Source organism: Spermophilus citellus (assembly GCF_964194105.1).
Source record: "Spermophilus citellus genome assembly, chromosome: 1".
NCBI classification, from domain to species: domain Eukaryota; kingdom Metazoa; phylum Chordata; class Mammalia; order Rodentia; family Sciuridae; genus Spermophilus; species Spermophilus citellus.
In genome coordinates this window covers 25,384,389-25,456,477 of record NC_138182.1, presented here as the reverse complement: position 1 = coordinate 25,456,477, position 72,089 = coordinate 25,384,389, and the positions used below count along the sequence as shown (strand labels likewise).

Here is a 72,089-nt window from a genome sequence, read left to right as displayed (position 1 = left end):
CCTCCTATTTAGTAACACAACTTCTGAGAGGGAGGTGAGGGACTTTTCCAAGGCGGTAATTGACTTGGCCATGGCTGTTAAATCCTCATTCATAGCCATTTGTAAATTTAGTAATTGACCTCCCTGGACATAGGCGGCTGTCCCGGTTCCTATTCCAGTTGCTATTCCGCCTATGCCCAATAGGAGGGCAATAGTCATAGTTATTGGTTCTCTGGGGAGCCGAGTATGTCCCTCAAGGTGTCCCAGGACATAGTCTGATCCATGATAAGATATCCTCGGCCATAATTGTATCAGCACACAGAAATCAGTAGTTGTATTTAGGACTGCCATGGAAACACAGGGAGTTAACCCAGTAATGCAAGCAAATTAGGACCCTTTGGGACCCCACAAATAATCAGATTGGGATTGATTTATTAGTCGGGTGATGTTGCAGAGATGGCACCTTTCCCAAGCAAACCTCTTGTCCCATGACCTCCGTGATAGTTAACTTATAGCTGGGCAGAGAATAACATTTGGGATCTGCAGTGGTATTAGAGGATAATTTAGACAGTATTGCTACCCCTTCATAATAGGGCGGCCTGGAGGTCAAGCATAGCCAGCAATCTTGGGTCCTGTTAGGATTAGTGGCATTGAGAGCGAAAAAAGCTCCTCGGACCAAATTAAGAAGACGATCTCCAGTTCCAGGGTGTATGGGCTCAGGGGTATAATCAAAGGTTTGATAGCCCATAGTTATTGTTTGACCGCTGGGGGAAGGTTTTACTGTTGGGGCTATGGGCTGCTTGGGTCCAGATGGGGCCTTTTGGTCTCCGAGCACCTGATTAGGTCCTATTAGACTTCCAGTAGGCTGTTCTATGGTCAATTTGAGCCAAAAAAGCAGGCCAGGATTGTACTGTCCGGGGGTGTAAATACGCAGCCCCCAGAGATATCCTTGAGTCCAATCTGGTTGTTGTTTTCCATTGGAAGTAAACTGAATAGTAATATTTGATTCTCCCTCTATTGTTTGCCAGAAGTGGGCATAGTCATTCCTGGGTGAATTCTTAAGACAATACCCATTACTAAAGGTTTCACATCCCCACGAGGCACAATAATAGGCCTTAGGTCCCTGGCAGCATCTATATATTTCCCCCTCCTTTATTTTTTGTAGATAAATTTTTAAATGTTGATGGGCTCGTTCCACAATAGCTTGTCCCTGGGGGTTATAAGGAATACCTGTTTTGTGTTCAATCTCCCATTGGGTGCAGAACCGTTGAACTGTTTGGCTTATATATGCGGGTCCATTGTCTGTTTTGAGACAACGTGGACTGCCCATGCAAGAGAAAGCTTTTAAGAGATGTCCAATAACATCTTTGGCCTTTTCCCCAGTGTGTAATGTAACAAAGATATAGCCAAAGTATGTATCAATAGAAACATGTACAAAAGACAGCTTACCAAAACTAGGGAAGTGGGTAACATCAGTTTGCCAGATATCATTGGGGTGTAAGCCTCTAGGGTTAACACCCAAACTGGGAAAATGAAGAAATGGAGCACATACTGGGCATAGGGAAACAATTTGTAAAGCTTGATCACGCGAGCATCCTGTGCGGAAGCGTAAAGATTGTGCATTTAGATGGAATTTAGCATGGAGTTGTGAGGCCTCATCATACTTGGTTATGGTGTATACTAGGCCCATATTATGAGTGGCGGCATCTGCTTTAGCATTACCCTCCGCCAGAGGCCCAGGGAGCTCTGAGTGTCCTCGGATATGTCCAATGAATAAAGGATCTCGTCTAGCCCAAACAAGGAGCTGAACCGTTTGTAATTGTTCCATGATAGTAGATTGCCTGCCAATATAAGGGGCTGTTTCAATAACTGAGGCTAAATTAGCAACATAGAGACTATCAGTATACACATTAAGTGGGATGGAATTGTATAGGTGGAACCTCCAAATGCCGCGTCCGGAAAATGGACCGAGTCGGCGGGAGACGTCAGGGTTAACAAATTCACAGGACACCAAGGTTCTTCATCCAGGGAGAGTCTCTCTCTTTATTATCTCAGCTCATACTTATATATTTCTTTCAGACAGAATGGAAAGTTACTGGTAGGCAGAAGCAAGGACGGAGGGGGGCAGGTGGTCCTTGTCGACTCATACTAAGCCTTCAACCAGGAACCTTATCAGACCCAAGCAGGTCAGGACGTTCCCACATGACTGTTATAGGCTGAATATGAAAACAGACACCACAAATCTTTCAAGGCCTTGGGAGCTGGCCTCTTTGGCGTGCACACAAGAAACCAGGGCTGGCACCAAGCCCCGGGGGCCAGGGGGAATCTGAGCCAGCAGTCATGGATCTCAGATACAGAAAAAAGAAAGCAACAATATTTTGGATTTTATAGTTTCTTAGATGCATAACCTTCATGTTCACTAAAGTCATCTTTAGTCTTTATTTTGGTCTATGCCACAAGATTGTCTCATGTAAGTTTGGGCATGCTGTGCACGTCAGCTACCTTGAAGACTAGACAAAGTTAGTCTGCTAACTTTCTAGGTGTCCCCTTTAATTCTCTGTGCACATGGAATCATGAATCCCATCAATCTAGTACTGGGGGGGATGCTGGAGTCCTGCCAGACCCCCCTTCAGGGCTGAAGCCCCATTCCCCAGCTGCTGGGAGTGTAGGCCCCTGGAGATAATCTCCCAGATGACACCCTCTTCCAGGGGACACTTTCCTCTCTTCCTCCTGCTCACACCGGCCCCCTTGCCTCTCTGCCACCTTGCTGGGTGCACATCCCCACAGGGTCTTACCTTAGCCGGTCCCTGTGTCCAGGGTGATCTTCTCCCAGATCTGCAGGAAGCCGGTCAGGCTTGCGGCAGGACTTTGTCTAATCTCTCTTCCCGTGAGGCCTGCCCCGCTCAGCCTGCATAATCCCACCACCTGCTCCACTCCTACCCGTCCATCTTTTCTGTCCTACTTGCCCTTCTTTGTCTTCCCCCAAAGCACTTCCCTGGTTCTAATCTACTATATACCTGATGCACTTGTGGTCTTGCTCCCCCAAGACCACTCATGAGGCAGGGCTCCGTTCGTAGACACACTCTAAACACAAAGCAGATATTCAAGAAACCTGCTGAGGGCTGCAGCTGTGGCTCTGTGGTAGAGCACTTGCCTGGCATGTGTGAGGCACTGGGTTTAATTCTCAGCACCGCATAAAAATAAATAAAATAAAGTTATCTACAAGTAAAAATATTTTTAAAAATACAAGAAAGAAAGAAACATGTTGAGTTGATAGATTTTCATCAGTTTATAGAGTCTTACTTACATATTGAGAATCCTATTTTGCCTCATAGAATTCTGAGACTCAGGTTCAAATGCTGTAAAAGCCAACGCATAAAACATAGCATATTTGACAACTGTAACAAATGATTTTCTTCACCCTGCCTTAGCTGTAAACAATTAAATTATGTTCAGGAATCACTAAAAATAATTTTATTTTTAAACTTAATTTTGTATTTGTTGGCTTGATTCCTTCTTTAGTTTTTGTTTGTTTGTATTTTGAGACAAGATCTCACTACGTTGCCCAGGCTGGTCTTGAACTCCTGGGTTCAAGAAACCCTCCTGCCTCAGCCTCCTGAATGGCTGGGTCTCCAGTTGTGTGTCACCGCACTTGGCTATCATCCACTTTACAAACAACTAATAAGAGGAATAAATTTCCACTTGAAGATAGAATTCAAATTCTGTAAATATATAATTTATAAACTAACATTTTTACTTGCCAAAAACTATTAAATCTCGCCCACATTCGGGAAAGGGGAACTGGGCTTTACCCCCCACAAGGGAGGAGTACTGAGGAATTTGCAAAGGTATTTTTAAATCTCACCTTAAGAAAAACTATTATTTAGAACCCACTAACAGATTTGGGTTCTAAATAATATTCACTGACCCAAGTTAATAACAAAAAGAAAACCATCTTTGAGTCATTTTTATTATGTTTTTTATGCTTTTCAAAGACAACAGTACCTTGTCCGTGCACCTCGGAAAGAACAGGCTTTACTTCCCTATTACTTGTTAAACCACTAACAGAAAACAGATGTAGCAGACGTAAGTGAGATTGTTGAATTGTGTTCCCCTAAAAGGCGTGCTGAAGTTCTAACTACCAGTACCTCAGATCCTGATCTTAATGCAAATAGGATAAATGTAAATGTCGTTAGTTAAGATGGGGTCCCATTGGTGCCAGATGGACCTCCATTCAATACGTCTGTGGCAGACACAGAGACACAGACAGACATAGGGGGAGGGCCCCCTCGTGATCCTGGGGGCAGAGATTGGAATGGTGCCTTTGCAAGTCCCAGGATGTCAAGGATTGCCAGTTGCCACCAGCAGCTAAGAAAGTCACAGAACAGACTCTCCCTCAGAGTTGTGAGCAAGGAATCAACCATGCCCATCACTTGATTTGAGACTTCTCGTCTAAGGAACTGAGAGGGAAGAAATTTCTACTGTGTCGGTAACCAGTTTGTGGCACACTGTTATGGCAAAGGCATAACACTGGCCCTAGGAAACAGACTCACAAGTCTTCCAGAAAACCCTACATGGTCAGGCTTCTCATTTTGAATACTTAATATGGGAATACCCATCTCAATGGGGAAGCTGAAAAGAGAAGTTATTCTCTTTTCCCTCCCCCACAACCACATCACAGACAGCACTCAAACTTGGTGATGCAGCGTCTCCCTGAGGCTCGGAGTCCTGACGGAGTGATTGAGTCACCACTTGCGGTTATCATGGTGGCCATCCAGAAGACAATGGTGAATGTGCCAGGACACCACACCATGCTTATGTCTTCCTATGACTCTCCAGCCTTCCTGTTTTAGTGCACTACCCAATGCCCTTCTAGAAAATTCTTTCTAGCCGGGTGTGGTGGCTCACACCTGTAATCCAGCCTCGGGAGGCAGGAAGATCGTGAGTTCAAAGCCAGTCTCAGCAACTTACAAGGCCCTGTCTCTAAATTAAAAAATAAAAAGAGCTTGGGGATGTGGCTCCGAGTGGTCAAGCACCCCTGGGTTCAATTCCTGGTATCAGGAAAAAAAAATTCTTTCTCTACTTAAGTGAACCAGCATCAGCTTCTGTTCTTTGTAACCTCGGATGCTGGCTTTCCCTGGAAACTGGGAAGCCTTCAGTATCCATTCAATTCATTCACACATCCACCAAACATTTACCAGTTGACTTTCTGTGCGAGACAAAGTACTAGGTTCTTTAAAAACCTAGTCTATGAGAACATGAAGTCAGGACTCCTGCCTCAAAAGAACTCACAGCTGAGCCCAAGGCAGATAGTCAAGGAAACAGATGAGCAGTGTGGTCTGTGCCGGCCCCAAGGGGCACCGAGCTGATAGGACAGGAGTGGGGGGAAGATGGGGAAGCCTTTCTGTGGCCAGTGATCCTTGAATTGTGTCTTCAAGGATAAACTGGATGGCAAGAGGAGGGACATTCCATTAAGAGGAGGGAACTCAGCAAATCAAAATGTGCAGTCGCTGAATCAGAATCCTGTGTGTCTGTAAATAAAATTCTAGGTGGGGAGTGGCAAAAGTTGGAGCTCTGGAACTAGGTAGAGGTCAGAGTTGCACATTCTGCCTAGGAAACAGGACTTTATCCCAAGAGCAACAAAGTTATCAGTAAAGCTAGAGAAAGCAGCCTGTTTTATAGTTGAGGCTGATTTTTCTGGCAGTAGTACAAAGAATTAATTGGAAAATAGGGCAAGACTGAAAGGCAAGAAGACAAGCTGTGAAAGTATTAGAGTAATCCAGGTGAGAACTCAAAACTAAAGGGCAGGACTGGAATAGTGGTAGATAGTAAAGAGGAAAGGAAGGACGGAGACAGTTTTCAGAGATGAATGGACAGTGGCTTAGTCTGTCTTCTGTTTCTATAACTGAATACCTGAGACTGGGTAATGTATAAAGAAAACAAGTTTATTTCTTACAGTTCTAGATGCTGGGAAGTCCAACAGCCTCTGGTGAGGATCTTTTGGCTACGTTATAACATAATAGAGACATCACATGGAAAGACACAGCTAGCACACTAGCTCATGTCTCCCTTTCTCTTCTTATAAAGACATTAATGCCACCATAAGGCCTCACTCTCATGACCTCATCTAATCCAAACTACCTCCCAAAGGCCCTGCCTCTGAGTACCACTAACGTATAAAGTGGGGATAAAGTTTCCAACATAGGCACTTTGGAGGGGACACAGAGAAACCACAACAGATTTGTTCTGAATTCTCTGATTGGCTGTAAGAAAAGCAGCAATGAGAGGACAGGGACACCTGTCCATGTCTAGTTCACTGTGCCAACCACCGTGAGGCATGCGGAGTTATCTAGTTCATTTTGATCTCTCTTCAAGCCACTGACTCTTTCACTGGCCATGTCCAGTGAACTGTGGAACCTATTAAGGACATCTTCTTCATTTCTGTTGCAGTGATTTTGATTTCTACTCTTTCTTTTGGTTTCCACCTCCAGGCTGACATCACCCATTCGTTCTTTCCAATTGTCTACTTTTTCCAGAGGAACCCTGAATGTATGAATTATTTAAAAATTCCTGTCCAATAGTTTCCAAAAATTCTGCCATATTGGAATCTGGTCTCATTGCTTCAGATTGTTTCTGTTTGCCATTAGCCTGCTTTGCAAATTTTTTGTTGCAAGGTGGTCTTGACCTATCAGATAAATAGGAACTGCATCAAAGGCCTTAGGTGTGAGTTTTCACGTTAACCTGGTTAGACAGCAGACTGGGCTCCATCTTTGTTTCAGCCTGAGGAACCAGAGGCTTCCAAGCAGAATCTGATTTACAGCTCTTACATCTGTAATTTCATCTGTAATCTGCTGTTTTATTGGAGCTTGCTCATAGTGGTAAGGTGTGTGGGAGGCTTGGTTTTCTAATATAATCTTACAATTAATAATGATCACTTAGTGGATCTGTGGTCCTGGGCGGTGACTTTCACGAGTTTTTGTTGGCTTTATTTTTTTCTTTTAGGTGAGACAGGCAGGCTAGAAGCAGGCAGGAATTGGGATAATGTACTTCCCCAGGTGGGATAAGGCCCCAGTGTAGTCTCTGACATGGAGAGAAGGGCCTTCTTGGGAGAATATTCCGGGTAATATTTCAAAATGGTAAATAACTCCCTCTCCTGCCAGAGTCACAAGGGGGTCCTTCTTGTCCATTCATGCTGAGAACCGAGTGGGCTTTTAGGAGGTAAAGGTCACGAAAGTGTGGGTCTCCCCTGCAGACTCCCCTGGGGATTCTACTCTCAGGACAGTCCACACCTCAGAATTATGAAACTGACTAAGTAAGCACTTCTGTTCCCTAGAGGCCAGGGTCTTCTGTTCCAGATAACGCATCTCTATGGGGCCTCCCCAGGCCGCTGTCTGACTGTCCAGAGAGCGCTGTGTAGGTGTGCCTTGTGACCACAGTTCTCTGATAGTCCTCGAAAGGACACTGATTTTCAGTTTGCTCAGCTTTTTCTTGCTCTGAAGATGGGAGCAACAACTCTCAAGCTCTTTGTAAGTAGAATTTGACGAAGACTTTCCTTTGACCAAATCTTTAATCAGGCTCCTCTTGAGTCCTCTGATTAGAACTGATCTTGTCTAGGTCTAGACCTGACATGACCTTCCCTTTCTGTCCTTGTCTAAGGTCCAGTTTGACCAAGAATCCTGATAAGTCAGTTTGCCAAAGATCCTCCACCCCGGTGGTATCTGGCCGTTCTTGATCTCCTTGATGGTCACTCTCAGTCGTTTTTAGCCCCTTCCTTTGGTTATAAGTCCCCATTTGTCCTTGTTGAAGTTGGAATTCAGCCCTGTTTCCCTCTCCCACTGCAGGACTGTATTACCTATTGTCATGGCTCCCTTTAAATAAAATCTGAATCACCATCGTTAACAAGTATCTTGAATAATTTCTTCTTTAATGAGCTGACACTACAAGTTCCTTCGTACATAAATGAATTAAAAAAAAAAAAAAAAACTAAACAAGTCCAAATGAACAATTTTGTGAAAACAGGAGTCAAGGGTAGAGTCAGGGTCTAGTTGTGGTGAGAAGTGGACCAGTAGATAGAGTAGCAGAGAACACCAGGAAGGGAAATATTGTTTTAAAAGAACAGCAAAGAAAAAGGCCATTAGTAGGGCTTCTACTTAGTTATGCTCTGAACCCAGTCCCTTGGAATCCATGAGGGCTCCAGGATCCCCCAAGGATACCAGAATCTGAGTATGCTGAAGTCCCTTCTGTAAAATAGTGTAGTATTTGCATATAATCTAGCACATTCTCCCATTTACTTTAAATCACCTATAGGTTCTTAAAATACCTAATACCATGCAAATGCTTTTTAAATAATCATTATACTGTTTGGGTTTTTTTTAATGGAATAATGACAAGAAAAAAGTGTGTACATGTTCAGTGCAGATGAATTACTTCCCCCAAATATTGTCAATCTATGATGGGTTGAATCTATGGATGCAGAAACCACAGATGCACAGAGTCAACTCTACTTGCAGATCCTGTTCTGATTACCTGAAGGTTTTCTGCACATTATGAAGCTATTGTCAGGCTTACAGGGAGATAGGATCAGAATAAACCATAACGGGTCAAGATTGGTACAAATGCTGACAAAACAAATTCTGTCTCAAGGGCAGGCTCACCCAGATGACAGAGGCAGGTGGTGTGACTGCCCTGTTTCCATGACCCTGGGCTGTGCAATGACCGCAAAGACACAGCAGTAAAAACTGCTGGAGTAATAATGGGTGAAGCAGCCGCAGGAGGAAAAAGATAAGAGTACATTTTTCCTTCCGGCCTGGATCCACCCTTCTCCTTAAAACTCCTTAAACATCTTAAAAATTTCCTTTTCTGTTAGGAAAATAAAGGAGGAGAGGTGGATGGTGGGAGAGGCTGGCTGTGGAAGAGGATCCGGTCCACACCTCTCTTCAGGCGGGAGGAGAGGGGCAGCTCTGCAGGAAGATGACTCAGTTCAACTTTGGTTTCAGTTTTCCTTTGGGTGCAGTTCGGGGCGGGAGGGGGTGAGCTGGAGGATTTCATGCCCCGTGAGTCTCCCTGTTTGGAGGAGTGCGAATCAGACTGATCCAGGCAGCTCCTCCTTCTGTTTCAGAACGGTTATTTTTCCATTCTCAGCAAAATGTTTCCAGATAAAGGGCTCCCGATTCCTCCTGGATGATTAGCATCCATCCTGACTTATCTTGGCCCACCTGTGACAGTCGAAGAATGTCATTTTACTATGTGGTGGCGGAGTCAACTTTAAACCTTGAGAACCCCTTGGAAGATGTCAACTTTTTTTTTTTTTTAAAGAGAGAGTGGGGGGGGGAGAGAGAGTGAGAGAGAGAGATAATTTTTAATATTTATTTTTCAGTTCTCGGCGGACACAACATCTTTGTTTGTATGTGGTGCCGAGGATCGAACCCGGGCTGCACGCATGCCAGGCGAGCGCGCTACCGCTTGAGCTACATCCCCAGCCCAAGATGTCAACTTTTGAGAAGGTCTGCAACCTTTCTTTTTTTTAATGATTTATGAATGATATGGCATGTAACTTATGTTATTTACCCCTATTTCTTTTCTTTAAAATATTTTTTATAGTTGTAGATGCACACAATTCCTCCATTTTATTTATTTATCTTTATGTGCTGCTGAGGATCAAACCCAGTGCTTTATTCGTGGGAGGCGAGGGCTCTACTACTGAGCCACAACCCCAGCCCACCTCCATTTCTTTTTAATAATTGAATTATATTAATTATTTTCAGTGTTGAAAATATGGAAAATACAGACTGTCTGTAATATTTAATATGCAAATAAAAATTGTTAGTAATCCTACCATGCAGAGATAATTGCTATTAGCATTTTATATATTACATTATGGGCTTTTGTAATGCATTCATATGTATATTATTTAACAAAATTGGGGTATAATAATACATGTACTTTTGGTTGCCTGCTTTTTTAACTTAATTATCATAGCATGAAAATTTTTCCTTACATATTTCCTTAAATATTTCATGAAAACATAATGATCTTTCTAGACTTAGAATTAAATAAATAAACTATTCCACTATGCTAATACTTATGTATTTGTATATGTTTGGTCTTTTCTTTTTCTGATAGGGAGCTGAAAACAGGGGCACTTTAGCACAGAGCTACATCCCTAATATTTTTTGTTTTATTTTATTTTTTTTGAAGGTCTGATTTTATTTATTTATTACTTTTTAAAAATCTTATTTTTGACTGGACTCAGAAGAAGAAGCTCTCAGAGAGGACAGCCTGCATCTCTTGGCTTTGGATTTTCCTCTGGATTCTTTCATTCTTTTGGCCAAAAGTTTGGCATATTCTGCAGCCTCTTCCTTATTCTTCTTAGTACGCGGTTTCTTCAGAGCAACAAGTTTCTGACATCATCTTCCTTAGAGAGATTGAAAAATTTGTGGATTCGACTAGCTCTTTTGGGTCCCAGGAATTCTAATAGCTCTTTTGGGTGACCAGGAATAGCCTTCTCTCTCTCTCTTTTTTTTTTTTTTTTTTTTTTTTTTTGCAATAACCAAGGTGAGAACTCTCAGACTGGCATCCACAATGCAACCTCAAATAGATCTGCGCTTTCTCTCTCCAGTTTGCCTTGGTCTATGACAGGAGTGCCCCTTACTCAGTAGCAGGCAAACATGGCCATGGGTCAAGACACCCTGCTTCATGAGGAAACCTTATTTGTCATTCCCACCACTAATTCAGACTACATAACCCTTCCACTCTTCACCCAGAGCATCAGCAGCAAACTACTGTGGCCACACGCTTCTCATAAAAAGTACAAAGTTCGTGTTCCTTGTCCACTTCAATGAGTTTCTGGCAGCCAGTAGCTGGGCAGGAGAAGTTCAGCTTCATCTTGGAGCAGCTGATCAACCACCAGGAGCCATGAAAAAGAAGCCTGTCTTCCGCCTCTAGTCTTTTTTATTTTTGAGACGGGATCTCACTAAGTTGTTGGGGGGTCTCAAAAAGTTGCCAAGTCTGCCTTGAACTTGTGATCCTCTTCCTTAGCCTCCCAAGTCTCTGAGATATTAGGCTTGTACCACTGTGCCCAGCTATTTAGGTATTTTCATTAAAGTATGAAAGTTTCATATTAGGTATTTTCATATTGGGTTCTTATGATAAAAAAATCCAGTTAGCCAAATTGCTACTTTACTCATATTACTTCATCAATAGGACTTTTGGGTATACAATGTGTAATGATTTAGTGCATATTGTTAAATTATTACTCTGAAAAAAATCAAAAATTTCCTTTTTCCTAGAAGTGTGTGACAGTTTGTTCATTTTACCTCAGGCTAAGCAAATTAATATTATCTTAAAAACAAAATCTTTGCCAATTTGGAAGGTAAAAGATGATATCTTCATTGTTGTCCTAATGTGTGTTTATTTAATGATTAGTAAGACTGAATATTTCCCCCTCTTCTTCTGGTAGAGAATAAAATTTCAGGTAGAATCATAATTAGCATGGGACTTCACCCTTTAGACTGGTTTTATGAATAAAAATATTTCTATTTCTGTCATTCTTGCACATCATATTTGAATACTATTGTAATCATAGTTTACTGAAGGTTCTGCTCCCCCTTTATTTAAGTGATTCAATAGGACAGAGTGTGTTGGCATAAACTAGTCTCTAAGAAAATAAGCACAACAGATTTATTTATTCTCTGTGATTGAGTATGTTTTGGGGCTACTCAACAAAACCACTTCATTGCATTTATTTGATGAATATTTCCCGTGGCCAGCCACAGTTCCAGATGTAGACATAGTCACCAACGAGTCAGCCATAGTCCCTGTGTGCATGGTGCATACATTCTAGTGCAGGGTACAGGAGACCAAAAGAAATAAACACACAAATAAACAAAATAATAACGAAGGTGAAGTGTTAAATGCAATTGAACAAGAAGATATTAGACTAGAAAATAGCAAGTGGGAACTCACTTCCCTACTTTGGGTGGGGTTTTCAGAGAACACTTCCCTGAATGTTAGCATTTAAGCTAACACCTAAAGGAAGGTTCTGTGGTTTAAGTGTGTCTCTCTAAAGTTCATGTGTTGGAAACTTAATCTTCAAAGTAATATGTTAATGGTATTTGGAGGTGGAGCCTTTGGAGATAATTGGGATTAGACAAGGTCATAAGGATAGGGCCCCTATGATGGCATTAATGGCTTTGTAAGAGGAGGAAGAAAAACCCAAGATAGCATGCTTGCCATGTGATGTCCTCCATCGTTATGGTGCAGCAAGAATATCCTCATCAGATGCCAGTACCATGCACTTGGAGTTTCCAGCCTTTTAAGCCATAAGCCAAATAAACTTCTTTCCTTTATAAATTACACTGTGTCTGGTATTTTGCTATAGCAACAGAAAATAGACTAAGACAAAAGGAAAGGAGAGGTTTGGGGATCCTGATGTGGAAGGGAGTTTGGCTGACCAAGAGGGAAGAATGGATAGTAGCCAGATCATTTGGTATTTTTCAAGCCATGGTAAGGAGGCTGAGTTTTATTCTGGATTCAATGGGCAAGACTTTGAAGGGTTTCAAAAGAAGACCTGCTTTGTTGCTGTGTAGAAAATGAATTGAAGAAAAGAGGAAGAATGTTTCGGTAAGAATCTGTACAGCAATGTGGGAGAGAGGCAGTGAAGCAAGGTGCTGAGAGCCATTGCCAAGTAGGAATGACGCATCGAAATTTCCTTGCCAGCATACCCCATGTTGCTTAGAGGAAGGACTCGTGGAAATGGACTTGCCTTGGATTTGCAGTGACATTGCATGTATGTTTGAGAAAGGTGACCCTGCTCAAGGACCAGGGTGGATCCGGGTTTAGGGAGATCCTACTGGATTAGGGCGGATCCAGGTTTAAGGTGTACCCTGCCGGGAATAGGGCGTATCCTGCTGCTTCAGGCACACCCGATCCTTGAGTTCCCGTGGCGTTCTCGTGGGATTCAGAAAGTATTTGGGATTCAAAGCCTGGTGGAGTACATGAATTTTGCGGCAGAACTTGGATTTCCCCAGAACGTGTTTGTAGAGGCCGGTGTGAGTTCGGGAATAAAGAATTGCTGTTTGAATCTACAAAGCTGTGAGTGGCTCGTGATTTTGTGCCCAGCCAGACTGCGGCAGCAAGGGTAAGAGCCTAGAGATAGAAGGAGGTGGGTAATCCTCTAAGTCCCATTTACATTATGGAGTTGTATGTGCATGAATTTCTTACTCTGCTGGCTGCAAACCCTTCCTACTCCCACACCCAACTCACTAAAGGTTTGACTGTTTTAAAGAGGAAGAGCCTATTTATAGCAATTGTCAGGTCAACCTCTATAACTTGTCAGAGACAGTACTACGTGTGCCTGATCAAGCAAAATTTAGGCACAACTCCAAAGATTGTTGAAAACCCACCAAATGTCAGGTCTTATTCTGGGAGCTTTTGCATATATCCTATTTCACCAGCTCGGGTGGGCATTAAAGTCATGTTTAAGCCACTTCATCAAATAAATCCTACTGAAACCAGAGTTTCTCTGCTTCTGCTGGCAGGTGGGGTCTGCAGGACTCCACAGCAAAAAATGTGCTGAGCCCTCAGTGTTGCCGCAGACCCCATCAGCTCACAATTAATTTCTTCTTTCTGGATTCTTGTCTTGCAAATTTGAAGAAGAGGATGAGTAACTGTAAGGGTAGGATTTATTCAAGTATGAATAGAAACAGAACTCCCAAATGGGGGAGGGGGGATCCAGAGGGGTTGCCTCGTGATTGTGCTAGTCTAGGGGTTTATATAGCACTTGGGTCAACCCTATCGATCCAAATTTATAGTGATCAGAGTTTGGAAAACTACTAATTCTATTAGTTAAAATTTATTCTCATTGAGGATTGTAAAAGTACTAACCACAGCTGGGCATGGTGGGGCACAAATGTAATCCCAGCAGCCCAGGAGGCTGAGGCAGGAGGATCACAACTTCAAAGTCAGCCTCAGCAATTTATCAAGGCCCAGAGCAATTTAACAAGACCCTGTCTCTAAATAAAATATTTTGAAAAGTCTGGGGATATGGCTCAGTGGTTAAGCCCCCTGGGTTCAATCCCTGATCAAGAAAAGGAGGAGGAAGAGGAGAAGGAGGAGCAGAAGGAGGAGGAGCAGGAGGAGGAGGAGCAGGAGGAGGAGGAGGAGGAGGAGGAGGAGGAGGAGGAGGAGGAGGAGGAGAAGGCAACACTGACAACTAAGAGTGCACACTTCTGTTCAACATCTGCCCTACACCTATTTTGCCACCTCTTGGGAGACAGGAGGTCAAGATCTTTGAGGTTCCAGGCTGTGCCCTGGATGGAACGGACATCTGCACTAGCCCAGCTGGGCTGCCTGGGAGTGACAGGTCCACTTGCCCTGGCTTGCCTCGGTCCTGGTTCACTCCAGCATGGTGGGCTGTGCCAGGCAAGGGTCGGTGCTCGTCACTGCACTCCAGCCCACCTGGGCTGCCACTCCACCTCTGTGGGACAAGGACTGGGCTTCACTATGCTGAGAGAAGTCCATTCATTCTCTGAGTGCTCCTGTTCTTGAGAAGTAAAACCCTCTGGATGCATACTGAGTCCAACTGAATTAGTCCTGTTTACTATTATTACACAAGAAAGAAATGGAATAGTGGGGTGGTTCTGCCTAAGTTTCCAATCTCTCCTTTGGTGAGGCTGGTACAGAAAACAGGAAGACTGATTCTCAGGTGTAAACATCATTGCAATAGTTACTCCACGACATGGGACACTGGGTTCCTTGTTACGACTCTCGTGACATGTAACTTCATTTACAATGAGTGAATCAGCAATTTCTCTTGAGGAACTCCAAAGTCCAATGTGGTAGATGACAGCCTCATTATTCTCTTCCTTCCGGATCCTCCCCTAGGACACCGCAGGCCCTGGGGTTGAGGCTGGCTCTGCACCACCTCCATCACCACCACCATGGAGCAGATCTTCCTAATAGCCCTTATCAGACATTTCTGAAAACCAAGCTTCCTTGGACCATCCTACCCTATCAAAAGTGTAATAATTTGTAACCTCAAAGGAAAGGGTAAGAATTTGATTTACAAGGGAATGCCCTAGTGTCTTTGTATATTTGCCCACCTCCAGCAACTTTAATATGCTACTTACCAATAAAGCAATGGCAAGATATCATAGCCCCCAACCTGAGCCAAGCCAAAAAAGAGCTGTTTAACCTAAATATCTAAAATCAGGGGCCTTACCTGCCTTATAGGCACACACTTAGAATAGGTTTGGAAAATACCAGCTATACCTACAGTGTAAAATATTCACCATGTATGTGGTGACCATGTCTCTGTTTACAGGGCAGTGATCACTGACTGAAACAGGGATTACAAAGGGTATCAGATTTATCAGGAAGATGGTATTTGCTTTGGACATTTTAAGCATACAGTCATTTTTAAAAATATAGGTTGAAAATCTGATGTTTGAAATGCTCCTAAATTCAAAACTTCTAGAGCACCAAGATGACACAAAAAAAAATTCAAATTTCAGATTTTTAAATTAGTGATGTTGAAATGGTTAAGTCTATACAAATTTTCCAAAATCTAATATTCTCTGAAGTCTGAAATACTTCTTATCCCAAGCATTTTGGGTAAGGGATGCTCAACCTATATTCAGGTGGCCCCTCTGAGTGACAGGTTGGAAAGAAGAGAGCCGGCTTGAGATAAGGGATTCAGGAGTGGGCCGCACATTTGTGATGTGAGTCACAAGTGTTGGTGAGATTGACTGAGGAGAAGAAAGAGCTGAGATGGAACGTGAGGGATGGCATGAATTGAGAAGCAAGCTCACACAGAAAACCAAAAATGTGTCCTTGAGGTGGCAAGAAGACAGTCTGGCCATAGAATCTAAAGGGAAAGAACATTTTTCCCGAAGGAGGACTCTGTTTAACAGTGTCTAGTGCAACAGAGGTCAGGACAGACAAGGACTGAAGTCAGGCTATGAATTTCTCAAATAGATAAGACCTGCTCAGGTCTCTTCTGGAAAATTACTCACCAGGGTCATATGATCAGGTTACATCTCTTGTTAACAATTTGTACAATTGTACCTTGTAACAATTTATACTTATCTTACTAACAATCACCTAGTAAGCAGCAACTGGGATAACTGAAGGTTTTTCCTATTACATCTTTTCCCATTTTATCAGAAGTGAAAAAAACAAAGTTCTTGAAACAAACAAAATCTCATAACTGCTATATTCTGTCTGGGCTTTTTCCACTTGAATACGGTGCTGTCCAGCACAGCATGGGTTCTTTTGTTTAATATATGTGTTCGTGTGTCAGGGGAGGGCTCATTTCTTCTCTCCCAGTTTTTATTGAGATAGTATAAAAACTTTTCTTGTCTAAAGGACGATGGAAAAGCTCTGTAAACTCAACAAGCCAAAACAACTGTTTACCTGTTGGAGATTTTATTAGCAGGACCATAGCGGCCAGTCTCAGAAGAGAAGGGAGGAGAGACAGAGAGAGAGAGAGAGAGAGAGAGAAGAAGAAGAAGGAGGAGGAGGAGGAGGAGGAGGAGGAGGAGGAGGAGGGAGGGAGGAGGGGGGAGAGAGGGGGGAGAGAGAGAAGTGTGGGGGAGAGAGAGGGGAGAGTAAGGGAGTAAGAGAGCGAGAGTAAAAGAGAGTAAGAGTAAGAGAAGGAACACGAGAGGGCATTAATATTTATGGGCTTAACACAGGATAAGGAGGAGCAAGGTGGGTGGACTGTTACTTCTTCATTGGCTGAGAGTCGCCACTTCAGGGATTGGAGATGCGCCATTCACAGGGACTGGATGTGACAGTTCGCGCACCATTCAGTGCGTCATGGACCTGAGCTCCCGGAAGAGAAGCACTCCAGGCGCCATCTTTACCAACATCTTGAACAACATCTGACATTATTTGGCTTTCACATAGGTTGGGCATCTCATTTATATATTTATTCCCATTAATCTAACATTATTGAAGCACTCCTCTTGAAGCCAATGGGACCAAAAGTAAAAATACAAATACAGATAACTGAAACCAAATGTCAGTACTTGATTATAAGACAATTCATAAAGTGCTTACATTAAAATTTCTAGGTCATTGAACTGAGAACACAAAATTTCAAAATCTTTCTGGAGGCTCCTGTCCTGAAGGTTTATACCTGTTGACCTGCATTTCAGGCAAATTATACCTACCTGGCGGATGGCTGTTGCTCCTGGCCCAGCTAGCCCTTTCTATTGTTTCTCCTCTCAGTCTTTGAAGGAAGAAAACTTGAGCCTATAACGGGTAATGACCATAGTGGGTACAGAGACTGATGAGTCTCTGATGATTTCCAAATACTTTCTTTCTTTCTTTTTTTTTTTTTTTAGAATCATCCTTACTCCCTTCATATATTTCCACCTTTTCTTACCAAAGAAAGGGAAACTTCTTCAGTGATTAACAATGATGTGTGATTTTTGTTTCACCCACAATACCCAGTACAGTGACAGCTTCCAATGAAGAGTTGATTAAGTCTTTTTTCAATTTGTACATATTCAAGGATTTAGTATTATTTGACAAAAAGAAAAAGAAAAAAAAGAAGAAGAGACTTGTAAAACAATTGTCACCATAGAGAAGGACAGCTGAATACATTAAGAAGGCCTGACTTCCTTCTTGGTGTATAAAAGTAGGACTAGCAAGACATGGAAGTATACTGGATACAAATCATCCTGCTCCATAAAAAAAGAACATCTTCTAAATGCCTTTTCCTTTCTATTGATTTTCATGAGAAATTATGGCCTGAGGACATGGAAGAGATTAGAGCCATTGTCATTATTACCTATTCCTCTGAACACATGATAGAACTGTAGTTCTCCACATGGTCCTGAGACTTGTTCTAGCCAATGGAATGTGAGCAGAAGTGTCATGTACCATTTCTAAGGGTGAACCATTAAGAGTTGGTATCAGATTTATCGTATTTCCTTCTCTCTACCCTTGTGCCAACAATAATAGTCAAAGATGGCTCCATCAATCTGTGTCCATGAATGAAAATGATGGAAATTGAAGCTTCCCAGTAATCCAAAATGGACATGTAGCTTGACAGATACACTTTCACTGTTAGAAAAATAGAAGATTTGGGGCATGACCTTGATCTTGTTGATTTTATAGGAGCCAAATCCTGAAATGATCGTTTTGCTTGTGATCAGGCAAAATATTCAGAAAATAGGTTCATTAGCACAAGATGGATGCTATTTTAGTAACAATAACTAAGATCATAGAGTGTTTGACAACTGTTGAATGTACTAAGGCATAGATTATTTCCTCCCTTGTGTTCTTGTGGGTAGTCAGATCACTTTTTCTCTAGTCCATATCAACTCCTTCTGGTTAGAATCAGCTGTTCTTGGTGACCCTTCCCACTTTAAATACATCTCTAGTCTACCCCCTAGCAAAATGCACTTTAATTTTAAAATGTTACATCTTCAGCCTTGTGTGGTGGCACACATCTGTAATCCCAGGGATTTGAGAGGCTGAGGCAAGAGGATCACAAGTTTGAGACTAGCCTCAGTAAATCAGTGAGGTCCTAAGCAACTTAGTGAAACACTGTCTCAAAATGAAAAAATAAAAATAAAAAGGGCTAGCCATTTAATGGTAAAACAACCTGGTTAAATCTCCAATACCAAAAAAAATTAATATATATATATATATATATATATATATATATATATATTGTCTTCCCAGTAAACCATCTTATTCACTTTTGTCTATCTTCTTTCCAACATCTGTGTTCCATTGTTTGAAACATCATAAGTGCTTCATATATGCTCATTTGAAGAAACTGAGAATTAAGTTTGGGGCAAGTCCAAGGCTACGAGTTATTAAGTACCTATGAGGACTCAATTCAAAGACTTTTGACATTCCATTCAGTGACATGAGTATCATTTAAATGGGTACTGAGAAAGAGAAAGTGGCTCTGTAAGCCAGGTTTGGAACTATCATCTGAGTCTGAGTTGCTGTGAGTTTTTCTAGACCCCAGTGTTCTGTTGAACACGGATACCAGACAAGGCCATTCTGGACCATGAGCAAGACAAAAATAAGATCACTTCATAGTGATCTTAAGACAAAACTTGAACATTGCCTAAGCCACAAAAAGTGACAAATATTCATGACTGAGGCTTTCTTTATCAATTATGGCTTTAGCTTCCATCTGATTTTGACTCCTAGATAAGATTCATTAAGATACTAATCAAAGAGTGGTTACCTCCAGGCAGAAACCACTCAAGAGGAAAACCTTGTTTTTGTTCTTGAACAGTTTCCTGACTCAAGAATAGGAGCCCCTAGTAAATCCTAACACCTTCTTACTGAGTTGCCCCAGGGCTCCCTACCTATGGATTCCTCCTTCCTTAAGAAGTAACAGTTGGAGGACATTGATGCTCCAGTTTCAGTGGCTCTGCTGTGTGTAGGTTGAGGTTTTAATTACAACTCTGTAAGACTTCTGATCCTTGCTTGACAAATAACGAAATGAGAGTTTTAGAGATCTATTTTTTTTTTCCAAGGCCACCATCAATAGGAAAAGCCAGTGATCACACTGCAAAGCAGGTCTAACTTTGTGCCAAGAGCACTCTTTCCTGTACTCTCCACCCGCACTCCCTATCTGGTTCTCCTCTACAGGCTACTTCTTTCTGCCCGCACTTGCCCAGCTGACGGGTGTACTACAGTGAGCTGCAGCCCAAACGTGTCCCTCTGCAACAGATCTTTTTTTTTCCTTTTTTTTTAATTTAATTTTTTTTATTGGTTGTTCACAACATTACAAAGCTCTTGACATATCATATTTCATACATTAGATTGAAGTGGGTTATGAACCCCCAATTTTACCCCAAATGCAGATTGCAGAATCACGTCGGTTACACATCCACAATTTTACATAATGCCCTATTAGTAATTGTTGTATTCTGCTACCTTTCCTATCCCCTACTATCCCCCCTCCCATCTTCTCTCTCTACCCCATCTACTGTAATTCATTTCTCTCCTTGTTTATTTTCCCATTCCCCTCACAACCTCTTATATGTAATTTTGTATAGCAATGAGGGTCTCCCTTCATTTCCATGCAATTTCCCTTTTCTCTCCCTTTCCCTCCCACCTCATGTCTCTGTTTAATGTTAATCTTTTCTTCCTGCTCTTCCTCCCTGTTCTGTTCTTAGTTGCTCTCATTATATCAAAGAAGACATTTGGTATTTGTTTTTTAGGGATTGGCTAGCTTCACTAAGCATAATCTGCTCTAGTGCCATCCATTTCCTTGCAAATACAACAGATCTTCTGTGCGCTGCTGTAAACACGATATTCGGATTTCGAAATGCTTTGCTTTGCAGAACAGTTGCGCGCGCTCACCAGCAGCATCTGGGCACCCGGGCTCCACAGGGCTTTACCTTCGGCCTGAAGGGGCGGGAACACGAGAGTGACATGACAGCAAGGCGCACCAATCCCCGCGGGGGCGCCGGCCGCAGAGCCCAATCGCAGGACAGCCGGGTCGTACTGTGACAGCGCAGACAGCCGCCCGCCCGGCCTCCTCCGTGGGCCCCGAAGCTTCGCGGGCCGCAGCTGAGTCACTGCCAAGAGCGGCCCGGCGGGTGGCGGACAGGCTGGTCAGAGCCAGGAAGAGCAGCAGCCGCCGGCGCCTCCGGGAGCTGGCTGAGAGCAAGTCCGCAGGCCCGAGGAGGAGCCGGGGGCAGCGCTGTGACTGTCGCGGGTGTCATTCTGGACTCAGGAAGTACGCTTGTCTGGGTTTGCTTTAAAATAGGGTTCGTGTTTCCCCGACAGGCGAATTTCATCCCGTGCCCGCCCCACTACAGCGCCGACTGCGCAGCCCCGGCCCTTTCCCCACCACCCGGGCTGAGTGGCCCTCGCAGCCGCCAGTGCCCCAGCGCTGGGAGCTGCCCTAGAGCCCCGCAGGCGCTGCGCCAGCGCGGGGCGTCAGGAGTCTGACCCCGAAAATGCCGGACCTCCTAGCCCGTCAGGCAGTCTAATCGCGGGGTGAGTTACAGAAAGGAAAAAGAAAAAACCCTTCCAATTAAGAGTTTTGCTTTTCAGACTCCTTCCCTGCCCATTGATACGCAGCAAAATGACAACGACAGTTGCGTAACTGCAGTATCCTAAGGAAACTCCTTTGTTTACCTTATGAAAACCAGCTGGTGAGATGCAGTCTGACCATTGACTCACCCACAGTGGGGAGAACTGGGTAAGGTCATCACAGAGAAGCTTCTCCAGGGCGGCTTGAGTGTTAAAACGTCCCACTCTGGAACACCGAAAAGAGTGACGATCCCAGCTGAGTACTCCCAAGTAAAAGTGATTCTCTTAGGAAGGGCTCACTGCTTTTCTGTTCTCTAGTTTTCTTGTGTAATATTTACTCCAAAAATATTTTCTAGCTTCCCCATCTTTGAAAAATTAGGCTCTGAGATAAGAATGCAATTGGTTACCTCTGTCTCTCTTTTTTTTTTCCTATTAGAATTCAGCCACCTACCCAAACAATATGAAGATTTCCTACGTTGAACCTGCCATTCTTCTTAACTCCTTTGCTCTGTCTTTGGTCTCTCCACTGACAACACAATACCTGTATAGGAGAATATGGGAAGAAACAAGCAACTACAGCTTTGCCCTTGATAACAATATTTCTGAGTGTGACAAAAACAAAAGCAGCCCAATTTTTGCAGTCCAGAAGGTAAGAAATTAAAAATATCCCTAAAATGTAATTAAAGAGGGTATGACATTTATGCTTTGGCCTCTCAAGAATGACTATCAAAGTCCCAAATTGCAGACCAATAGCATTCACTGGGCTCTCATCTCATTTGACATTTCCCAACATCTGTAATCTGCCTTTTTTTTTTGTACTGGGGATTGAACTCAGGGCTCTCAACCACTGTGCTACATCTCCAACCCTATTTTGTATTTTATTTAGAGACAGGGTCTGGCAGAGTTGCTTAGCACCTCAATGTTGTGAAGGCTGGCTTTGAACTTGGGATCCTCCTGTCTCAGCCTCCCCGGCCACTGGGATTACAGGCATGTGCCACAGTGCCCGGCTATAATCTGCCTTTCCTCCTCCTCCTCCTTCTTCCTCCTTCTTCCTCCTTCTTCCTCCTTCCTCCTCCTTCCTCCTCCTTCCTCCTCCTTCCTCCTCCTTCCTCCTCCTTCATCCTCCTTCTTCCTCCTCCTTCTTCTTCTTTGAGGGAGGCCGATATGGGGGGTCTTGCTTAGTTGCCAAGGTTAACCCAGAGCTCACCATGTTCCTGCCTCAGTCTCCCAAGTAGCTGGGATTATAGGCATATGCCATCACAACTGGCAGTCTGCCTTTTCTTTTTTTTTTTTTAATATTTATTTATTTAGTTAGTTCTCGGCGGACACAACATCTTTGTTGGTATGTGGTGCTGAGGATCGAACCCGGGCCGCACGCATGCCAGGCGAGCGCGCTACCGCTTGAGCCACATTCCCAGCCCAGTCTGCCTTTTCTTGAAACCTACTTCTTGTGAGAAGCTAGCTCTTGTTTCTCTTAGAAAATCCCAGCACATTCTGAGATCTCTGCCCCCAAAAAAATAATTTAAAAAAATAGTCTGAAAACTTTGACCAAGGCCTGCTGGGATGAGCTACTCGGTGGACACGGTGGATAGAGGCGGGTGAAACATGGTATGTCTACCTCTCCCTTGTCCCCTTCCTCCCAGCACCCTTCTACTACACCTGCATGTAGGGATTCCAGAAAGTGATCCATCACTGTAAACTGGCCAGGGGTCTGTCATGGGGTAGAAGTGGGGCAGCACATGTCACTTGTCATCTGGTAGCATTAAGAAATCAGCCTTGACTCCCATATGTTGAAATGTGAGGACATCTGAGTGAGGAGTGCTCACTTTTGCTCTCTGGACACTGAAAGCATTCAGCTAGACGTTATGGGGCCTTCCCACCTCCCTTACTTTGTATTTGTTTACAACAGGAGGTACTTTACCCTCCTCCTGAGACTAGTCTACTGATGTCCAAATGCAAAAGAAGTGGCTGTCAGATGTGGAAATGCTTTCCTCTATAATGCCTCAAAAATAAACCATGCGTATAAATTCAGAACTCTTCCTCTTGGGGATTTTTTGTGATGGCAAGAATGGCACTGCCACTCACAGAAGAGTTTAAGGAAATGGAGTTGCCTCCCCTGGCTCTGAGAGTCTGCCTGTGAAAGGAGTCTGAGGAGAGGAAGTGGCAGAGAGCCCTAGAAGGGCTCGTGCCCACCCCATGTCCCCCCAGGTGTCTGGTGGAAGCTAGCTGGGGCAAGGCCCAGGTGTTTGGCTCAGTCCCTGATTTTACTCATTTCCTTATTTCCATTTTCCTGAAACTGCTGAATTCTGGGCAGCTGTGCACACAGCAAGGTTCTGGCCTAGAGTAAGGTTGTAATGAGAGAAGGGCCAAGGGCCTCACTAAGCATTTTTTGTCCCTTCCAGGATGTCTCATTATACATCCTTCCCTTGAGCAAGAAGGCTCCATGGGATCATCATTCCTGTGTTTGGTTCTGTGTTTTCCTTCACCTGGCCCCTGGGAGCAGGCCCCATTGTTCCTGTGGGAGGGCCCTGGGCAGAGAGGACCTGAATATCTGCTGCAACTGCCCTCCTGGACTCAGGGAAGACTGGCCTTGGTCCAGCCATCTTGGTGGCTTCTGTGGCTAAGCAGGTAAAAAGTGCTAGTCCCCACCTCCAGCCTGGTCCAGTTGCTGAGAGCCTAGAGCAGTGGCCTCATTTAGAAGATTTTGGCCCAACTTTCAAACTGATTTGTTTTCATTTATTAATTTATTTATTTATTTTGTTTTGGGTCTGGGGATTGAACTCAGGGGCACTCAACCACTGAGCCACATCCCCAGGCCTATTTTGTATTTTATTAAGAGACAGGGTCTCACTGAGTTGCTTAGCACTTCACTATTGCTGAGTCTGGCTTTGAACTAGCAATCCTTCTGCCTCAGCCTCCCAAGCTGCTGAGATTATAGGTGTGTGCCACCATGCCCAGCTCATGTATTATTTTTAATTGGATTTATTCTCAAGAGAACATACTACTCTTGATCCCTTCTCTTAAAGATGGTATTCTTAGACCCCTGATGCTTTTCCTCGGAGTGGGGAACTGAAAAACAACCCACTCCCCCACTCTGCTACTCCCAGCTATGACAGAGACAGAGAGTGCTGGGAGACACGTCATTTACAAAGGAACATGTTTGTAAAGAAACCACCATCACCTTCAGCACTTCCTTTGGGCCCCTTTTCAGGATCTTATCCCTGCTGTGCTCAGAGAACGCCCTCTCCCTCTAAATCCAAGAGCAAATGTGTCCTGTTCTCTCAACTTACATCTCTACTATCCAGCTCGGCTGGTCAGGCTCTGGTTATTCCAAGTTTAGGGCTTGGCAGACTGTTTTTAAAACTATAAGGATAAGAGATGTCACAGCATGGGGTGAGTCCCTAATAAAATAAACAGATCAATCACTTTTTCAGCTCAGATTTTTCTCTTGTCTTCCTCCCCAAAAGATCAATTGTGTGTAAAAGGACAGTGAAAATTATGATAATGGACTCTTTACTGCTGTGCCATATTCATTTATCCTTCCTACATAACCAGTATGCACACGTGCCTAGGTATTAGCATGCAAGATACTATTATAAATTTCAGGGTATAGATAGAAGAATAAACCGAGCTCTCGCACTTTGCATTTGACATTTTGATAGTTTATATGAGTGAGAGTCTTATTTTTCAACTCATTTTGTATTAATACATGCACATACATGTATATCTACAAACACACACTCATAGAAATAACATTATATTGATAGAACCTATTTTTCAAATCTTAAAGTATTCTGAGCCCTCTAACTGGAAGGGACATCTATATATTTCTCTTTAGCAATGGGGTTAATCTCAGAAGGACCTCTAACAAAAAGGCAAGGCTGTGGCAGGGTACTTTGCCTAGGGAACAAAGAGTGAAGGAATTCTGGGCATATTTGTTGATTTTTGTGAGGAAGGAATTTTTAACCTCCTTACCACTCTTTCCTTCTCTTGTTAAATTTGTTTCAAAGGAATAAATTGGCGACTGAATCTGTTCTGTTTAGACAGCTTTGAGACAGGGACTCTGCTACTGGAGAGGAGAAATGCAACAGATCATCAAGTTGTTCTTGCTCAGGAATTTGTAAGCCTTTTGAAAACCAACACAATCCCTTGTTACTTACTCCTACTTAGGAAAATGACATGGAATATTTTCTATTCAACTGGAATTCACTTATACATTTTACCCTATGAAATTGTAACTTCTTTAACATAGATTTACTGCTTTCCTTCATTTATTCTTTTTTTAAGAGAGAGAGAGAATTTTTTAATATTTATTTTTTAGTTTTCGGTGGACACAACATCTTTATTTTATTTTTATGTGGTGCTGAAGATCGAACCCAGAGCCCCGCGCATGCCAGGCAAGCACGTTATTGCTTAAGCCACATCCCCAGCCCTTCATTTATTCTTTCCTTAGGACATTGTCATTCTGTGCAATCTTGGATAGAAAATAGCATTTTTTAAACTTCTCCTATCTACTCTTTTTTTTTTTTAAAGAGAGAGTGAGAGAGGAGAGAGAGAGAGAGAATTTTTTTTTAATATTTATTTTTTAGTTCTCAGCGGACACAACATCTTTGTTGGTATGTGGTGCTGAGGATCGAACCCGGGCCGCACGCATGCCAGGCGAGCACGCCACCGCCTGAGCCACATCCCCAGCCCTCCTATCTACTCTTATGTGATATGTTAACTATCTTGCTCCAGTGTGTACACCCACACGCACAATTTTTTTCTTATGTTTCAATTATGATTTATGGTGGAATATGCTTCAAGCTTGTCCTTGTTAAAATCTGTATTTTAAAATTCAGGTTACAGATGAGGAAGTAGTCTGTGTACAAGACTGGGTTAGGAATGGTAATAAAAAGAGGAAGACAGAACCTGGGTGGTGGGATAGAAATGGGGAGGAGGAAACCAAAACTAGAACATCTGGTTTAGAAGCTGATTATGAGGTAACTTTTACTTATTTATTTATTCAATAAATATTTACTTGATGGCACTGTATCTGTAAGAGATACAAAGATGTGCTCAGGATGTTTTATCCAGAAAAAGGAAACAGGTCAAATTGAGCACTAACTGTGCTAGGGCCTTGTTTATTTTATTTTTTAATTTATTTGTTCTAGTCAATTATACATGACAGCAGAATGTTCTTCAATTCATTGTACACAAATGGAGCACAAGTTTTCACTTCTCTGGTTGTAAGCAAAGTAGGGTCACACCACTCATGCAATCATACATGTACCTAGGTAATGACGTCAGTCTCATCCCACCATCTTTCCTACCCCCATGCCCCCTCCCCTCCTTGTTTATTTTTATATGTTTAGCATCTTATGTTTATTTTAAATGTAACCCTACCAATAGCCTGTGAAGTAGAGACATCATTCATATCTGTCAGATGAAGAAGCTATGGAGATAAATAATTTGGTCAGATCCCGCACACCTAGCAGCTTACAAAGTCCTTATTACATGACTATTCATTCATTATCTACTGAGTACCTGCCCACCTGCCCTGTCCTTGGAGCTGGTGGTACTGTGGTGAAGAAGACTCAGTTCCTGTCCTCCTTTAGGTTATTCTTCTTGTAAGGGAGGAAACATCTGATAATTTTGTAATTCATTAATCATTTAGGCTATTTTCTGTATAGCACATGAATAAATCTTTTGTTTTTAATGAGCTTAATATTGCTCATTATAAAAATGGCACATACTCCAAATTTTAAATTTGGAAAATACAGATAAATGGCAAATAGAAAGTGTTTTTATATCTCCCCAAATTCTTTCCATCAAATGACTAGTATGTCAGTCATCACAACTCCCAGTCTCAGTGTGTATGTACTCATCCATTGTCACCATTTTGGTTGTTGGAGGTTGAGTTTATGGCTAGCTATCATCTTTAGTTAATGTAAGTCCCCTTTATGGGATTTACCTTTTTAGTTTTAATATAGTAAATAAAAGAATAAGTTTCTCACTAATCTACTTGTGGAAATAGAAGTCAAAAGGGTAACAGAGCTCTTCCTAAATAAAGGCCTGTCAAATACGACATCCATGAGTTATTCACTCTCCTTTAGTGGGGACAGGAAGACCTATCACAGGAAAGGGTGTCATTCTTGCTTTGGAATAGTAGCCATGATCTCCCAGTGTGAACTCTTCATAGAAGGAAGAAAACTCATACTATGGCTAACATCAGAGGCCTAGTAGTGTATAGGTCTTTCTTGCAAGAGACACACACCAGTACACACATTTTTCTTTTCATGGATTTAGGTGGCCACTTGAATATCATGACTGAGTGTGAATGCTTATGTCACCTTTTGACACCTGCTTTGTGAACTGAATGAAGATTTAAGCTATGTCAGATCCCCACCATGGACCAGATTCCCCACCCGTGACTGACCGGCAATGTCAAGAAAAATATGCGGGCTGGGGATGTGGCTCAAGTGGTAGCGCGCTCGCCTGGCATGTGTGCGGCCCTGGTTCGATCCTCAGCACCACATACAGATAAAGATGTTGTGTCCGCCAAATACTAAAAAAGAAATAAACATTAAAATTCTCTCTCTCTCCCTCTCTCTCACTCTTTCTAAAAAAAAAAAGGAAAAAGAAAGAAATTCTGCCTGGTTTCCTATTAAAAAAAAATATATGCATCATGATATTTTTATGCGCATTGTATAAATTCACTGTCTTCTTTTTCTTTGCAGGAAGTTCAGGAAAAAGTGTCTTTATTTAGCCTACAGATGGAAATAAGTGGTTTAATTCCTGGCCTGTTGTCTACGTTCATTCTTCTATCTAGTAGTGATCGCCTCGGGCGAAAATTCCCTATGATTTTATCTTCCGTTGGTTCTCTTGCAACCAGCATTTGGATCTGTTTGCTTTCCTACTTTGCCTTTCCATTCCAGCTTTTGATTGCATCTACCTTCATTGGTGCATTTTGTGGCAATTATACAACATTTTATGGAGCTTGCTTTGCCTATATAGTTGATCAGTGTAAAGAATCCAAACAAAAAACAATTCGAATAGCTATAATTGATTTTATGCTTGGACTCGTTACTGGACTAACAGGACTGTCATCTGGCTATTTTATTAGAGAAGTAGGTTTTGTATGGTCATTTTTAATTATTGCTATAGTTCTTACTGTTAACTTGACATATATTTTATTTTTACTTGATAATCCAACGAAAGAGTCTTCAACTCAGAATGTTACCATATCGTGTAGTGAAAGCTTTAAAGACCTATTTTACCGAACTTACATACTTTTTAAAAATGCTTCTGGTAAGCAACGGCTTTTGCTCTGTTTGTTACTTTTTACAATGATCACTTTTTTCTTCGTAATAAGTGGCATTTCCCCAGTTTTTATCCTTTATGAATTGGGTCCCCCACTCTGCTGGAATGAAATTTTTATAGGTTATGGATCAGCTTTGAGTAGTATCTCCTTTTTGAGTAGCTTCCTAGGAATTTGGCTTTTTTCTTATTGCATGGAAGATATTCATATGGCCGTCATTGGAATTTTTACCACCATAGCAGGAATGGCCACAGCTGCTTTTGCTAGAACTACACTGATGATGTTTTTAGGTGAGTTACAAATGCAGCCTTGGAACTAACTGTGTATTTGATTTTATATGAAATGAATTAAGTCTGATGGGACAGAACCTTTAATATAAAGCTCTCTATTCAACCCATTCCAGTTGTCTTAAAGTTAAAAAGCTAGATTGCCAGAAGCAAATAAGATGAGAGCAAAATCTACTGGGGGTGGTGGGGAGTATTCCCTGAATTGACCACAGTTTTCCAAATTTACATGTCTGCCAAAAAAATGTTTTGGGAGATATTCTTTATATGAATGAGTTCTTCAATATAGCTTTCACCAATAGCCAGTTTACCAAAGTGAACATTTTTTAAAATGCTGCTAAGAAGGCTATTTACCATAAAAATATTTAGAACAATTATATAAAGTGTATCTACTTGATTTATAAGAAAATTCATATTTGTTGAATATATTCAAGAAGAAATTCTTTTCCCCCCAAGTATTCTGACATTTGTCTTATGCTATTTTAAAAAATATTCTGATGTGCTCCACCGAATTAATTTTACCATCCAATAATACATTGCAACCAGAACAGAAATTACTGTTATAAATTTTATACAAAATCAGAAATCACAAATTTTGCTTCCAAAGAAATGAAGGAGGCAAGAAGTACTTGAGGTTTGCTCTGAGGGTCCCTTCTCCCTCAATACCAAAAGAATAGCTTCACATCCTTCAAAAGGAAAGTGTTTTAGGGGAGGTTTTTGCAAATCGACCTACTGGTCATTTCATGAATTGACTTGTGATGAATTGCTATTCAGCACACTGAACTGCTTGCTTAATTACATGCCTCAAAACTATTTTTATAGAGTTTGGGTGAGATCCTGCATTGGAAAGGGCTATGGGAACTGGGAAGCAGCACTTTGAGAAAGGCTAAATTTAGTCTTTTTTACAAAGGAAGTGTTAACCTCCTACTACCTAGTATAGAAGTAGTGTGACCAAAGAGAAATGGCCTTAATTTCCACCAACAGCCCTAGGTGACCTTCAGCAAGTTACTTAACTCCTTTGAGCCTCATTTTCTCATTTGCAAAATGCACATGATAATGCCTCATTCAGAGGAATATAATGAATATTAGTAACTACAAAACACTTCACACAATGCCCACTATTCAATAAATGCCAGTTTTCCTCTGTCTCACTAAGAACTGTCAAGGCCATGTAAGTTGATATATGAGAAAACACTTTGAAAACCTTAAAGCAATCTGCAAATATATCATGACATATTTTAAAAGGCTATTGATTGTTAAGGATCATAATTTAAGAACAGAGGCCATTTGTATTTATGAAGTTATTTTGACACAAAGACGAGCTAGCAAGATGATAAGGAGCCAGTTTACCAATAAATGAATCTATGCAGTAAAGGAATGCTAACTAACACTGTATTAAGTCTGAAAAAGAACAACAAACAAACAGACAAAAACTAGCTGTCACAACTTGCTAAACAAGAAGTGTATAAGAAGAAGCTGCTCAGCCTCCATTGGTAGATTATAGATCTGGACCTAAAACTTACATGTTTAGACTGAGAATGTTTCCCATGTACAGTTACCAAAAGTGTTCTAATCCAGTCATTTCTCCCATAGTCCGGGTGCCATTCCTTTTCACTATTATGCCACTCTCTGCCCTGCGATCCATGTTGTCAAAAGTAGTCCGTCCTACTGAACAAGGTGAGTTTAAGTCATTTAAAGAATGTAATGAATGTATCAACAGAATGTACAATAGAATTTGATGCTTTGATAACCCTTTTCTGCCCAGATCTTTTGAATTAAGTGGTAAGCTATGTCAGGAAGAGGTTTACACTCAGGTAAAAGAGCCCCTTCCTAAGGCCCTTGTTTTAGAGAGTGGCTCTGGCCTTTCCTCTGGCTGTGCCCTAACCCAAGAGGAGACCTAAGGGTCAAGTGGATATGTCCACTGAGAGTCCAAAACACCTCTGCTCCTTCTATACTGTACTCTGGCTACCTGAGTCTCCATAATTTCTATCCATACAACTCTGAGCTCATGCCCAGTGTGTGTCTGCCTGATCCTCTTCCATGGATATACCCCCACGTGCTCTCCTCTAGACCAGAGAATCCAATGGTGACTCTTCATAGGAAGGTCTGACCAAAACTTGGAATCATAGAACAAGCATGTTGACACCCATGTGTAGTTGACCCTTCCTAAGCAAGATGGATCAAGGAGTAGAACAGAATGGGGGTGGGCTGCAGGCTGGGGACAGAGGGCCAAGGGCCAACTCTACCATGCTGTCTTATTCCTACATGGAATTCTAAAAAGTTCTAACAATTCTGCATTTGTGCCAGGCCTTCCAGATCATTACAGAGATATGTTTTCCACAGTAGAGAAACACGATATATTTTTTAAATTAATGGTTCTTTTGCCAGATTGGTAACTTAAATACAGTTGTCTCTCAATATCTGAGGGAGATTGATTCCAGGACCCCTTACAAACACCAAAATCCACAGATGATCAAGTCCCTTAAGTAATACTATATATTATATGCACATAACCTGCACATGTCCTCCTGTGTACTTTAAATCATCTCTAGATGGCTTACAATACATAACACAATGGAAATGCTATGTAAATAGTAGTTATACTACATTGCTCAGGAAATAATGACAAGAAAATGATGTCTGTACATGTTTAGTAGAAAAATAACCATCAAATGCCTAACTATATTTTTTATGTACGATGGGTTGAATCTTTGGATGTGGAAGCTGTGGATATAGAGGGCTGGCTGTACTTAGACTATATATGTAGACTTCAAATTATATCCTTACTTGGGACCCAAATCAGAGTCCTACAGCAAACAGGATCCCACTCAACTTGTTTAAATTAGAGACTTCCAGGAATGATGGTATAGGCACTGTGGAGGTCCCCAGAGAGGTGCCCAAAATAGGGAAGAAAGAGAGAAAACACACTATAGCCTTGTTCTCCTCCTTCATACCTTTGACATAGCACAATAGGAAACTGGACCAAGAAGGATGTCCTAGTCATCTCATATGAGGGTCAGCCTCCCAAGTGTAGATCAGGGAACAGGGGCCCAATGGTTGAAAGGGCAGACAGAGAATAACCAGCACAGAAAGAAGACAAGAGTTAAATTTATAATTATAACTAGTAGATATTAGCATATGGGGTTGTCCTCCTGTCCTTCTGTATCATATGAATATTATTAGACATAGGTACTTTCTTTTATATCATATCAGTCTGGTTCTTATTTGATTATTTATGGAAAATTCCTAAGTGTGCTTTTGTATTTATGCCAGTTTAGTCAACACCAAGGAAAGCTGCATAATTCAATAACTTGAAAATATATTTTTTGATTCTTTTCCACTCATAAGCTGTAGCTGTATAGTCAAACAGCTGTTTATAGACCACGTGATGATGGTTACCTTGAGAACCACTTAGGAATATAAAAATTGTTATTATACTATATAAAAATATACCTGCTTCCTTGGATTATGCATTGGTTTCTTAGATATGACACTAAAAGCACAACAAAAGAAGAATATAAGTACATTAGACTTCAATAAAGACTTCATTCAAAATCTCTGTGCTTCAAAGAACACTATGAAGGAAATGAAAAGGCAGGCACAGAGAAGATTTGCAAATCTATGTCTGATAAGGAACTTGTATTCAGCGAAGGTAAGAATGCTTAAAACTCGATAACAAAAAGACAAACAATGCAATTAAAAATGGATATAGGATCTGAGTGGACATTTCTCCAAAGAAGATAGGTCAATAAGCAAATGAAAAAAAAGTAGGATATCACTAACCATCAAAGAAATGCAAATGAAACCCACACTAAGGCACACTTGGATAGCCAAAGCAAAAAAGATCATAACAAGTATGAGTGAGGAAGTTGAGAAAGCGGAACCTTCATCCACTGCTACTGGGAATATAAATTGGTACAGCCACTTTTGCAAAGCAGTTTGGTAGTTCCTCAGAAAGTTAGTTACCTTATGACCCAGCAACACCACCCCCAAGTATATACCAAGAGAAATGAAAACACATGTCCAAACAAAATAGAAGTATTATTCATGATAGCCAAACAGTGGACACAATGCAAATGGATATAGTATATCTCCCAATAAAAAGAATTAATGTTCTGAAACATACTATAATGTCATGAGCGAACTATGAAATCATTATGCTAAATGAAAGAAGCTAGTCACAAAAGGCCACACATTATTGTACAAATATGACTCAGTTTACATGAAATATCCAGAATGGGCAAATTCATAGAGACACAGAAATTAGATTGAGGTTTGCCAGGAGCTGGGGAGAAGGGAAGTAATTGCTATTGGGCATAGATTTTCTTTTGGGGGCGATGAAAATATTCCACATGTAGAAAATAGTAATGGTCTCACAACTCTGAATATACTAAATAATATACTAAATATATAGTACTAAATACTGAATTTTGCACTTTAAAAGAGTGATCTTCATGATATATCAATTATATTTCAGTAAAGCTGTTAAGAAAAAATGTTTACATGCTTTGACTTAAAGATAAAATGAACTTATCAAAATTTATGTTTTTGTTCATATTTGATAGAGTTTATAAAGGCTTTTAAAAAATCATCTCATTATTAACTATAATAACATTGAAAGATGCTTAGGTTGCATTTGGGCATTTCTTATTCAAAATTGCAATAACTTTGTGAATTATGACTCCATTATTCTAGGATAGTATAATCACTCTTTTCCTTACTATAAATTAAGAAGTACTTTGGACAGTGTTAAAATTTCTATAACTAAATGTATTCGTATCTCTTGTTATTTTTTAAAAATAACCATTTTGTGAAAATATTGTGTATTTTATAATAATCAGAGGAAGGGGAAATACTGAGAGGCTTTCAGATGCCCTCACTCTCTCTTATATTAAATGAGAAAGGGGAGGAGCAGAGGTGGAGCTCAGTGGTTCAGCATGTGCTTAGTCTATAAGAGGCTCTGGGTTCAATCTCCAGCACCAAAAAAACAACAACGACAACAAAAAGAAGGTGAAAAAAATGGGGTAATTATTTTAAGCTCTCTGTGCTAGGTGGGCACCATCACATACACCTGTAACTTCAGTGACTCTGGAGGCTGAGGCAGGAGGATCTTAAGTTCAAAGTCAGCCTCAGCAACTTAGGGAGGCCCTCAGCAACTTAGTGAGACCCTATCTCAAAATTTAAAAAAAAAAAATGTAAAAAGGGCTGGGAACTTAGCTCAATGGTAAAGCACCTCTGGGCTCAATCCCAGTTAGGAAAAAAAAAAATCTTTGTGTGCTGTACAGATGTGAAATTCATACTTCAAGCCATCTTGGACTAGCTATTTTGCCTTTGTATCACTCATGAATTCCTTGTGATTATAAGATTATAAATTGAAACACAATAAGACAGGTTTGACCTTTTGAGTTCTGTTGGATTTAAAAAAAGAAAAACAACTTAGAATGTAAACTCCAGTGTCCTTACTGAATCCTACTGATCTCTGCAACTACTAAACAAGTTGAACTGCTCAGAAACATTCAGCAACAAGCTAGAGCTACTTCATAATAGTATGTGTATCAGACAGATAGTGCCCTATCTGACCTGCTTCCCATGAAGAATGGATTAACGTCCTTACATAATAGAACTAGCACTGAGAAGTCTGCATTCCAGAGCACAGCATTATTCTTGGCTATAGCAAGAGATCACAAATAAAGAAAATAATATTGTAGTTGGTCAAGTAGGAGAACTCCTTTCCAATTAAACTGACTTAGCATATTCTCATAAATCCTGGAGGCAATAAATCTATATGCTACTTGATGACTGATAATTGGAGTCCTGAATTAAGCTTTTATTCATTTACTAGACAAATATTTATTAAATATCTACCATCACCAGGACAGCTGGGCCCTGGGGACATAGGAGCAACCAAGAAATGCACTTTGCATTGACAGAGCTTTCATTATAGCCAAAAGAAGATATATAAATGACTACATATTATTTTGTCGAGATAGATTTATGTTCTATAAGTGCATATCCTATTGTTTAATGAAGAACTTGAAGAATGTATTAGCTTGTGTCTAACAGAATGGAAAGGTTTAAATAGAAAATCAGTATATAGTCTAAAAGACCCTGAGGATAATTAGATGATAAAGTCTACAGAAAGCAGAAACCACATAGGAACATAGACTGAGCATAGTCATGTCTGTCTGACATGCTCACAAAATTTAGTACCTAGTGATGCCAAGTATAACAAAGAAAGAAAGCACATCAAAACAACTAGCCTATCTTTGGAGGTTTAACTCTTCACTCAGTATAGTCTTGGATTCTAACTATGGCAAAAGTTGGTTGAATCATGTGCATTTCTCTCAGATTATGAGCTTGGACTGCCCACGCACTTATTTTATGAACACATCTACCTACAGTGGAACTCAGCTACTTTGTTTTCTTTTTTTTTTTTTTCTTTTTCCTCTTTCTTTTATTTTTAGGGTTTCCATTCTTATCACTGTATCATTTACACAATAAAAACCAATTTACAATGAAAGAGGGAAAGGACTGAGAAAATGTGAACCTCTGGGGTGGCCCACAGCATGCCTGGAGTCCATCTGTAGCTGTGGGTCTTCCAGAGTCATTCTGATGGCAGCACTGGTAAAGAAGCAGGCTCCTCCTGGACAGTGGAGGGAAGGAGAAAAATGCAGCATGTGACCCAGGACAAGAGGCTTTGGTTCTCTGCAGTGTTGGTGTCATTGCCACATCTGACATGAATCTCTTGCCTGGCTGGGGAGGTACAGCTGGGATAGCTACTTTGTTTTCAACATCTTTCACACTGACTCCTAGGAGAGATGTTTGTCTGAACTTTTTCATCTGCGAAATGGGTCACTGACTTCTCAGGAATTTTGAAGGAACAGATTTCATTCACCATCAGTGTTTGCAGTTTTCAATGAATAACAATTTTTCTTCATCAGCTTTTCTTTCTTGTTTTGTAATCTGGTCTTTTCTGCCCCCTCTCCCACACCCCTGTATCCCACACAGGTACCCTGTTTGCTTGTATCGCTTTCTTAGAAACACTTGGTGGAGTCACTGCGGTTTCTGCTTTTAATGGAATTTATTCAGCCACAGTTGCTTGGTACCCCGGCTTCACTTTCCTGCTATCTGCTGGCCTGTTGTTCATTCCAGTGATCAGTCTATGGTATGTGATTATTATTTTAAATCATTTTATCAAAGGGCATCTGAATTAAGTGGTAAAGTGCCCCTAGGTTTAATCCCTAGCATCAAATAAATGAATAAATAATTTATTAATTTAGCCCCTAAGAATAGAGATTTATATTTAATCTAAGAATTTCCCTCAATGGTCAAAGATTGCTGTCTTAAGATTGACTTTAATATGGATTCTTGAATAAGTGAGAAAAGCAGAGAGAATTGAGCTAAATATTGAGAGCTCTCTTTCCTGAGCTTATTTAGTGACTCCCTTTTAAATTGTAAACATTCAAAAATAAATAAATAAAATGTAAACATTCAAATAATACAAAGCACAAAATTCTGTTCATAAATAATACATATTAGAGCTGTGGTTGTGGCTCAGTGGCAGACACTTGCCTAGCACATGTAAGACGCTGGGTTCGATCCTCAGCACCACATATAAACAAATAAATAAATGTCCATCAACATCTAAAAATATGTATATATTTTAAAAAATATTTTTAGTTGTAGATAGACACAATACCTTTATTTTATTTATTTATTTATTTATTTATTTATTTATTTATTTATTTATTTATATGTGGTACTGAAATCAAACCCAGTGTCTCAAATGTGCTATGCAAGCACTCTGCCACTGAGCCACAACCCCAGCCCTAAAAATATTTTTAAAGACACTAATTCTTTAAAAAATGTACACAAATTAAAGAGATCAGACATAAACATAGAAGAAATACTATTTCTTCCTGTTTCTCAATTAACAAAAAAATGTTAGCCAACCAGATAAGTGGTCACAAAATCACCCAAGTAAATATATATATATATATATCTCCATAGCAGTTATCTAAAAGGGCATTAACCTGCCTCTGCAGAGCTTTGTCCATTTCACATGGCTGCATAGCATGGTGACAGGAATCAAGGGACAGGGGTCACAAGAAGCCAGGCCTTCTCTGCTTCTCCTAAGCACTTTGGGGTCAGGCTGTGAGTAAGGGAAAAAGCTACCTCCAACCAGTAACCTTAGGCATTCGGCCAGGACTGAGAACTCCATGAAGGGCTGGCCCACGTTTTCATAGTAGGCACTTGATAGATACTGTCTCAGCTGAATTCTGCTACCTAGATCTGTATCAGATGGGGTATAGTAGGATTAGAAGTTCCTCTAACAAAAAGTATATTTACTAAGTGTCTTTAAGAGACCATTCAACTATTGAATTATCAAAATTATAAATTCATGCCGTGCCATCAAGCACATGATGAGACAGTCCATCTTATAGGTTGTTGGTAGTTGCATGATTCAGCTCTAGCACAAGGCAATTCAGAATGGGTATCAAAAGACGTGAAAAAAGTTCACAGTGATTTGTCCAGTGATTTCTTTCTTCACACATATATAGCTATTTTGTTAGAAATGGATGGGTAAAAAGTAGTTATCCTACTAATAATGCTTTTAATAATGAGGTAAGTGTAGATGGGCGTCTGAGTCTTTTTTTAACCCTATACTCTCAATATTTTCGAAATCAAAATTACATATTGTTTTAATTATTTCCAAATGTCCTAATGCCTAGATTCAATTACAACTTTTGAACAGGAACTTCAGTAATAGCTTTAGTTGTAAGTATTTTATGGGGACTCTACCAAGGAGACAGCAGGACTAATGAGCTATTTTAGCAATCCAGAAGAAAAAAACTCATGCAAATTTTTAAATTTCTGAACACAGTGCTTAATGAGTTCATTAGATTCAAAATGCCAATCCTGCTATGCACAATTCCATAATTTATTAGAAGCCCTGTAACCATGGAAAAGAAGGACTAGATTTCATTGCTTCAATATGCACTTCACAAGGCCTGTTTGTTTTTGCAGGGCTGTCAAATGCATAAACTGGAGGGAGGAGAGCAATGCACTTCTTGTACAGGAAGAGTCCAGTGATGACACTTCAGACAGATGACTGTGTACAGTGATACACCCATCATATACTGAGACTCCTGAAGAATACAGACTAACTGCACAATTGGTGCTTAATAGTCAATATTACATATCCTTCCTTTCTCATAAACCCGACAATCGGAGAAATAGCACCTGGCTTTCGCTTTGAGCACTTTGTGCTCACCATGCACTCTATTTCCAAAATAAGGAAGAACAATCTTCAAAACACTTTGCACTTTTGGACTTAAAAAGAAACCACAACTAAAAAGTGGAAGGAGGGATTAAGAAACTGACATGGTCAAAAGCAATAATTTCGCTGACATACTCTAGTCTCTCATGCTGAAATCAAGGAGAAGATTTTTACCTCAGTTTCTTCACTGTCAAAACAGGTTTCTGACCTGTCTCAGGGATTTTGAAGGTACAATGAAAAATTATATTGAGTAACTCAATGATATGAAAATAATGGTGTAAGTTATAAATATTTATCATTTTGTCTACTCCTGAGTATTGCTTTGTTTCATGGAGCCCATCAAGGTACAAGCAATAGACAAAGCCTTTAATAGTACAAGATTCTTAAAAGAGAAGCACTTTAAAGTATAATCCTGCCACACAGGGGTCACTGGGGAAACATGAGACTACAGATAAAACTGTCCTAAATAAATTTAAAATCTGAGTAAACTGCTCATTGTGGACAAAAACCCCCTAATTATATTCATTCCTTAAGTCAGTAGAAGGACATTCATATTCCATAAACCCTGGCTGAGAATTCACTTCTAACCTTTCTTACCCACTTCTTGCTCATCCTCCCCACTGCACTGAGAAAGGCATTCTAAAATGGGTTTTGCACTCTACAAATTAGAATTCTTCAGTAGCTGTCTGGAAAATGACCAAACAAGTAAACTACCACAATTTGACCCCTCTCTATTTCATAGTGAAATGTTCATTCTGGGCTCTACCATAGTCCAGGAAACACCATGCTCTCTCAAACCTCCATGGTTTGTGGGTACTTTTTGGCAGGGGTAGGGTGAGGGGATACTAAGGATTGGACCCAGAGACACTTAACCACTGAGGCACATCCCCAGTCCTTTTATTTTTTATTTTGAGACAAATTCTAATTTGCTTAGGACTTTTCCAAGTTACTGAGGCAAACTCCAAAACTGCCTTAGCCTCGCAAGTTGCTGGGATTACAAGTAGGCACCTTAATGCCTGGCTCCATAGGTTTTTTTGTTTTTTTGGTACTAGGATCTGAACCCAGGGGAACTATACCACTGAGCTATATCCCCAGCTTTTTTATTTTATTTTATTTTATTTATTTTTTTTTTTTGTGGTGCTGGGGATTGAACCCAGTTTTGTGCATGCGAGAGCTTTTTAATTTTTTAAGACGGGGCCTCACTAAATTGCTGAGGCTGACCTTGAAGCTGTGATACTTCTGTCTCAGCCTCCCAAGACACTGGAATTACAGGCATGTACCACTGGCACTGGTGCCCCCATGTCTTTTTACAGTTTTATTCTGTCTTAGCAACAATATTGCTTCCTTTGTAGTCAGTGTTCTTGATATTTGGCAATAATCCTCAAGTCCCTGCAGGACTCCCATGCCTTTTGTATATACAGTACCTCCATCCTAATGTTTTCTACTGTCTTGTTATTCTTCCTCCTATTGGACAATCATCTCCTTGAGGACCGGAACACTCTGATTACTTACAATAATAATGCTTAATAAATTTGTGGGGCCAAACTAAATGACTATAAAATTTTATTTGTATTTGTAAAAATCATTTAAAACTATATATTTAATGTCCTGTGAGGATAACCACTGATATCATGCCATAGTCATTAAACCAACCTTGCAAAAAATTGCAATATATTCTAGGGTAGTTGATTTATACTATTTTCATAGATACTTCAATAACTTCAATTTTCTAAGCTGTCATTATAAAAACACAAATATATTTAAGTGCCATTAGTTGGTCAACTTCTTGTAATCTTCTAAAAGCAAATACAGTCTTCTGTTTGATAGTACTGGTGAGGAAATGTTTTTTGTTTTTAACTGTAAGGTAGTCAATGATTGCTTGACCAGCAAATGGTACTTGTGATTTAATATACTAGAAATTCTAATTTCCAAGGCCATTCCTTTTAGGTTTAGCTAATGTCTTCCAGGCTGAGGGCCCATGTAATAACTGATGATTCTCAGATTGATTGATTTTTGTTTTTCATCCTGTTCAATACTCTTTTCAAACCAAAATAAAAAGTAGATTGTGGTTTACCAAGTGCTTTCTCTATACTTTAGTATCTTGGTAACCCTGTAAAATAGATCTTAATTTTCTTCATTTTACAGATGAAGTCAAAGCTCAGGGAGATTTGGCTTGGATGGTCATTTAGCTAACCATATTGCAGTATTACTGTACACGAATGGACTGGACACTACTGAGGTTCTCCATAGCTAGGGTGTGCACAGAAAAGATTATAATCCAGAAACAAGGGACTGTACCATATACAGTATGAAGTGCCCAAAACACATGAAAACACATCAGTACTCCCAGTATTCAGCTACACAGCTTACAATTATTGCTTTTTTGAGGTTAGGCAAAATGGTCGATAAAGTACCTTCTAGCTCAGTGTTCATGATTTTACGTATTTCATCTGAACTGAAGAGAGCACAGATGTATTAATATAGTTAAGGATTAATAGGTAATATCCCAGTTGAGCAAACATTCTTGGGTATTTTGAGGGACTGAATTGAAGTATCTCAGGGCAAAAATAGAGCAGGAATGAGCATACCCATCTCTAAAGTGTCTACTCTAAGAGATAATTACCAAATGTGATGCTAAAGAGATGGAGGAAAATATTCAAGACAGAAGCAAACCAAAACAGCTATCATCTAATCTCTATAATGTAACCCGATTGTCTAAAAGAAGAATATTAAGGAATAATTAGTCTTTATGAAGTACAGATAAAAGGAAACCGGAGATGCTGGAATGTGTACTGTATCACTAAATAACTGCTATATCACTAAGTCATCTCCTGATTACTCATTCAATATCCACAAATCTGGATAATAAGAAAAAGATGTCCTTAGTTCAACATTATTCTAAAGAAATGCCTGCATATCAGAAAGAAAAAAATGTCCTGGCCTTATGCCAGATTCAAATTCATCAACTACAATGGCGTCTTAGAATCTATTTTTTAAAAACTCCCCAGGTGACTGATACACATTCCATCTGGGAACTACTGCCTGGATAACTGTTTTCAACCCTAAATGCACATTAGAATAATCAGTGTGATTATAATACAAAGCCTATTCTAAGTCAATGTTTCTGAACCTTGCCTGCCAACTCAAATTACCTGGGGATCATTTAATACTTCCAATGCCCTGGTCTCAGCCCAAACCAACTAAATCAGAATTTCTGGGATTGAAATCTAAATAGATTTTTTTTTCTTCCCTTTCTCCAGATGATTCCAAAATGTGGCCAGGACTGAAAATCACTACTCTAGGTGAGGGGTCAGCAAACTGTCTCTGTAAAAGGTCAAAGTATAGATATTTCAGGCTTTGTGGGCCACACAGTCTGTCATGCTACCTAACTCCACATTATATCACAAGGCAACTGAAGACAGACATAAATAAATGGGCACAACTACAGCTATGCTCCCATAAAATCTTATTTACTGAACAAGCAACAAGCTGAGTTTGTTGACATAGTCTACCTACTGGAAAGGTATCTTTATTATAAACACTGCCACTATGGGATGCATACAATAATATAAACATAAAATATAATAGTGGCACTTTTAATATAGTGCCCAGTTTGGTGGGGGTTCAAAGTCAGTCTCATTTGCCTTACTTAAGAGAGAGACTAGTTCTGGTTATACCAAAAGAAGGAAACTGATTGACCTATGTAGCCTCAAATCATTGCTTAGGAAATGCTTTGTCAGGGAGGATAGATAGCTGGAGTGTGACTGAGATGGGGCCTAGCCCAATTGGTTTCATTGCCAAATATTTAAGGAACAAATAAATCAATTCTACACAAAATTTTCCAGAAAGTAGAAGCAGGAAATGCTTCCCAACCCATTATATGAGGTCATTATTATTCTGATGCAAAATCAGACAAAGAAACTATAAGAAAACTCTTGAACATAACAAATTCACAACAAAACATTAATAACTGAACTATGGGGTTTAAGCAGACAACTCAATCTAGTTCAACATTTGAAAATGTCATATTGTAATACGTGGTATTAATAGGGGGGAAAAAACCACATGATCATATACAAGGATATAGAAAATATTGAACAAAATTCAAAGTCCACTCATGATAAAAATTCTCAAGAAACTAGGAATCAAGCTGATAAAAGCCATCAAAAAATATTTAAAGCAAATAATAATTTATGATAAAACAGTGGCTGCTTCCCCCCAAGACTGGGAATACAGCAAGGAAATTCAATCTCACGACTCCAATTCAGCACAATCCTAGAAATCCCGGTAATAAAACAAGAGAACGAAATAAATGGCAAGTAAATTGGGAAGGAAAAAGTAAAATTGTTATCTGCATATAACAGAAAGTTCTAAAGAATCAATTTTAAATTTAAAAAGGAATCACTATAATTAATAAGTTAATTTAGAAAAGTCATAGAATATAAAGCCATTATACAAAAAAATCTTATATTTCAATATGCTATAAAGCAAATCATTTAACAACAGCATCAAAAACAAAATCAGAACAAATTTAATAAAACAGGTACAAGTCCTGTACTGAAAACTACAAAACATTGCTGAGAGAGATCAAAGAAGACCTAAATAAATGGAAAGATATAATATATTCATGGATTAGAAACACAACATTGTTAAGATATCTAAATTTATATAAAACTCCTAGAAGAAAATATACAAGAAAATCTTTGTAACCTTCTGTTAGAAAACACATTTAGATAGAACTCCAAAAGCAAAAAATACAAATACATACAAATACATACAAATAGATTAGATTTTATCTAAATTAAAATTTCTGCTTTTGAAATACACCATTAAAAAATGAAAAGGCAAGCCAAGACTCCAGAAATATTTGCAATAATAATATATCTGACAAATGTTTTATACTGACAATTATAGATGACTTTTGACTCAATGAGACAAACCAACCAATTTAAAAAGTAGAACAGATGGGACCGAATGTAAAACAAGTCAAAAAAAAAAAAAAAAGATACAGTACTCAACAACTCAACAACACAGGTAAATTTTAAAAACCTTATACAAAGCAAAAGAAACCAGAGATTGACTAAGTAAATAAATACTGTATGGTTCTACTTTTATGAAATCTGTTAAAACAAATAACCACCAGCATCAAAAAATAGATGAAGGGTTACCTAGGGCTCAAAGCAGGAGAGACAGGGATAAAAAAGGATAGGAAAGAATTCTGGAAAGATGAAAACATTCTATATTTTAATTGTTATGGTAATTAAATAATTGTGTGTACATTTGTCATAACACAGATAACTGTATAATTTGAGTACACATTTTTATGTAAATTATACCTCATAAAGTTAAATTTAAAGACTATATTGGTACTTTGGGGAAAGAAAGGTAGCAAGTAAAGGGAGAATTTACATAAGCAAATGACTCAACATTCCTGTCTCAAAGTTTGATTTATTTCTTCTCTCTTATATCAGTGGTCCTCAAAGAAGATCCTTGGGTTATTAGCATCACTATTGCCCAAAAACTTATTAGAAATGCAAATTCTTAGGCTTCATCTCAACCACAAACTCTAGGTATAAGGCTCAGAAGTCTGTTTTGAAAAGCCTTCTTGTGATTCTGTACACACAAAAATTTGAGAATCACTGTCTGCCATAATGCTAAGGACCTCCGACATCTCAGCTTCATTTATCATGTACCTTTGTTGAATCTAATTCTGCAAATGATTAAGACAATAACCATATTCTTCAGTTATTTGAATCTAGAATTATCTTATGTAAGGCAGCATGCTGATATACTAAAAGTGCACTCATAATCTTATTTCTTCATGTGTTCCTGAATTTATTGTAACTAGAAATTGGCAAAGACCCCAAATTATTTCTATAAGTTAGATTTCTCTGGATTTGACTTCCAGGAAGAATGCTGCACTCTTTAACATTGGCTATGGGTTTGGAAACAAAAAAGACCATGGCAGTGGGGAATTGACTTTCTCTGGTAAATGGACTTCTTTGGGGGAAGGAACATTCTCCTTCTAAGTGAAGAAATTACTTCCTCAGTCCTATTCCCACTTAATTCTTGGCATACTTCAAATCCTAATCAATGCTCCAGTTTTCACAGAATAGATTTAATGGGACAGTGAATTCACCAGCTGTGCTAACTGGGGAGACTCAGATCTTGTTTTCTACTGAGTATTATATCTGTAATAAATGAGGATGCTGTAGCTTGATATAGGAATTCAAACATGTTATTTATTTGCTTTAACCCTCATCCTACTAATGCTGTTAGAAGCAGCCACCCTGGAATACTGACTTTTTCTTAGTCTGGTTGCCCAGAATCTTACTATAAAATGAGCCTGTGATTTCCTGGAACCAGATAGGACACCTATTTTTCAATTGCCTTCCAAAGGCAGCTAGATTTCCTACCTAGAGTCATGATTAAAACCTGTCAGTCTGATAACTAATCTACCAATGTCTCTGGGGACTTGTTCCCTAAAATACCAGCTGCCTGATACCATTACTCATTCAGAGACCTCCAAGTGCAAGCAACAAAATGCACTCTTCTATGTATAAAGGAATTTACTATAAAGATACTAGAGGGTCACCACTTTGGTAGCAAACCAAGCAGAGGCTAAAAAATAATCAGGAATCAAAGGAGGTTCACATATAGAGCAGCAGAAACCACAATGATGTGGCATGAGGGCACACTGTTTGTGCAGTAATGAGACACCTACCTTACTGGTCTCCTTTTCCTGGACTCAGGAATCCCAGTCCTAGTGAGATAGAAAAGGCTAGGGAAGGGACAGTAAAGGTCAACAAGTGGGGAAGCATGGGACAGCCATTTTAACATGCCCTACATGTTATAAAACAGTTCCTATTTCTCAGAAAGGGTGTGTCTATCTCACCAAAAACAACTACATAATTCATAATCCAGCTGTGCCCACCATGGGATAATTGAAATATCAAAAACCAATCAAAAAGAGCTTATTAACTTCTCCCTACATGCCTTTAAAAGGGGGAGCACTATAAACCTTAAAACGTGCTGCACCAGGAGTTTTGAATATCTCACTTTCCTTTTTAATAAAATTCCTGCTTGCTTACTTACCTCAGCGGCATTAGAGGTGTTCATTTTTCAACTCCATGGAGCAAGAACCCAATCCTGCAAGTAACACTAAGAGAGGAGTTTGGCTGACTAGGTCACAGTCTACCCACTGCAGGGTCCAGGAGCACAGAGGAAGGCTAACCTGCCCTCTTCCGCCTGGAGAAGAGGGCAGGCACTGTCTCCCTAAGACCACACATAAAGGAGTTTTAGCAATTTTCCTTTAGAAAAATTTAGGGTACTGTCCGGAATTAGGGTGGACCTACAAAGTAAAGACCACAAATGAGTTCTAAAATGTGGAGATGAAATAGAGGGTAATGGACTCTCGTGGCTCACCTTGCCTATCTTTTCCCTAGAGCTAAATCTTGGAAGTATTCAGTTTTTGTTTTTTAAAGGGAAGAGAAAAAGAGAAAGCCTCTTAAAATAGGCCTAGTTCCTAAAATTGTCATTTGTTCTGTGATCTTTTAATCTTTGTAAAAACAAACAAGCAAACTATTATGGTTTGGATGTGAGGTGTCCCCCCAAAAGTTCATGTCTGAGACAATGCAAGAAGCTTGAGAGGAGAAATGATTGGGTTATGAGAGCCTTAACCCAATCAGTGGATTAATCTCCTGATGTGATTAACAAATGGTATCTGAAGGTAGGTAGGAGGTGTTTCTGGGAGTGTGACTTTGGGGTATATATTTTGTATCTGATGAGTGGAGTCGCTCTGCTTTCTGATCATGTGATCCACTTCCCTCCACCATACTCTCCAGGCCATATACTTCCACCATGATGTTCATTCAGGCTCACCTGGAGCCCTTAGGAATGGAGCCAGCTGCCTGAGACCTCTGAAACTGAGCTCCCAAATAAACTTTTCCTCCTCTAATGGTTCTTGTCAGGTCTTTTAGTCACAGCAGCAAAAAAAAAAAAAAAAAAAAAAAAAAAAAAAAAAAAAAGCTGACTAAAACACAAATAAAATAAAGCAATATAAAACACTAAATAATGTATACCCTTCATACTGACACTGTCAACAACAAAAAAAAATTGGTCACTATTACAGAATAGCCCAATTTTTATTACTGCATGAAAATAAATTTTGTATTTTGAAAATTGTTAAGAATTTGTGTGTACATAGGGGAGAATATCGGGGATTGAACCCAAGAGCGCTAAACCAGTGAGTCACATCCTCAGTCCTTTTTGTTTTTTGAGACAGGAAATTGCTAAGCTGCTTAGGACCAAAGTTGCTAAGGTTGGCTTTGAACTTGCAATCCTGCCTCAGGAAAAATTGCTAGCAATAAAAAAATAATAAAGTGTATTTTTCCTGCCTTTCCTACATGACTTTATCCCTAGGTAAGCAAATAGTACGTAATAGGAAAATTAAAGAAGTATTCTGGCAGAAAAGAAATGATAGATTTAGAATCACTGTTTTGCAAGCCCATTTGGATCTACATGTTGTAAGATGTCAATAGCCACCAATATCACAAAATGAAAGATGGGTAGGTATTAGGTATCTTAGGGAAGAACACACATCCAAATGAAATGATGTTTCCAAAAATAATGAACCTGAACCTAATCAAGCCTATAGATTCAACTAGCAATTTATAGGAACTACAGAAGAAAGGAACAAGTTCAACTGTATCACAAAGATACAAACAGCAAAATCTATACTGTCGAAAGTCCTACAACTTGGTGTCTTCAACAACTAGCATGAAGTAAAAGAGAACCTATAAAAGACAGCACAAAACCCAATCATAATGTGTGACTGTTGCTCGGAACCTGATGCAAACAAAACAGCCTTATTAGACCACGAGAAATTTGGACACTGGGTATTTGACTCTAAGGAATTACTGTTAATTTAGGTATAATAGTTTTGTGGTTATGTTAATGTTATAAATTGAAATATTTCCTGTAGAAATGATGTCTAGAATTTCTTTCAAAATACCTTTGAGGGGGAAAATGGGTGAAAAAAAATGTGGATGGAGTAAGACTAACCCTGAGTATATTATTGAAGCTAGATGACGGGGAGATAGGATTATAGTATATATTTTTATTTACTTTTAGATAATTGAAAATTTTCATTTTAAGTATTAAAAGACCAAATGTGTACTATTTATTTCGTGTGCCTTATCAGTTTCCTGTCTTCCCTAAAACTACAATACTATGGTGCCTTTGAAACTGTGTATAGAATAGAGCAAAAGTCACAGCCTGCTTGACCAGGTCTCTGCAGTCTCTCATGATCTGGCAGAACATCAGTAGTTAAGGTCAGCTCTGGTTCCCCTAAGATCAAAATAGATATTTTTTTGGTTACAACACCCTTGACAACTAATTAAGGTAACTAAAATATCTCAATAAAATATAGTATTCTGTAAAATAACAATAATGCTAAAAATTAAATTTAGCACTTGTACACCATTATAATTTTCTTTTTAAAGCATTACTGTTCATTGTAATGATTAGGTTTAGTGCATCAAAAGGGTATTGATAGAAACAGATTTTAAACATTAAATAAGAATCCATGAATATAGAAAGATACTTCAGAAAGAAGAAATATGGAAAACTTTGCTTTACAAAACCTTGTCAGCCAATATGAGAAGAAATAATAAAATATCAGGATTTTGCCTCTGTGTCAAAGTTCTGGGGGAACTAATTAGAACAACAACAAAAAGTTCTTGGGAAAAAGAATATCTCTCTAACTATTACTCCACAGATTATTTACTAATTACAAAAGGAAAACTATTTTTATAATGGAAAGCTGATAGCCATCGCCTGTTAAATTCACCATCATCAAGTGGGACTTGTGATGTGATGCAGTAAGAGTATTTACTTACTGCTGCCTTTGTGGACTTGTTGCCAAAAATGTTTATCCTGAATCTATACATGAGGAAGTAAGACAATACATTAACAACTGGTAAATCAACATGAAGGTTATGTGGGTGTTCTTTCAGAATTAATACAGTTGATGAAAAAAAACTCATTTAGGTTTTACAAGATTTCTATGTAGCACAGAAAACAAACAAAAAGTGTGATATATGTCTTGGTGGTAAAATTAATTCATCTTTCCAAAAATAAATAAGTGCAGACAAAGTTAAAACAGAATTCTACCTGATCATCCACTGACCCAAAGCCATATCCCCTATGTGACCTTTATTTTGTCACAGCCATGAACAATATAGCTTTTTCCTGTCTCCATTAGGTCATGACACCAGAAAGAAGTAAAAGGACAAAGTACAGCTGACAGAGCACGTCTACTGGCTCAGAAATAAATTTAAGATCTGGACGTAAACTCTAAACTTTCAAAACTTCATCCTTCATTTTTAGAAGTTTTAAAGTCCCTTATACTTTTTGACTTGGGGTGGGAGGGGAAAACCTAGGGAAATTCTATTTGAAAAACTAACAGTATGCTCTCATTCTCTAAGGATCTATAATAAGACAAAAGCATTTACTACACAGAAAGAAATGAATTTAAATTTCAAAATCATGAACTAAACACAATGAAGAATAGCAGCATTTTTTGGTTTTCCTTTATTAAAAAACAGCAAGTCAAAACTTGTTTATATTTCATGTATCTGAAAAAAACATTTATCCAGTTGTAGATTTAAGATATATCACAGGATTATTTCATCTTTCCTAATAATGTTTTCAGATCATATTTTACATTTTTTAATATCTGAATTCAAAGGAACAATAAAATGAAGAACAGTAGGCTAAATATTTGTTCATCCTACTAAAAAGGGTAACATCCACAGCAAAGGGCAAAATTAATAAAGAGTAATAAGCCTATTATTTATATTTTGTACAGAGGCAAGAATGCAGAGGTGGTATTGGTCAAAAAGCCATACGATGCTATGCCAAATAATTCTCAATAAGTGCCAACCCCTCAATACTTCCAGATGGTAAAACCTATCAACTTCTTTGTTCTCATATGTATTAAAACGATTTTAAGGGAAATACTAAACTAATTCTCCAAGAAAAATCATAACATCTAAAAGAAAAAAATACCTAATTGAAAAGTTTGAAGGTAACTTGGAGGGACCTGCAATTGCCTTTGAAGGAATCCAAATAATTTCTCAATGTAGACTGCAGATTAAGAAACACTAGAAAACTTCTCAATAGCTCATACTAGTAAGAAGGGAAAGCAAGTAAAAAAAAAAGAAAGCAAGTACCCTGAAGAGTGTCTCAAAAATATGCTTCTTAGGATCCACTCTAGTCTAGTCCTCTTAGAATTTGTGAAATCCAGATCCTGACATCAAAATTTCTTCAAGATTCCTAGCTGTTACATGCATTCAGGAATGAGAATCACTGACATAAAAATAAAGAAGGTAAAAGAGGAAAAGGAGAGAGGAAGCAAAAAAGATCATCGGAAAGTAAGCACTATCCAGGAGTACCACTTCCTAAATTTAAAACTTCAGATTTTCCATTCAAACTATCTCATTAATTTCATATGCCCTCTACTGGTCAGGAGGGGAATGAATATTATTTCTACAACAAGGGAACAGAAATCTCCAACTTGTAGGTAAAAGTAAACATATCTAGAAAAAATTAATTAGTGAATCTTTGTTGTTTCTATAATTTCATTGTTTATAAACAGAGCAATTGGCAAAGACAATTTTAAGTTTATCTCAATAACCAGAGCAAGAGAGATTTCTTTAAATGTACCATCTGATTTATCTCAAGTTTTGCCAACCTTGGCACTACTTAACATTTTCAACTAAATAAATTTTGGTTGCAGAGAGTAAACAGTAGATGCAGAAAATTCTAGAATATTCACTGGTAATTTTTTTTTAAAGACATAGAAGACTACTGTTTTAATAAAAATTGAGTTTTAAAGTCATTTCCCTAGTGTCTTCAGTTTGTTACATGATCATAAATTAATGTCCTATGTATTCTAGGATAGCTGTGTTCCCGGCTCCTACCCACTAGATGCCAGTAGCAACCCACCTAAAGTTGTGAGACCACAAATGTCTCTAAATATTGATGAATGTTTTAAATCAATGATTATTTAAAAGATTTTCTGAAAAAAACTAATCAAAACCTTTTAGAATTAGTGAAAAATGACCCATGCACTAATGTTCTAAAAATCTTTAATTTTTATATAGCAGGTTCATAAAGAATACTTTATAAGAAGAGTAATCATGGTGAAAATTGCTTAAAAAATTATTATGAAATTTGTTCAGGGATGCATAACGTGTATAAAAATGAGTCTTACTTCCTTTAAAGAGTGTTGCTTGCTCATATATCAAATACATATTAAATCCATGAAGTACATGAGTTCAATCTACATTTGCTGGTTGCTTTAATTTTTCACTCAAAGACAAAATCAAAACCCCTGAAATTAAAACTTTTCATCATAAAAGAACCTCATGGCTGTAATTCTAAAATACCATCAATGTAACAAATATTCTTCTCACAGACTATAATGAAACATGATAAATATCTTCTATACTCAATTTGAAGTGCTATCATTGAAATTAATTACAAATGTTTATTCTGAAAGATGTTGCTATGAAGTTGGTAGACTGAAATATTGATACTGGTTATTTTAAAAAATTAAACTTATGGGATATCTAGAAAGTAAGTTAAATTAGAACCTGTTGTCAATTTATAATATTCCTGAAAAATAATTTTGAATGACAAATAATGCTATGGTTTTACTATAAATTAGGAACTTTAAAATCATCTTCCTTTAGTGCTTTCAACTGTCACACGGTCATAAATCAAAGACTATAATTTCAAATAATCATGATACTATTTAGACAGAATCTCATGTGTCAGTACTTTTAATATTGTATACATTGAATTATAACAAAAACCAACTATAACAAGATGTAGCCCCTCTGATCCATGAACAGCACACTATCTTACAGTAAACCAAGTTTATATTCCACCATTAAATGTGGTTCGCCCATTAGTTCACTTTGAGATGGATCTGAAAGCAAACAAAAACAAACATTTAAAAATGTTATCGAAAAAAGATAAATTCAATTATTTCACTCTCATGAAAATCAAGAACAGTCAAAACTAATTCAAAGTGACAGAAAACAGAACAGTGGTTGCCTGGGGTCAAGGTTCGGTGACCAAGGGACCAAGGTAACTTTTTGGGGTAATGAAAACATTCTATAGCCTGATTGGGGGAACCTAGCTGTATGTACTTATTAAAATCCATAGGACTGTACACTTAAAAACAGGTGCATGTGATGGCATGTCAAGTACATCTCAATATAGCTGATTTAAAAATAAAAAAACAGGTTGAAAAGTTCTCCTTTTTCAAGATTCTTAAAAAAGAATTGCCATTCAGTATAACCAATGTCGAAGTTTCCTTAGTGGACTACCTAAGAGACTGAAAATTATTGTATCACATCAGTTCAGCAGTCAATACTCTCCACAACCTGTCATGTCACAAAAGCAGCCTTAGTAACAACTGACAATGCCCCGATTATTAGTAATAAACTGCTATATACATAGCAAGCATTCAAAATATAAAACTTTTAAAAAGATACCTGCACAAGAGTATAAAGCATAGTTTTGTGTTAATGAATGAGGAAAAAAATAAGAACCACATATATATATATGTTTGAGAGAAATACACAATAAATACACAATATATACTTCAAGATACACATAGTATGATACTAACTGTATTAAAAAAAGAAAAAAAAAAATAAACACAAAGCAATGCCAAGTATTTTCTGACTATATATTTCTAAGTAGACACCGGAAAAAACTCTAAAAGGATATAGTAACTAAAACAACAGGTAACTAAGGAATGAGGCAAAGAAATGGGATCTGGATAATCATGAAAAATCTGAGTTTCAGAGGAAAAGCTTTAAATTCTTGGGCAGAGAACATTCATTTATTTAACCACAACTTTCTTTTTTTTTAAGTTCTATAAAAGTGTTAGTTCTTTATTATTATTATTATTATTATTATTATTATTAGTTGTTCAAAACATTACATAGTTCTCGACATATCATATTTCATACATTTGATTCAAGTGGGTTATGAACTCCCATTTTTACTCCATATACAGATGGCAGAACCACATCGGTTACACATCCACGTTTTTACATACTGCCATACTAGTGTCTGTTGTATTCTGTTGCCTTTCCTATCCTCTACTATCCCCCTCCCCTCCTCTCCCTCCCATCCACAACTTTCTTTTAAACTTTACTTACTTTTAAACTTGTGACTTTCTTTACAAAGAATGAGCTATCACTTGCACACTATGAAAACAAGGTATACAAGGTGATTCTAGCAGTTTTATCCTATAAGCTCACTTGTAAGTCTGAGGAAGGACCAAAACTCCCCATGAGCCTCAGTTTACTCATCTTAAAGTGAAAGGGACTAGAGTGAATGAACGGCACTTTCTGGCACTAAGATAAAGCCTACTTTTGACTTTACTAGCACCCTCCTGATAAAATGTAGAGAATTTTCTTGGAGCACTTCACTGAGGAATAAACAAAAATTTCATCATCTCTAATACTCTAATAGACTTCACACAGTGCTTAGATTAATAAACTACTTCCTCATTGTAGACCTAAAACTATATTCTAAGTCAGAATTGATGATGAGAATGTGGTGCATATGGAAGAGCTTTAAACACTTACTATGGAACAAGTACTTTACAAATAAAAAAGAAAAATATCAAGGAAGTACTATACAAATTATTAATATATGGTGAGATGACAAAGAGAATGGGGACACTTTAGGTAGTCAAGGAAAACCTCTCTGAAGAAGTGACATTAAAAATGAAAAAAAAAATCTGAAAAATGAGGAGAAAAAAATATTCTAAGCAGAAGGAAGAGCTAATGCAAGGTTCTAAGTTCTAAGTTACCTGTATCTTATACAGTTACCCACAAAAGGGAAACCACTCAAAGGGCAATGTAGTAGTCTCATTGTGATAAAAATCATCTACCTCAATCAAGGAGGGATCTTTCCAGCTTAACATCTACCTTAGACAGATGCAAGGAATGAATTAAGTGAGATGCCCACCAGACAGTTAATGACCTTTTTAAACATGAAATTATATCACAATTCACCTCTGCTTAAAACCATTCAATGGCTTTGAGCTGCAATCTAAATAAACTCCAGACTTCTGTTTATGGTCTGTAGGCCTTGGCTTATCTGTTCCCTCTGTAGGTCAAAGACCTTGCCTTATTCCTTTCTATTTTGCTCAAAAACACTTCAGTCATGAGATTCTTCTTACAGAGCTCTCAAGTGTGCTAGGAAACAATTCTCAATTGGTCTCTCACAACTCTGCAATCCCTGGGAGCACAGATATTGCCATTGCTCTGGACTCTTCAAGGCTGTTTCTAAAGTGAAGCACAGGAGCACAGAGGAGCATAGAATGGGCAGATTTATTGTCCATTCTAAGATTCAGGTACTCTGAATATGGAGTTCTTCTCCAGAAATAAAATACATGATTTATATAGACTGCCTGACCCTCTCTTTTCATGTTTCCCTGTGGGAAGTGGGAAACCAACAGAAATGCTGATACTCGACTACCACTATTGCTACGAGTAATAAATTGTCCTTTGTTTCCAGGAGTCTGGTGTATTCTGCCAGTGACCATGAAACCATGGTAGGCTAACTTGTTAGCTTGTAAGTAGTTAAAATCTCAAACCCTTCAGAGACCCTGGACATATTATTTCTTTTGCCTAAAGTCTTTCCTCTCCTTTTAACTCAACTAATCCATATATCTTTCAGAATTAACTTGTGTGTCATAGTCCCAGAATTTATCACAATTTCTAATTATATGCCAGTTTTTTCTGCTTAACATTTCCCTCCTCCGTTAGGAAGAAGATATCTATTTTGTTCACCATTGTATATTGAGCATAGCCCAATGCCTGACATATATTCAATTGACTGAATAAATCTTAAGTTCTTCTTCCTTTCTTTGTACACAATTACAGAAGCAGATTTTCAAATGAATATATTTTTTGTAACTAAACAAAAGTTAATATACAGACCTACCACCATACTAGTTTCAAATAAACTTAAGAATCCAGGTTTCCTGCATTCAAAAAGTTCCCTCAGGGAAGATTCTCAAAGAGGCTCACTAGACTTCTGTTGTGTCCACAGCATTTCCTTACCGGACATAAACAGCCAAGCAAAACTGTTTTTCTGTTTCTTCTATACTGCTGGGGCTTAAAGAGCACAGGCAGTACTGCACAAGATTCTATTTGTTTATCTTCCTCAGGACCAGAAAAAAATAGAAAATATTCCTCACACTGTTCTTAGTTAAGTCATTAATCTCACTTGTAATACAATCATTTAGGAAATTTTGTTAAGAATGACCCTCTCCTCACCACCTAATGAAACACAAACTAGTTATATCCCACAAATGCTATGAAAACTGAAACAACTATCATTGTTTAAGCCATCAAAGGATTACTGTATGACACAAACACAGCAGACTTGATTCTCAGGACACGGAATGTTTATCTTGACTGAAATGGTTATAACCACTATAATCACAAAATTCACGTGAATAATCTTCACTTTAAAACTATTTAAGGACAGTTATTACCATTAAATTTTACCTTCCTGCTGTGAATAAGAACAAGTGAATTCAACTGATGTAAACTCTATGAACACGAAGGATACTGTTTTGTTTGCTGTTGTCAGCTTGTATATTACAGAGCTCCACAAAAAGATGCTGAATGACACTTACCATTAAGAATATCTTCAAATCCAATAGTCTCATCATTACCCCTCAAAATATCCAGAGAAAGATTTGAGCTTGAAAGAAATGGAAGACGCTGAACCTTTGGGAAAAGCAGGAAAGAGCAAAATTAGGAGAAAAACAAGGGAAAAAGCCAAAAATGTATTATTTGATTTCACATTCTTCACTCTTTATTTGAAAAGTTCACAAAACTAAGTAAAGTAGCAAATTTAGCCAGTGAGGGTGGGGGAAAAAAAAAAACAAAACACTTCATGTTTTAGTACAAACCAAGTTGTTAAAAATTCCTCACAGGGCTAGGGATGTGGCTCAAGCAGTAGCGCGCTAGCCTAGCATGCGTGTGGCCCGGGTTCGATCCTCAGCACCACATACAAACTAAGATGTTGTGTCCGCCAAATACTAAAAAATAAATATTAAAAAAAAAAAATTCCTCAGAGTTCTTTTCAAAATATGTCAAGATATGGAAATTGTAGCTTATATTAACACTTTATCCCATCAGGTTTACACATTTTGAAGTTTGGTTAGTGTCCAGAAAAACTACAGCATGTCTGACAAGATAAGATGAAAAATCCCAGAGCTTAACACCTTGCCTTGTTCCTGATACATATGGGATGATCACATTCCTGAACAAATTACAATTCAAAAAAATAATAATTTTATATTATTATATGAAATAATGCTAAATTAATTATTTCACTTTATATGTTGTTTTGTACAACTCATAGTACAAATATTAGGTATATCCCTTTCAAATAGCGGTGGTAACCAGAAATGTCAACCAAAGTCATTTGTGAAGCTTTTCAAAATATGATGTCTTTCTGAACCAATGTGATCTCTTTTTTTGTAAGTATTAAATACATATACCATAGACTGGTACCTAAGTACAATATAATGGAGAAAGCTTGGAGGCAGAATGCCATTGATTCAAATTCTGATTTTATCACCTAAGTAATCATATAGCTTTGTGCAAGTTATCTGACCCATTCCAGCCTCAGTTTTCTCATTCAAAACTTAACAAACTTTAATGTAGCCAAAACAAATTTTCAGTCTTTGTTCTTGTTACTTATCCAGAAGTTGTAACTGATCAGTGCAGATATTTTTGGATATTGCCAAAAGACTACCAAAAGAGTAATAGGCACAACTTAGAATAAATAAATTAAAAAAAAAAAAAAAAAAGGCATAATAGGGGGCTGGGTGGTGGCTCAGTGGTACAGAACCTGCCTAGCATGTGCAAGGAACTGGGTTCGATTCTCAGCCCCATATATAAATAAAATAAAGGTCTACTGACAACTAAAAAAATATTTTTAAAAAATAGACAGTTAATGACTAATGACAGTAGGATTTTTAAAACAATTATACCTTTAGAATCTGAGGAGGCAGTTATAATCAGACTTTTCCTCCCAAACATATATCCAGACTGAGGACATTAATGCTTTTCAATTACTAATGGCCTATAAAATCATTTAGGTCTTTATACTGCGGAAAAAAATTCTCTAGACTGTCAAACCAAAAAGATTAAAGGAAAGTGGGGAGAAAAGAGGAGGGAGAGGAAGAAGAAACAGAAATGGGTGCCTATAAATTAAGCCATGAGCGAAGCATCTGGCAGGTAGTTAGATTAGAGGCAGAGTCCTAAGAAGGCATCAAAAAGAGGGATGAGTCATTATGTATCTTGATAAGCAGGAACTACAAAAGTATAGGATTCAAAAAAAAAAATAAGTTGAAATTCTAGGAGAATATTTTGGATTAAATGGTCTTAAAAAACTTGGGCCCAAACATGAGCAATACGTAGTTGGAATCTGAGTAATATTAAACAAGAAAATTGAAAAATTCTATGCCAAACATACATTTCATTTAATCTTCAGAATAACCCAATATTATTCTTATTGCTCTCTCCATTTCACATTAAAAACTAATCCAAAAAAAAATCAAAGAACACTGGGTTTACAAAAGGCCTCTAACTTACTTGAATTTTTAAGACTAGAAGGTAGCACCAAGATTCAGACCCAAATTAATTTGATTTAAAGCCTTGCTCTTTTTAGAGCTTTATTCTTGGTAAAAAGTATTCCAAGTAGCTTCGAGAATAACTTAGCTGATACAATTGATGGCACTGACAAAATTTATTGAAAAAACACAATTTTTGCTAGGTCTGAGAAAGGAATCTATATGAATAAGAAAACACATGCAAAAGCCAAAAGGTCAAAGAACATAATCAAGGAATTTCAAGTAGCTTAGGAGAGTGTGGACTATGGTTTGAAGAAGTCAATTCATGAACAAGTCACATTAAGGCACTGAGTTTTATTTTAAGGGCAAAGTAAGGGGAGTAACACAATCAAATTTGTTTTACAAAGCTTATTCTGGCTACAGTGTGAGTATGTTTGAGGGGCAGCAGGATGAGTGTTACAGTACTCTGAATGAGGCACTGCAGGTTAAGAGTTAGCACAAGAAGGTGGCACATAACTATAATTCCAGACTCAGGAGGCTGAAGCAGGAGAACAGCAAGTTCAAAGCCAGCCTCAGCAACTTACGAGACCCCATCTCAAAATAAAACATAAAAAGGGATGGAGATATGGCTCCGTGGTGAAGTGCCCCTGGTTTAAATCCCCACTACCAAATAAACAACAAAAGAAATCAGCATAGTAGATATGGTGAGAAGATCATGCAATGCACTGGCTGTTTGGGGGAAGTGGGGGTGAAGGAGTTGGGGATGAAGTGCTGAGATAATCAAGGCTAATACTTCAATTTCTGCCCTAGGCAGAAATCTATCCATGTGATAAGGAGTATCCAAGGAATAGTGAGTTATTCTGTATTTATATATGTGAAATTGGAGGCACCTGTAGGACTTCCAATTGGAAAAGGAGGTAGGTTTATAGCTCATGAGAATTATAACTTAGGAGTCATTAGCATGTAAATAACTAAAGCAATAGGAATAGGTAGAAAATAGAGTGAGGAGAGGACCAAAGATGGGGTACTAATAAAATTGGCATTTCAGGGAACAGATAAAGGAATCTACAGAGAAACCTGAGAATGAGATTTCAGAGAGGAGAGGAACATCATGAAAATGTGGCATTCTTAAAGGCCAAAAAGCCATGAGGTTCAAATACTACTGAGAGTGCAAATCAAATTATAGCAAAACAACATCCACAATGCTCAGGAACCAATTTTTCTAGTGTAATGGAAGTTAGAATACAGTGGGTTGAATGAATAGGAGTTAAAAGGGCCACATACAGGTAACCTAGGCAACTTTTTAAAAAAATTCAATTTGCAGAAGCAAACATAAGTTTCTATGAAGAAATGTGGTACTGATATATTTTGCTTTATTTTAAAAGACAAAAGAGATTTTGAATATATGTAAATGCTGTTGATGAGACAGCAAGAAGAAAGAGAGGTTGAAGGCATCAACTACAGAAAGGGATTTCTCTGAAGTAGAATGATTTGATATAATCCAGAACACAAGTAGGGGGCAGTTCTTACACAATTGGAAGGAAGTACTTTTTTCCTTTTCAACAGTTGTACTCTGCTATAAACTAACTGCATACTCAATACTATCAGTTGGATATTCCTCAGAATCTCAAATTCAACATAACCCATAAAAAGCAGAAAAACATGAACAGTAGATGCAGGTAAGTTTTCAGATACTGAGCCTGTAAGTTAAGGCAGTTTTCTGTTTAATGAACTCTTTTTTCCTTTATGATGGAAGAATTAAGTTTCTACCCTAAAAAAGGGGAAGCAGAATAGGTTATAAGGGAATAAGGAAAGTAATGCTTGCACTGCTATTGTGAAAACTGAGGAGTCTTTTGACTGGTGTCAACATGTCTTAGACAAAACATAACTAAGCTCCATAAACTCACCTGCTGCACTGCCTTAAATTCCATTTGTAATTTTAGAGGAGCAAATAGACCTTGGATGTTTCTCAGTGTGGAAAAATTCATTTTATCTTGGTTGAGCTGGAACTACAAAAAACAATGTTACACTCAATACTCTGCTTTCAAAACAGCATTGATACATATACAACATAACATTTGGAAGAAAAATTTTAATATTCATAACTAAAATTAAAACAAAGTGCTTTAACTAGTTTCTTCTAATTTTGGAACATTTCTGAGTATCTTATCTAGCTTACACGTAGTCTTCACCAGTGTAAAATTATTACCTAAATTTTAGACTTACAAAATTTATAAATTAAGCAATATTTTTCACATTGCAAAAGGATACTTATAAGACATAATTATATTTCAGTACTTTTGATTAGGAGTATTGCAAAACTGGTAGAGCAAAGAAAATATGTAAATAAGCTTTTGAGATCCAGAAACTGTCACATACACGACAAACTTAATAGTGAATTTCTAAGCACGAAAGTATATTATTTCAAAGGATTTCAATAAAATAAATAATCACAAATTGTAAAATGTTGTTAATTAAACTTCAATATTTAAATTACAGGGGAGGGGGGCAGAAAAGATGGTGGAATGAGATGAACATCATTACCCTAGGTACATGTATGACTGCTCATATGGTGCAACTCTACATAGTGTACAACCAGAGAAATGAAAAGTTGTGCTCCATTTGTGTACAATGAATCAAAATGCATTCTTCTGTCATGTATAATTAATTAGGACAAATTTAAAAAATAAATTCCACTGGGGTGTACCTCTAAAAGGCTATTCAATTTGTACTGGTTACTAATCAGCAATTTTATTTTTCCTAGAACTCTATTTTTAGTAAGCACTGATATTAAGAAAACTTGATCCTAATTTAATATGCCTCAGAAAAAATTAACATGACTCTGGATCTAAAACATGGTTTTCCAAAGTGGTTCTTAAGGACAGTGAATAAAATATGCAAACAGACTGCTGCAAACTTCTGAATGTAATTATGAGACAAAGTGAATTCTTGCGATTGTTTTTTATTATACTATACTCTCTTGGAAGATTTGTTTGTAATAATCATAAAAAAATCATATTCATCAAAACTCTATTGAGAGATCAGAAATGACTGGGGGCCACAAATACGAAAATGTGAAAAATAAGGTATCTAACAACACTGTTTTAAATTACGTCAGCTTGACAAAGCAAAATTTTCAGACGGTCCTTAGGGAAAGGGGTATTTTATGATATAATCTGAAGGGTTTTCTTTAAAGTTACCCTCATGATAAATAAATATAATTTCATGCAAAAAAATTAATTTATATATATTCTGGTGAATGCATCCAACTTAATCTGATGTTAAAATGCAATTATCAATAAGATATACTCCACATATGTATTATATGTCGAAATATACTCTACCATCATGTGTATCTAAAGAGAATAAAAATTTTAAAAATGTAACTATCAATTAACACATAAATAACAAGCATGTGCAAATTTAGGTTTTATGGTAATAACATAATAAAACAGAAGACACCACTACTGACATTATGGGTCAAATAATTCTTTGTTTTAGGGACTGATCTATGCACTATAGAATATTTGTCAGCATCCTTGACCTCTACCCAATAGACACCAGTGTTAATCCCCTACAGCCATGCCATCTATAAGGACAAAAAACATTTTCTGATATTACCATCTGAAACTAAGATGCAAAATCCCTCTATCCCTGAAAATCACTGGTAAAAACAATAAGGGTGAATTATCACTATCACCACTGCAGCTCCAATTATGGAGAGCTGCTAGAGGATAACAATATGCCAAGGAAAAGACCATTCCTAACTCCCTTTTACAGATGAGGAGACCAAAACTTAAGAGTGATTAAGCAATTTGTCCAAGTTTGGTTAATAACATGATGCCAATATAGTTCAACTACACAACCCATGCTAAAGAACTTCAACAGATAACAAGTACCAAAAAATTTCTAGAGAGAGGGGATGAAGAGAAGACAGTCAGTCATTAAATGGACAAGTGATTAAAGAAAAATACAAAGAGAGAAGACCCAAGCTGAGTCTCCAAAGACCTAAGAAGCTTCTAGACTCTTCACCATTTTGGCCAGTCTCATCAGATTTGTCAAAGTGTCTCTTAACATGTATTGCTCAGAACAGAACCAATATTGCAGATCAAACGGTCAGACTAATGTGTAGGAAAGTGAGAATATAATCTCCCTGAATTTGAGCCTTGTCTTATTATTAATAGAGGTCAGTAAAAATGTTCTTTTCAGAACTAATGCGACCTGCTGGCTTATACTGAGCACATAGTCAATTAAAATTGTCAGGTTTTACACAATAATACAATAATATGTGTAAAACCCAAATGCAGAACTTTACACTCACCACTATAAATATTTTTCTTAAAGTTTTGGCCTAGCCTTTTGCTTTATTTTGCCTCCATGATACAATTCAATAATTCATCAAAATGAACTACCCATGTAAGCAATTTTTTTTTTCCCAAAAACCCAATTTACGTGCTTTTTATGGCTACCTTCAAGTCTCTGTAAAACACTTAGCCTTCCTAAGTGTTCACCAAACTACCTAAGATGCACATAAGGACAACATCTCTACCAAAATGCTCCCTCTAAAATGATAATTCCTTAGTCATTGCAGTCTGGGTAGTTACCAACCAAAAACACTCACTCGGTCCATAATCTACCACCTTATCCTCAAGTTTATCCCAGGTAGGATAATTTGATCCTTTGATTGACCCACTTGGTAATTTAATAAAAAAATGAACAAAGATTAACTTGTTGTAATGATCACTGTTTACTGGACTAAATGTTCTCAGTTATCTACTAAACAACAGTGCCAGGGATCAATTATGCCACAAACTACTTTTGACTAGATTTCTTAGAAAAGTGGGATATTTATCCATTTTTGGTCTACAGGCAATTTTCACTTCTCCATTATGATCCACTATGGTTTCATAATCATACTCACATGCTTTTAAGTCTACTCTGATTAAGATTTAGTAAAGCAATATAATAATGATAATTATATATGGACTGTTAACTTCTGAGCCTAAAACCTGACTGCATTAAAAGCAAATAGGAGTTCTATTTTCTCATATTTGAACCTCTATTTCATAATTCTATCAGGTGCTCAACTTTTTCTTATATAAGATTTTTTCCCGGGCTGGGGATATGGCTCAAGCGGTAGCGCGCCTGCCTGGAATGCGTGCGGCCCGGGTTCGATCCTCCAGCACCACATACAAAGATGTTGTGTCCGCCAATAACTAATAAATAAATAAATATTAAAAAAAAAAAAAAAAAAGATTTTTTCCCTTGCTAAAGAGGAAGAAGAAAAAAAGGAATAAATAATCTGTTACCTAGGTGACACTGTATCATATTCCCCAGTACTGAGATACAGTTTTCTTATCCTAAATGTATATTTAAAAACTCCTTAAGCTGCCTTTAGATCATTGTACATGCCATTCCCTCTTTCAGAGTGACCTTTTCCCACCCAAGTACCTGGTGAATACCAACCTAAACTGTTCAAAGGCCCCTCCTATATAAAGCCTTCCAAAATCCCTAAGCAGAAGTGGTTGCATCCTTGGCCCTCTGTAGCACTTTATGAAGCCTCCTAGCTACTGCTTATCTTCCCTATTAAATTTTAAGTTTCTTAAGAATGGGGATTATGCAATAGCCATCTGTGTATACTGTGCCTCATGGATATGTCTCTCAGTAATTTGGAAATGCTAGGCTTGACAAAGAGGCCAAAACTAGAAAAAAGTACTCAGTTAGCAACAGCAAAAATGGCAAGGAAAAATAGGTTTTTCAAATGAGAAAATAATTATGAGAGGAATGGAAAAATGGACCACTCTTTATTCATAAAATAAACAAAAGAGGATGTGTAGAAAGAGAGATTTAATGAAGCAATATAATGATAATTCAGAAGTCTGTCCTAGAAGGCAAATTAAAAATAAAGACTCATTGTCAAATCCTCCCCAGAACTGTAATAAACCACAAAATATTACTAACAGTAATATAGTAGAGGATAAAATTAAAGACATAGGTAATATACTTACATTTTTTTCTGATAATTCAAGAGGATGACTGGGCAAAAGTTCATTTTTCACACAAGAAAAACTGGAAGAAAAAAATATATTTAAAAGATTACTTCACTTACTACCCACTGTTCAAAAATGCATCTATCAAGGGTCTTACTATAATAGTATGCCAAATGGCTGGGGTGTAGCTCAGTCAGAGTGAGTACTTAGCATGCACAAGGCCCAGAGTTCGATCCCCAAGGATGGACGGACAGACACACACAGACACACAGACATACTGACAGACACACATATACACACAATAAAAGTACGTTATGAGAAAACCTGTCCTATATTTTGGTAATAGTTATGGGAACAGACAAATATGTTAAAATGACTGTACAATAAAAGAAAAAAGTCAAACATTCTATATCATGATTATTTTAAAACGTATTTATTATAGATATTGTTGGTGGAGACTTCAATCACTAGAGGTAATTCTCCAAAATACGGTGCTAAATAATGCTCTATGTCTAGAAAGAATGTAATAAATTGTTTTTATTATCACTACTATATCTTTCGCTACAAAATTATAAGAGATTATGTATGTCCCCAGACACAAGCTTAAGAATGCCATTCTACCATAATAGCAAAAACCTTAAGATCAGATTTTAAAAAATTCAAAAACACAGGATATTTATGGGGGAAGAAGGCATAACCCTATTTGGTTTAGCAGTAAAGTGAATTGCAAAGAAAAATAACTACCAGACACATGTATCTAAACATATTTTAAATACATAGAAACATAAAGTGCAAAGGGACATAACTGTGAGTTAAAGCTAGGGGGAAAAAAAAACAGCAGCCAATGCTTACTGATTGCTTACTAAAGTTAGGTACTATTTTAAGTATTTTTCAGGTTATTAACTTATCTATCCTTCAAATATTGTTCAGGTATTAACTTATTTACTCTTCAAATTAAGATACAAACTATGATTAGCCTAGTGGATAGATGAGGACACTGGGACACAGAGCAATTAAGTAACCTACCCAAAGGCATATATCCATTAAATAGCACAGTTGGGTTACAAATCTAGGTAGTCTGAGTCTTCCATTCATCCCCTTAACTGCTATGTTCTAGCATGCCTCAAATAAAAGTGAATTACTCCAATAATAAGATAAGAAGAAAAACTGCTCTCCAAGTTACCAGTAAAAAAAAAAAAAAAAAAAAAAAAAAAAAAAAAAGAAAGAAAGAAAGAAAGAAAAAAGAAAATTCTACCAAAGCACTACTCGATAACATACTAAGAGGATGCCTTATGCTAGGAAGCTACCCGATAAGATGCTTCTTCAACTATAGGAAACATCTAAGCCTCTTCCCCTTCCCATCTATCTAAGGTATATTACTTGCTATCTCCCAATTTAAATATGCATTAATAACCTATCAAAATATTTAAAGAATTTTGTGGAAAATAATTCAGAGAAACATTTAATTACAATAAAGTTAAAGCCACAATTCCCTCATGTACCCTTTCCGAAGAAGATCATGACTTTCAAAAGGCCCACTTGCTGAAAGTTCTGAAACTGGAATACTGTCTTTTAGTTGAGATCCAAGTCCTCTGGCATTCTACAACACAAATCAAAAACATCATTAAAGGCAAAATAATTTTTTTCAGACAACACCTGTTCAAAAAAAAAAAAAAAAAGCCTTTTTAAGCAGGAGAGAGAAAAGATTAAGTACTGTGCCCTCAAAGAGTCCACAATCCAGACAATTAGAATATGCCTTAAGCATTACGGTTGAGGACCATACAAGATAAATAAGTAATAACAAATTTGGGAAAGGACTCCTGACTTGATCTCTGAAGACTGACTGAAAAAAATAAGTTAACACTGCTAAAGGGATGGAAATATAAATGAACAAGCTACAAGCAGTTTGAGATGACTAGCTAAATATATATATGAGGCAGAACCAAAGGCTAGCAAAATTTAAAAGTGGAAAGTCTTGCGTTGACTTTTACTCTCATATTCGTAGAGAGTAAATGTTCAAAATAAATCAGATTTGCTTTCACTGAAGAGATCCCTCTCTTAGGTTGCAATATTTTAACATACAATGAAAAAGGTGAGAACAGAATCCTGGAGAATATCATTCCTTAAGGACAAAGAACAAACAAATGGGATTAAGAACAGACAGCACAGCTTAAAAAAAAAAAAAAGTGGTCACAGAAGATAAAGGAAAAAGGGAATTTCAGAAAGTTTCTACAAGAACACATAACCTATTTTAAAATTTTATCTAATCAGGATAGTGTAAAACAAAAAATTTAAAAGAAAAAAAACAGTGCACTGGGAACTGATATATTGTCATCCTATATATTTGTACTATGAAACTTTTAATTACCAAATATTTTTTAGTATCTATTTGGGCCAGGTACTGTGCTAGATGTTGAAGAAGCACAACTACCTCACAGGGCTTCATCTAATGAAGATATATTAACAAGAAAATAAAACATAGTAAATGTTACAGCAGAAAAAGCACAAGATGCTGACTTTAAATTACTGGTTGCTTATATTCCTGCAATTCTGCAGAAAAAAAAAATGCAAAACAGCTACAGGCAGTTTGGTATCTAATCTTTTCCTATATTAGGAGAAACTATTCTGAGAAACCAGCTTTCTGACTTTTTAATTCATTTATATACTTGTTTGGTCAGATACTTTATCCTGTTTAGTGTTTTTCATTCTCCCACCCCTGTCCAGGCTCTCATAAGAGATGATTCCAACAGTACTCTACTGGGTCTTACTGCTTAGGCTCACACATTTTCCAAATATGCATAACAAGGTTTTCCTAACACACACAGTTTGCCCTACCAAAACTGATTCAAACACACACACACAAAATTTATTGGTTCATCAATGTCTGAATAATAAAAGTCCAGAACTTAGCCTGGAATTCAAAACCTGCACAAGAGGTTCCCACTCTTCTACATACAGTTAATCAAGGCAGATGAGGAAAAGAATATGGAATCTAGTGTGAACCCTCACCAATCTACTTTGGGACTGCTAGCAAAGCACACACTTCTCTGGCTTTCACCACTAGATAGCTGAACTCATTCCAGAACTAGAGTTGTAGGGTTGTAGCTTTAAAAATGTTAGCTTCTATTACTATCCTACATGAAGTTCTCCTACTACTAAACTGCTTTATGGTAAGTGACTAAAGAAAAGTTCTTCTATACACAAAGAAAAGGAATTCTAATTTCTGGGTTCTACTGTTATCATTTTTTCCAATTTCCTTCTTTAAAATATCAGGATTAATATTTAAGATTTCTAATAAAATAGCAGAGTAAAACAAACTGGTGAAAACCTAACAACCAGTTAAATCTGGGTGTGTTTATCAAACTTCTTTAATTAGCAATATTGACCAACACAAGCTTTCTAGATTTGGTTGAATGGTCTACCAGCACTGCTGATACCAGAGTCAGTGGCACAGGTGCTTCAGGAGTCTTTCCAAACATCACAACTTTTACATAGAAGAGAAAGAGAAAGTAAGAGAGAAGAGAAAGAGAGAGCAAACAGGAGAGGCAAGAGCGGATTCTGATTCTTCCCTCCAACACATGGAATACTACGAACTAGGAAAAACGTAAAGTAAGGCTGACTTGTCCAACTGCAACCTATAATTGTGGGTTGGTTATCAAGCAGTTAAAAGACGGGGAAGAGGAGGGATAGGTTGGAGGACTCTGGGCTCAAAGAGGTCATCCCTCAGGGAAAGGAATAGTCGGAGGTGACACGCCACAAAACGTTGCTCTTTCGGGTTTACCCTTTCCAACGATCGGAAAACTCAGAGGAGCAAGAGGAATACGATAAAGCCAAACCGCTGCTCGCGGGAAGAGCCTGAGCCCGGCAGCCCCAGACAGCCCCAGGCCGCCCCAATCCAGTGACTCGACAGATCCTGGCGCACGAGGCCGGCCTCGTCCCCAGGCCACAGCCGCCAGTCACGAACAGGCTGGGAGGTGGAGGCCTGTTCCTGCCGGGCGCATGGGCCGAGCCTGCCTGAAATTCGGGCGGCCAGAGGCTCACTCACCATCTTCACACAGCTCAGGGAACTCCGCTCAGCCTCGTTACCGTCAGTCGGCCCTGCTGCTCACTTCCGTTTCCGGCCCCCCCACATCCGCCGGAAGTGCGTCCGTCCGGGCGAGGAAGGAAGGAGGGCGCGGGTCGTTGGAGGGAGCCGCGCGGGGCCGGGGCTCCCACGCTTGCAATCCCGAGGGGCCCAGGGCCAAGGGCGCAGTAAGGGTGTGGGCTGGGGGGAGAGCGGGGTGGGGACGGGACGTGCCGGAGGGGAGGGAGGACACGAACTCCGCTTTTTTAATAAACACGTACCGTTTGTACGGCATTTTAAGACGTGTCATGTGCTTTTGTAGACATGTCGCATTATTTTATACAAAATCTCTTACAAGTAGGCATCACCTGAGACTGTCCAGCTAGTAAGACAAAGGCTGGACGCAAGGCATTTGCTAATTTATTTTTAAAATCATATATCAACGACCTGCTATGTTAGGAACTAGATGCTGAGTCTAAGACCAGAAAAAGGACCAGACTGCGTCCCTGGACTAGAGAAAGGGGACTTTCAAGGTCTGGCCCAGGAAGCGTGAGGACTGACATCTTAGTAAATGTCATCATGATTGACATGCTGGGCGTGGAACCACATATCTGCACAATTCTAAGTGCCAAACAGGAATTATATCCTTTAATCTCCTCAACAGCCTTAGGAGGTAGATAAACTGCTATTTACAGGTGAGGAAACCAAGACATAAAGAGATTTAAAAAGTATGCCCAAAGACCCAGACTGAGTCCGTAAGCCATGGTCACAAAACTGTTGCTTTCCAAATAAAATGAGATGAGAGGCCTTACACTCTGCTACCATGTAATGGAGATGACTTAAGGAATCCTTAGACTGATAGTCACAAAATAAGACCAACTAGATTCGGGAGGCTGCGGGAGGAAGATCACAAGTTTGAGGCCAGCCTCAGCAACTTAGCAAGTTCCTATCTCAAAAAATAAAAAGAGCTGTGGGTGTCCAGCATCCCTGGGTTCAATCTCCAGTACCCAGCCCCCCACCAAAAAAAAAAAAAACTGACTAGTTTGGGGTGGTAGGGCATTCCTGGCAGAGTCACCTGTTTTTGTTTTGTTTGTTTTTTAATGAACTGGGAAAGAAGTTTTGTTTGGGTAAAGTTCAAAGAGTAAGGTAGAGAGTAGTGTGAGATGAGTCAAGTGGACAAAGGCAAGTTTTTAAAAGGCTTTTATAGGCCAGATTAGGGAGGCGGCTTTGTCTTTAAAAAGCCACTGAAAGATTTTATAGAGGGAGGTGATAAGGTCATATATGTTTTATCCACTGTCATGATCACACAACTTCCAAAGTTCTAAGATAATCCACATGCTAAATACTTGGCACTGCTGCCTTTATGTGTCTTCAGGTCCCTCAAAATGTCCATGTTTACTTTGAGATTTGAGCTTGAGAGCTCAAATTGGCATGTTTTTCCTTTCAATCATTTCCAGCTAATGAGAAATTTTTAAAACTGTGACTTTAAAAAAATCATTTTCATGTTTGTTGATTACTCACCATGAAGTCTGTGAATCTAGTCCATGATACTAGATAAAGGAACTGTAGAGAAGGGCCTTTCCCTATACATGAGATGCTCATATTTTCCTAGAGGAATAGACATTTAAATAGGTATTTAAAATACAATGTGGTAAATGCAGAATAAAGGAACTGGGTATGAAATAGCTGGAAACTGGAAGAAAGTGATTCAAGGAAGAGGACTGGGAAATCAGGGATTTGTGAAAGAACGTGTTATAATTTGTGCAATGGAGAACATCTCTATATGGAACAAGATGAAAGGAGGTTGGAGCAATTGGGGGCAAAAGCAAGGGCCTGTATGAAATGCTGAGGCATGGGAGTTTTTCTTGTAGGCAACAGGTCTTTTCACAAATATTCGACTTAAAAAAAAAAAAAGGCCATCTGGTGGCAGCATAATGGGTGGCTTGGGATTGACAAAAAGTAGAAACCAGATTATCATTTACACTATTGCAATAATCCACCCCAAAGACAAAAGGTGTATGTTGGTAGAAAAGCATTTTAGAAAGGCTTTGGAAGGATGAAAAATTAGGGATGAACCAGAGAATGGATGTAATCCTAAAGGGAGCCAGAGAGGAGCCTGCCTGGAGAGGAAGAAATTGGTCAGGGAAGGGCTAGGGTTGTGGCTAGTGGTAGAGCACCTGCCGGGCATGTGTGAGGCACTGGGTTAGATTCTCAGCACTGCATATAAATAATAAAATAAAGGTCTATTGACAACTAAAAAATATTTCAGAAAAAAAGAAATAACTTGGTCAGGGAGGAAGGAAGAAAACCAAACCAAAGTAATATCTTAGAATTTAAAGGGCAAGAAAGTATTAAGAGGTTGGAAAGTAGTTCAAAAGAAAGGTTAGAAAATAGTTCAAAAGTAGCTAAAAAGAGATCATGAAGTCCTGAAAAATGTGTGTTTGGTGATCACAGTGAAGACAGTTGTTTTAGTAGTACAGAAAGGAGAAAAAAGTACAACCCACACACCAACATTTATATCCTACTTTAAAAGTTTTGTTGCAGCATTAACTAATACAGAGCATTTCTGGGTATGCTAAATAGTTAAGAGTTAAATTTGATGTCAGAATGACTTGATAGTTTCCCTATACTTTTCAATATAGTTTGCAGGTTTGAATATTAATAATAACATCTAACACCTGCATATGACAGGCCCTATACTATACTCAGTTCTATATATACATGGTTTAAGTCAATCCTCAGTTACCCAACGGGGTGGGCACTACTGTTATCCACATTTCACAGAAGAAACTGAGACTTGTGTGCATTGTATGAGAACAAGTACACTATTTTTATACTTTTTTGTTGTCTTCCTTGGATTTACTGTTAAGCCAGTCTGATGACCTATGAAGGCCAACTGAGGACAAGTTCAGCTTTATTCAAAAACATCTGGCAATAATGTCCCTCCCCTGTTCTACCTCTTTTCTCATTTGTCACCTTTGGCTATCTCCCATTTGGGTCCTTTCCTGTACTTTATCTTGCCAACTGAATTTGGGTCTCCTGACTTAAATTTCGGTGCTCTCTAAAGACCTGGGATTACGTTTACCTCATTTGGTTCTTTGAGCTCAGTCCTGGGCGCCCAAACTATTGTATCCTGCCTAGTTAGACCCCCTCCTGAAGGGTGTTTTGTCCTCCAAACAGTGTATACTTTAGAACCTTCTAGAACTTGGGAGACCCTAGAAGAGGCATGAGAAGGAGAGGTAGGAAAATGTTCAGAGCTAAGGAATTGTCTGGAGCCAAGGATGTTAAGATAAACAAATGACTGATAATGTCAACTCCAAAATCAATGGAGTTCTGCAAATGACATGTCACTTGTATGATCTGGTAAGCAAATTGAGTAAAATTATGGGAGCAGAAAGCAAATTCCTAGGAATGATGAACTACAGTACTGTCTTTTATCTTCAAGAGATTTGTTCTAAAAAACAGGAGATATGTTTGAAAACCCAGTGGATGCCTGAAACCTCAGACGGAACTGAACCTTTTCTGTACTGTTTATTTATTTATTTATTTATTTTTACACAGACCTACAGTAAAGTTTGGTTTATAAATTAGGAACAGTAAGAGATGAATAACAATAGTAGAACAGTTGTTACAATATACTGTAATAAAGGTTATGTGAATGAGGTCTCTCAAAATATTGTACTGTAGATTTTAGCAACCTCAGATGATTTTTCTTCTTTTCTCATTAAATCTCAAAGGAAGCACTGTATGGCTCCTCTTTGGCATATCTGTCTAGCCAGCATCACTCTTCTTCTGCCTCATGGCCATCTTTAAGTAAAATAAAAGTTATGTGAACACAAGAACCAAAACTGATAAGCAAAATGCCTACTAAGTGACTAACCGGCCACTGGTATTCACTGGACAAAGGGATGACTCATGTCCTGGGAAGGATGGTGTGGAAAGGCGTGATATTTCATCATGCTGCTCAGAATGTAGCAAGTTAAAGCTTACAAATTGTTTATTTCTGAAGTTTTTCATTTAATATTTTCAGATTGATTGAGGGTAACTGGAATCATAGAAAGCAAAACTGGGGGTAATGGGGGACTACTGTAGTGATATAAAAATGGAGGGCCACAAATTTTAGAAAGTTGTCAGTTTCAGAAAGAAGCAACAGAATTTGGGTTTTGAGTTTTGTTTCATGTGCTTGGTGGGATAGACCAAAGTTTATTAAGCAGATGTTAGAGTCAGTGAAGGGGCAAGAATGACAATAGCTGGGAAGGAGAAACAGCCAGAAGGAATGACCCAAGTGATGACTTCTCAGATTCCCAAAGCAAGTATGAGAAGGGGTCTGTGGCAGGGATGGAGTCCTGAGAAATAGGAAAATAGATGGAAAATACGATGAAGGAGAAGTCCTGAACTGTGGAGGAGGAATATCACGGGAACTATAATCTGATCACCACTGTTAATAGTGATGGGAGAGGAGGCGGTGGTGGCTTCACATTGAAAAGTCACCATGGAGAATATAGCAGAGATCGGTAATTACAAAAGCTGCTCAGACCATGAGGACATAAATGAGAGTGAGTGACATCAGTTCATAAGCAGCAGTTTCACTGTTTTCTGCAGCAATTCTTAGCAACATGGAGTAAGTAGAGAGGGGTCATAAAGCAGACATCAGAAAGATTAAGCAGGGCAGGGATTTTTGGAGATGATATGGTACCAGGGGGTCAGAAAGGAAAAGGAAAAGTGATTAGAAGGAGTGAAGTCCAGTGGGATCCCTCCCACAGCAACTGCTTCCTGGTCTTCTGATAACCCTTTTCATTGAAAGCCTTTCTACTTGCTTATTTCTCTGGACTGTAGGCTCTTGGAGGGTGGAGAATGATCTGTCTAGCTTTAAATATCCACTCCTTTGGCACAAGATTTTTCTTGAAGACGTGTTCTGGAAAATAGAAGCTCTTTACAGAGTGAAGACTGGTAATGAAACACAGGCAGGAGAATCAGTGCAGCTGAGGATGGTTATAAAGAGAGGTAAAAGCACTCTAGGTTGAAAAATTTTCATGGCTCGGATTGACTCCTCATCCCCTCCAAAGTTGAGAAAGGGTGGTAAAAGCATCCACTGGGAGGAAGTAGTGGTTGCATGATTAATGAGAAAGCAGTAATACTGAGGAACAAGAGCTTGGGGGGTGGGGCTTTTCTTGCCCTGGGAGTGAGGAAAATTAGGAAGAAGAGAAAACATCACTGGATCAACTTTTGAGGAAAGTGGTATCATTTATAAGAAAGCCAGATTTCAGTTAGGGCCAAAAGTCAAAAGAAAAAAAGAACTTGTGCAAAGTTAAAAAAATAAATAAATAAAAGAGAAATCTAGTGGAAGGAACTAGTGAAGTGAAAGATAGAAATGAATAGTGGATTCAGAGGCAGGGCAGATAACAGTAGCAGAGGAGTTGGTGGCATAGAAGTCAAGGTTCCTAAATGCCCCATGAACCTTACACACCATCACCTTTAACA

The 72,089-nt window shown here is 38.4% G+C and overlaps 2 protein-coding genes and 1 pseudogene across 3 annotated transcripts; 1 reads left to right on the top strand and 2 right to left on the bottom strand.

The window, feature by feature from the left end:
* Positions 1-10,211: 10,211 nt before the first annotated feature.
* Positions 10,212-10,863, bottom strand: LOC308656946 (small ribosomal subunit protein eS6-like; annotated as a pseudogene). Its single transcript has one exon. The product of its transcript is annotated as a small ribosomal subunit protein eS6-like (transcript).
* Positions 10,864-20,394: 9,531 nt separating this feature from the next.
* SLC46A3 (solute carrier family 46 member 3) lies at positions 20,395-42,341 on the top strand. Its single transcript, XM_081280182.1, has 6 exons — positions 20,395-20,701; positions 21,437-21,649; positions 27,720-28,590; positions 30,178-30,261; positions 35,593-35,749; positions 37,612-42,341. Exons 2-6 carry the CDS (start codon positions 21,461-21,463, stop codon positions 37,694-37,696), a joined length of 1,386 nt encoding a protein of 461 aa, XP_081136308.1. The 5' UTR covers positions 20,395-20,701; positions 21,437-21,460; the 3' UTR covers positions 37,697-42,341.
* A 6,093-nt stretch (positions 42,342-48,434) lies between these two features.
* On the bottom strand, positions 48,435-66,742 carry POMP (proteasome maturation protein). Its single transcript, XM_081277322.1, has 6 exons — positions 66,591-66,742; positions 64,048-64,145; positions 62,564-62,624; positions 58,463-58,564; positions 54,606-54,699; positions 48,435-50,861 (listed from the first exon to the last, which is right to left on the bottom strand). The coding sequence occupies exons 1-6, from the start codon at positions 66,591-66,593 to the stop codon at positions 50,794-50,796; spliced, it is 426 nt and encodes a 141-aa protein (XP_081133448.1). The 5' UTR covers positions 66,594-66,742; the 3' UTR covers positions 48,435-50,793.
* Positions 66,743-72,089: the final 5,347 nt, after the last annotated feature.

What these genes read in the sequence shown, in the direction of transcription:
- POMP (XM_081277322.1), bottom strand. An exon ending in AATTTAAGGCAGTGCAGCAG is followed by an intron (nt 54,700 to 58,462) that starts GTGAGTTTATGG and finishes CTTTTCCCAAAG; the next exon opens with GTTCAGCGTCTTCCATTTCT. An exon ending in ATTTGAAGATATTCTTAATG is followed by an intron (nt 50,862 to 54,605) that starts GTAAGTGTCATT and finishes GTTTGCTTTCAG; the next exon opens with ATCCATCTCAAAGTGAACTA.
- SLC46A3 (XM_081280182.1), top strand. Translation starts at nt 21,461, where the DNA reads ATGAAGATTTCCTACGTTGAACCTGCCATTCTTCTTAACTCCTTTGCT. An exon ending in CAATTTTTGCAGTCCAGAAG is followed by an intron (nt 21,650 to 27,719) that starts GTAAGAAATTAA and finishes TTTTCTTTGCAG; the next exon opens with GAAGTTCAGGAAAAAGTGTC. An exon ending in ATTCCAGTGATCAGTCTATG is followed by an intron (nt 35,750 to 37,611) that starts GTATGTGATTAT and finishes TTGTTTTTGCAG; the next exon opens with GGCTGTCAAATGCATAAACT.